The sequence below is a fragment of the Lethenteron reissneri genome, chromosome 37, assembly GCF_015708825.2.
Source record: "Lethenteron reissneri isolate LAM-NWPU_2019-01 chromosome 37, ASM1570882v1, whole genome shotgun sequence".
In the NCBI taxonomy this organism is placed as follows: domain Eukaryota; kingdom Metazoa; phylum Chordata; class Hyperoartia; order Petromyzontiformes; family Petromyzontidae; genus Lethenteron; species Lethenteron reissneri.
Window position 1 is genome coordinate 13069009 of NC_083815.1, and position 72089 is coordinate 13141097.

The 72089-nt window shown below is 43.2% G+C and overlaps 1 protein-coding gene across 6 annotated transcripts; it reads left to right on the top strand.

Annotated features, from left to right (window-relative positions):
- Positions 1-11448: 11448 nt before the first annotated feature.
- On the top strand, positions 11449-58805 carry PGGHG (protein-glucosylgalactosylhydroxylysine glucosidase). Of its 6 annotated transcripts, none has more exons than XM_061566395.1 (17): positions 11463-11498; positions 17404-17470; positions 23346-23457; positions 25159-25438; positions 27103-27393; positions 29457-29667; positions 32202-32637; positions 33176-33295; positions 34567-34698; positions 36402-36513; positions 37888-37960; positions 43215-43351; positions 45506-45639; positions 49070-49165; positions 53695-53792; positions 55443-55654; positions 57130-58805. In XM_061566395.1, the coding sequence occupies exons 4-17, from the start codon at positions 25426-25428 to the stop codon at positions 57180-57182; spliced, it is 2118 nt and encodes a 705-aa protein (XP_061422379.1). In that variant the 5' UTR covers positions 11463-11498; positions 17404-17470; positions 23346-23457; positions 25159-25425; the 3' UTR covers positions 57183-58805. The 6 variants fall into 6 exon arrangements, with proteins under 6 accessions (XP_061422380.1, XP_061422378.1, XP_061422379.1 ...); XM_061566393.1 differs by having other exon boundaries at positions 23346-23404; XM_061566394.1 differs by lacking the exon at positions 17404-17470 and having other exon boundaries at positions 11451-11498; positions 23346-23404.
- The last annotated feature ends 13284 nt before the right edge of the window (positions 58806-72089 follow it).

The following is a 72089-nucleotide window of genomic DNA, read 5'->3' on the forward strand; positions in this document are numbered from 1 at the left end:
GGTTTCGCCCGGGACTTGTATCTACCACGGCCGGCCGCCTTTGTCTCCCCAGTGGCGATGTTAATACGCTACAGCAGTTACTCGTTTGAGGCAGAGTCGACCTAGGGGAGGTTCAAATAATCGTCACCGGTGGTGGCCGTGAGCGGGAATCGAACTGGGATCGCCGGGTTGGTAGCGCAGCGTAGCGTTAAGCACTACACCCACCGCTCCTCACACACCACACACGCACAGACACACACACAGACACACACACAGACACACGCAGACACACACAGACAGACACAGACAGACACACACACACACAGACACACAGACAGCACGCTAAGCACTACACTATCGCTCCCCACACACCACACACGCACACACACAGACACACACACAGACACACACACACAGACACAGACAGCACGCTAAGCACTACACTACCGTTCCCCCTACACAACACACGCGCGCGCGTCCATAGGAACACATACACGCGCTTGCTGCAGACACACACGACTTTCAGGGTGCGCACGGCAGTAAACGACTGCAATAATAAAGCGGCAATGCTGCGCGAGGAACGCCTTAGACCTGCAACACATTTGTGTAATGCGAGCGTAAACACACAAACACATACAAACACATACATACACACACATACACACAAACACATACACACACATACACACACATACATACACACAGACATACACATACACACAAACACACACATACATACACACAAACACATACACAATACACACACACATACATGCAGACACACAGAGACACACATAACACACATACATACACACACATACATACACAGAAACACATACACACATACATACACACACACATACATACACACAAACACATACACACATGTACATACACACATACAGACACACAGACATAGACATAAACAGATACAAAAAAACCCACATACATACACACACAGACATACACACAAACACATACACACACATACATACACACATGCATACAGACACACAGACATACACATAAACACATACACATGACCCGGTTTCGCCCGGGACTTGGATCCACCACGCCCGGCCGCCTTTGTCTCCCAAGTGCCGATGTTAATACGCCACACCAGTTACTCGTTTGAGGCTGAGTCGACCTAGGGGAGGTTCAAATAATCGTCACCGGTGGTGGCCGTGAGCGGGAATCGAACTCGGTTCGCCGGGTTGGTAGCGCAGCGTAGCGTTAAGCACTACACCCACCGCTCCTCACACACCACACACGCACAGACACACACACAGACACACGCAGACACACACAGACAGACAGACACACACACAGACACACAGACAGCACGCTAAGCACTACACTACCGCTCCCCACACACCACACACGCACACACACAGACACACACACAGACACACACACAGACACAGACAGCACGCTAAGCACTACACTACCGTTCCCCCTACACAACACACGCGCGCGCGTCCATAGGTACACATACACGCGCTTGCTGCAGACACACACGACTTTCAGGGTGCGTAAGGCAGTAAACGACTGAAATAATAAAGCGGCAATGCTGTGCGAGGAACGCCTTAGGCCAGCAACACATTTGTGTAATGCGAGCGTAAACACACAAACACATACAAACACATACACACACATACATACACACACATACACACAAACACATACACACACATACACACACATACATACACACAGACATACACATACACACAAACACACACATACATGCACACAAACACATACACAATACACACACACATACATGCAGACACACAGACAGACACATAACACACATACATACACACACATACATACACAGAAACACATACACACACATACATAGACACACACATACATACACACAAACACATGCACACACGTACATACACACATACATAGAGACACGCAGACATACACATAAAGACATACAAAAAAACCCACATACATACACACACACATACACACAAACACATACATACACATACATACACACATACATAGAGACACACAGACATACACATAAACACAAACACACATACACATGACCCGGCTTCGCCCGGGACTTGGATCCACGATGCCCGGCCGCCTTTGTCTCCCCAGTGACGATGTTCACACACGACAGCAGTTACGCGTTTGAGGCTGAGTGGACCTAGGGGAGGGCCAGGTCCGTTTCAAATAATCGTCAGCGGTGGTGGGCGTGAGTTGGAATCGAACTGGGGTCGCTCAAGCAGCTTAATGAGTGTTTGTACAAAGAACATATAAAGAATCGATTATAATAACCAGGCAAGAGTCCACATTATAGACTGCCAGTACACGCACTCAGCTTCATAAGCAGGCTAGAGTGTACATGATAGAGTGGCAGTACGCTCACCGAGCTTAATAAGCAGGCTACAGTGTACATGATAGACTGGCAGTACGCTCACCCAGCTTAATGAGTATTTGTACAGTGAACATTAAAGTAATCGATTGTTGGCGCGTTGGGTTTAAAAGTAATATTAATAGCACACATTGTGGTGGGGGTGTAGTGAAGAGTAGGAAAAACTTTGATGAATTTACCTCAGAGTGGCGTGGTGGGTGTCGAGGCCTAGTAGCGTGCAAAGCCTGCGGCCTCGCCTAAAATTGTCGGCTTGGAAGAGGCAGGGTACGGGTGGCGTTCCTTCCCCCCCCCCTAGCGCTCCAACAATACTGTGTAATGGCTATTATTTAATTAAATACGGAGCTTATGAAAGTGGCGAAGGCGTGGCTAGCCGTTGGCAGGGGCAACCGCCGTCCAATGAAACTGCAGCCCTTGGCGAAGGCGTCGCTAGCCGTTGCCAGGTCCAATGAAAGCGGCCAAGGCGTGGCTAGCCGTTGCCAGGGGCAACCGCCTTCCAATGAAAGTGCGTATGGGCCGAAATCCACACACACACAGACAGACAGACATTCACGATTTTATATATATAGATGCTCCAAGCTCGTGTGCTGTTTTATTCAGACGCTGTCTCCCCGACAGACCTGGTTTTCACCTGAGGACGGCTGCTTGCGTTGTGGCCGAAACGTCGTGAGAATTATTTTATTATGTTTTATTTTTATTATTTTATTACTTCCCTTCTACGTGACTTTACCGAAAGAACCAAGAAGATAATAGAAATGTGTTGAACTCAGCTCAATGTGGTTCCAAACTACACATAGTCATTATTTTTATGTATAGGCTACTCTTATATATTTACTAAACATTAATTAACCCCAGTCTCGGTTTTTACAGTGTACTTGGTGATCCTGAGATTGTCCCAACCAATCATAAGCCGTCATTCGGAGACTATTGGTATGTTGAGACGCCAAAGATTTGGGCTACCAAGCTGCCAATACTCTGGGCATTTTGTTGCCTGCACCTTTGCCAATAACATTCTATTTTTCCCATGTTAGTATATACACATTCTCTTCTTTGTTATTTGTTTTAAGAATAAAATGCAATTTCAATGCAAATTTCCAACAAAATCGCACCGTCGTAGATGGATGCTGCTATTTACCGTTTTCACAGCAATTTTTGGTTGCTCTTGCTAGATTTTGTATAATACCACTTTTACAACGTACATGTTGAAAAACTGGTTTAAGGTAATTTCCAGGAAAATTCAGCTATGGGACATTTTGAATGAAATTTGGGCCCCGAGTGGTGAAAGAGCGCCTTCTATTGGCAAAGGAGCGCCCTCCAGTGGTGATTACAGCACCTCTCTAGCGATGAAACAGCGTCGTCTAATGCAGCGGTCCCCCCAGCCTTTTTGGCACCAGGGACTGGATTTGTGGAAGACAATTTTTTCACGGACGGGGGGGGGGGGTCATCATTGGGTCTTTCCCCCTTTTTAAAGAAGCTCTCCAGCGACGTTTGCTTTTACTCATTTTGGCTAGGGTTAGCTTGTTGGCTTTCCAAAGTGGCCGTCCATAAATTATGTCACGCGATTTTGGACAATTTTTTACCCACCCCCCCCCCCTTGTCACACGGGGTCACAAAAAGTCAGACCCCCCCCTCAAATATGACGTCACAAAGCTCTGCCCCCCCCCCCCAAGAAAATAAAACATGCTTCAAATCGCTTTAAACTATTGTCATTGTAGTGCGTATTTAATGTGCCGCTGCACTCTGATGTAGGAGAAAACATTTGTTAAAAGTAGCATTTTGATGTGACGTCACATTTCTTACCCCCCCCCCCCCTCGTCACACATCGTCACAAATGTCTGACCCCCCCTCTCCAGGTGCGTGACGTCATTTATGGACTGCCGCAAAACTGTGACTGAGGCAATTGCGCAGTGTGGTAAAGAGGCGCGGACGGAAGTGGTAAATGACATCATGGGGGCGGGCCACGCGCGGACTCACCGCCCACCTCGTGCTGCTGCTGCTGTGCGGCCTGGTTCCTAACAGGCCGCGGTCCGGTACCGGTCCGCGGCCCGGGGGTTGGGGACCCCAGTCGAATGCAACAGCACTCTCTCGTTGTGAAACATCACCGTCTAGTGGCGAAGGAGTGCCGTCTAGTGGTGAAACAGCACCATTAGTGGTGAAACAGCACCATTAGTGGTGAAACAGCACCATTAGTGGTGAAATAGCACCCTCTAAATTTCGATTTAAAGCTTTCGTGACTGCAGGGATTCATCTTCTTGGTTCTTTCGGTAAAGTCACGTAGAAGGGAAATAATAAAATAATAAAATGTCTTATATGCACACGCGGCTCCACGTTCACTCTCCCGCGCACACCAACACTCACGCTAATGCGGTGCACAGCGGTATGACCGCACCCACACCTGTGAGCGATTACCTCTCAACACGCGCGCACACGCTGCGCTCCACATACAAATCACAGACACCACACCAATGCTCTGTGCTAAGTTTTATTCGCGGCGCAAATACACACTACCTGGGGGAATATTTCGCGAAAAGAGCCTAGCCTAACGCTGCCTAAGTGCCTAGTACCTCAAATGTCCTACCACGTACCGTGTAATTGTACTCACAGCATCGCATAGATGCTGTGAGAGTAGGAGAGGATGTAAAAAAACCTTGCCTATCACTGCCTCGTAGCGACACTCACTGGCATCACACCGATGCTGTGAGCGGCTAGAGAAGGCACGACGGCAGGGAGTGGGTCTTTGCGGCCCAGAGGTTGAAGACAAGAGACCGAAAATCGTCTCTTTTTATTCCCTTAACTTCAAAGGCCTGAGGTGGCATTGTACCACGCGGCCAATCGTGCGCCTACCTGTGGTTACCGCCCCCTGTTACCGTGTCTTCTGTGGAGTGCCGCGGTGGCGGCGCCGGCCATCCCTTGTCCCTCGTTGCTCATTGTCTGGAAGGGCGCCCGGCTGGCGAACACACACCTTGCCAGGGTGTATTCGGTATGAGGGTCGAGATGGGGGTGGCAGTGGCGCTGCGATTCTCTTGACATCATGGTTTGCTGTTCTTGCTTAATATTCCACCCTCAGTCCCTCCCGATGTCATGAATAACTCATTGCGGCTGGCCCAGTGAACCGTTTCTTTTTGCACCCATACAATTTTACGCCAACTCAGGGGCACCGTAATGTGATCTGTCCTGTGAGGGTCGGGCAATCTCCTGGGACCGGGAAACTGTGGGACTTTCCACCTAGGGCCACCTCCACCTCCGCCAGGTCCGGGTCCCGATGCTGGGCCTGTCACAGCTGTTTGTTGTCTAGACCAGGGAATGCACAGCCGACGTCCTCTTGGATCCGACCGGGTTGGTCGGAGCATTCCGTTGGGCCAAGAGGTGCGGGATCCGTGCCTGTCGGGCGGCCCCCTGGCCCCTCGGCCTTTCCATGGGCCCTCTGTGACACACACGGCACTCTCTCTCAACTGAGGGGGGTTAGTCTCAGGGCGTTCCAGGGGGGCTGCTGCCTGTTGGCAGTGCCCCCCCATGAAACACAGGCAGGCCTCCTGAGCCCATATCTCGGAGCACACCGCGGGTCGTCTCGACAATGCGTCCGCATTTGCATGCGTCCGTCCAGCCCTGTACTTGATCTGCAGGTTATATTCCTGCAGCTGCGTCAGCCAGCAGGCCATTGCCCCCGTGGCTCCTTTAAAGTGAAGAGGAACTGCAGAGCATAATGATCAGTGCACATGTGACATTTCTGGCCATACAGATACGGCCGGAACTGCTTGTACACGACAGGTCACGCAATAGTTCAGTTCGGCTGGCGTACGCGATGACCCGTTCCACCCCATCCTGCACTTGCGACAATACAGTTGCCAACCCACTGCTGCAGTCGTCAGTGTCCAGGATAAAATTTGTGGAAAAGTCAGGGAGAGACAAAATACAGAGACGGAGAACATAACGTCGTTGTTTCACTGTGTTCTTTGTGTGTCTCTCTCTGCTTGTGTGTCTCTTTATGTTCTGTCTGTATTTTGTCTCTCTCTCAAATTTAGTAATCTTTGGAAGAACGTAATCAACCAGATAGGGTGTTGACTGTTGTGTTAGCCGACTATCTGTGTTGTATTACATTACATTTCTAAGTTTACTAGGTTTGTTTTCTCTTTTATTCATACCTGATGACGGTTGCTTGTGTTGCTGTGTGCAGATCAAGCATGTTGGCTTTCCATTAACCTCCATGAATAGCAATTCCTCTTTTGTTGGACAACTCTATACTCAGTTTATCACATAGGCTTTCGTGACCAATATCCATAATAAAGCTTTCTTATTATTAAACCGCCTAAATACAAATGTCGTTAAACCCACCACCACACGACACAGCCAATTAGTAAAGGTTCTCACGTGAACAAAACGTGCTAATTCTTTATTAGTTCAGGACACCGGTGAGTTGGAGAGTAAACCCACAACGACGTTTCGCTGGTGATTAAAACTAGCTTCGTCAGGTGATAGCCAGAGGCCAGATTACACTTGCTGATGCATGATAGCTGTTTCACATTTTCCTTGACACATTTCTTCCTGTTCCATCGTGAGGCAATCACTAACGTGTATTTGTATTCCATGCCTGTGGCTACAGTGACCACACTGTTATTCCATCTACTAGCTTGTCACTATCAATTAGGACTTCACACTCCCCTCACTTTTTTTTGAAACTCTGGGCAGATGTAAGTGGAACACCAAATAAACAAATTTCTCAGACTGTTCAGCAGCTTCCATAACCCCGCTTGCTCATCTCATCCAGAAGAGCTTGTGAAGAGATTATAACGGTATAATTTACATCCGGTTGGAACATCCACGTTCTAAGCCAAACTATGTACGACACTTGGTCCCTGACTTAATCCTTTTTCTGCACGTCGAGTTTGCGATCCTGCACATGGCTCCATTTGATATATAAAATCGTTCATGTCTGTCTGTCTGTGTGTGGACTTTGGCCCATACGCACTTTCATTGGACGGCGGTTGCCCCTGGCAACGGCTAGCCACGCCTTCGCCGCTTTCATTGGACCTGGCAACGGCTAGCCACGCCTTCGCCAAGGGCTGCAGTTTCATTGGACGGCGGTTGCCCCTGCCAACGGCTAGCCACGCCTTCGCCACTTTCATAAGCTCCGTATTTAATTAAATAATAGCCATTACACAGTATTGTTGGAGCGCTAGGGGGGGGGGGAAGGAACGCCACCCGTACCCTGCCTCTTCCAAGCCGACAATTTTAGGCGAGGCCGCAGGCTTTGCACGCTACTAGGCCTCGACACCCACCCCGCCACTCTGAGGTAAATTCATCAAAGTTTTTCCTACTCTTCACTACACCCCCACCACAATGTGTGCTATTAATATTACTTTTAAACCCAACGCGCCAACAATCGATTACTTTAATGTTCACTGTACAAATACTCATTAAGCTGGGTGAGCGTACTGCCAGTCTATCATGTACACTGTAGCCTGCTTATTAAGCTCGGTGAGCGTACTGCCACTCTATCATGTACACTCTAGCCTGCTTATGAAGCTGAGTGCGTGTACTGGCAGTCTATAATGTGGACTCTTGCCTGGTTATTATAATCGATTCTTTATATGTTCTTTGTACAAACAGTCATTAAGCTGCTTGAGCGACCCCAGTTCGATTCCAACTCACGCCCACCACCGCTGACGATTATTTGAAACGGACCTGGCCCTCCCCTAGGTCCACTCAGCCTCAAAAGCGTAACTGCTGTCGTGTGTGAACATCGTCACTGGGGAGACAAAGGCGGCGGGGCATCGTGGATCCAAGTCCCGGGCGAAGCCGGGTTATGTGTATGTGTGTTTGTGTTTATGTGTATGTCTGTGTGTCTCTATGTATGTGTGTATGTATGTGTATGTATGTGTATGTGTGTGTATGTATGTGGGTTTTTTTATGTCTTTATGTGTATGTCTGCGTGTCTCTGTATGTGTGTATGTACGTGTGTGCATGTGTTTGTGTGTATGTATGTGTGTGTCTATGTATGTGTGTGTCTATGTATGTGTGTGTATGTGTGTGTATGTATGTGTGTTATGTGTCTGTCTGTGTCTGCATGTATGTGTGTGTGTATTGTGTATGTGTTTGTGTGCATGTATGTGTGTGTTTGTGTGTATGTGTATGTCTGTGTGTATGTGTTTGTGTGTATGTGTATGTATGTGTGTGTATGTGTTTGTATGTGTTTGTGTGTTTACGCTCGCATTACACAAATGTGTTGCTGGTCTAAGGCGTTCCTCGCACAGCATTGCCGCTTTATTATTTCAGTCGTTTACTGCCTTACGCACCCTGAAAGTCGTGTGTGTCTGCAGCAAGCGCGTGTATGTGTACCTATGGACGCGCGCGCGTGTGTTGTGTAGGGGGAACGGTAGTGTAGTGCTTAGCGTGCTGTCTGTGTCTGTGTGTGTGTGTCTGTCTGTGTCTGTCTGTGTGTGTCTGCGTGTGTCTGTGTGTGTGTCTGTGTGTGTGTGTGGTGTGTGGGGAGCGGTAGTGTAGTGCTTAGCGTGCTGTCTGTGTGTCTGTGTGTGTGTGTGTCTGTCTGTGTCTGTCTGCGTGTGTCTGTGTGTGTGTCTGTGCGTGTGTGGTGTGTGAGGAGCGGTGGGTGTAGTGCTTAACGCTACGCTGCGCTACCAACCCGGCGAACCCAGTTCCATTCCCGCTCACGGCCACCACCGGTGACGATTATTTGAACCTCCCCTAGGTCCACTCAGCCTCAAACGAGTAACTGGTGTGGCGTATTAACATCGGCACTTGGGAGACAAAGGCGGCTGGGCGTGGTAGATCCAAGTCCCGGGCGAAGCCGGGTCATGTGTATGTGTTTATGTGTATGTCTGTGTGTCTGTATGCATGTGTGTATGTATGTGTGTGTATGTGTTTGTGTGGGGAGCGGTAGTGTAGCGGTTAGCGCGCTGCGCTATGAACCTGGCGACCCGGGTTCGATTCCCGCTCACGGCTAACACCAGTGACGATTATCTGAACCGGTCCTGGGCCTCCCCTAGGTCGACTCAGCCTTAAATGAGTACCTGGTGCGGTGTGTAAACATCGCCACTAGGGAGACAAAGGCGGTCGGGCGTGGTGCTGGCCACCCACCCCCTCGTGTACCGTTCCGGCCTTCATAGGTGCTCGCTAACAGCACTTGCCCCTACAGTCTGTTCAGGCTATACGGGGGATCTTTGTATGTGTTTGTGTGTATGTCTGTGTGTGTATGTATGTCGGTTTTGCCGCCGTGGTGGATCCAAGTCCCGGGCGAAGCCGGGTCATGTGTATGTGTGTATGTGTTTATGTGTATGTCTGTGTGTCTGTATGCATGTGTGTATGTATGTGTGTGCATGTGTTTGTGTGTATGTATGTGTGTGTGTATGTATGTGGGTTTTTTTGTATGTGTTTATGTGTATGTCTGCGTGCCTGTATGTATGTGTGTATGTACGTCTGTGGATGTGTTTGTGTGTATGTATGTGTGTGTCTATGTATGTGTGTGTATGTGTTTCTGTGTTTGTATGTGTGTGTATGTATGTGTGTTATGTGTCTGTCTGTGTGTCTGCATGTATGTGTGTGTGTATTGTGTATGTGTTTGTGTGTGTTTGTGTGTTTACGCTCGCATTACACAAATGTATAATGCGGGTCTAAGGCGTTCCTTACACAGCATTGCCGCTTTATTATTTCAGTCGTTTACTGCCGTATGCACCCTGAAAGTCGTGTGTGTCTGCAGCAAGCGCGTGTATGTGTACCTATGGACGCGCGCGCGTGTGTTGTGTAGGGGGAACGGTAGTGTAGTGCTTAGCGTGCTGCCTGTGTCTGTGTGTGTGTCTGTGTGTGTGTGTCTGTGTGTGTGTCTGTGTGTGTGCGTGTGTGGTGTGTGGGGAGCGGTAGTGTAGTGGTTAGCGTGCTGTCTGTGTGTGTGTTTCTGTCTGTGTGTCTGCGTGTGTCTGTGTGTGTGTCTGTGTGTGTGTCTGTGCGTGTGTGGTGCTTAACGCTACGCTGCGCTACCAACCCGGCAAACCCAGTTCGATTCCCGCTCACGGCCACCACCGGTGACGATTATTTGAACCTCCCCTAGGTCGACTCTGCCTCAAACGAGTAACTTAACTACTGTAGCGTATTAACATCGCCACTGGGGAGACAAAGGCGGCCGGCCGTGGTAGATACAAGTCCCGGGCGAAGCCGGGTAGTACAGCTAGTTTGATATATAAATCAAGTGAAAGATACAAGACTATATCTTGTAGCCAGTGGATCGCCTTCCATCTTATGAATTGTTTTCAACCATGCCTGCAGAAATACTCAACCATCAATTCGTCGATTGCAATATGCTCAGATATTGGCAGTCTTGTTGATCTTGTTGAAACTCAAAAAATTGGATGACTCTTGAAGAAAGGGTTACTTGTGATTTTGGTATTGTTGACATAGATCGAAGACATATCGTCAGTTATGCTAAAAATTACATTACGCTGTAAGACAAATTGATTTATCCCAAGTACATTTTGTTGGAAGAAAAGTTATGGTGGATCTAAAAAAGTCATGTAGAGAAAACTCGCTGAGAATTTTTTTTACATTGTTTTGGGGAAAGGGCTACAATTGACAGGGTAATTATATACATTCATTAGTTAAAACAAATGAAAGCAAGATTTTATGAATGCATTTACAAGAGTAAAATTAAAAAAATCTCGGCATGTTATCTGTGGACTGACTATTGTGACCATGTGCAATTTTGATTTGCTTTTGAAAATAGGCTACGAGTTTCATGCTGTTAGGGCCTGCCTGATTCTAGATTAGTTATACAGTAGGTCGAGTAAATACAAATACATTTGGCATAAAAAGTTACTATAACCTCACACATCCATAAATCATGAAAGTTCGACGAAGGCTAAGCCATGACTCCTCAAAGAAGCACCTTGGGAAGTGGATGGAATCACGTGATGAACAGGAATACAATCTTCCAGAGACAGGAAAACGGTACAGCAGCATAGACTTTGGCAAACGTTTGTAACCCGGTGGGAGCTTTGGTTAAAACAAAACATTTCCGGGCCTGGAGGTAAAACCTCTGTCGTGACACCACTGTGCCGACCGCTGCCCCGACGACCATTGCCCAGGGGCGACGTGTGAGGCGAGCAGCAGCAGCGAGGTAAGGCTCCGTGTGGAACTCCTCTCCGCCTCTCCAGGGCTCATGGAGCCTCGTGCATTCGCGGCGCAACCGCGCCCGGTGCGCGTCCACAGCGCGGAATCGGCTCAAGCGGCGGCGGAGTTTGAACTCCGCCGCCTCTCGATGCCGGCGAGCAAACTCGCGAGTGCAAACTGCCCCGTCGCCCGCACCTCGCAACGCCCGGGGGTAACGCGCGCCTCTCTCGGCCGCGACGCCGCCGCCGTGGAGGCATCCAGCACTGGCTGCTGCTGTTGCTGCTGTTGGGACACGCGCTTGGTTAGCCAGCACGCTTGGAAGTCGGCACGCCACACGAGGGGGGAGGTTGGTGGTTGTTGGTGTTTTACACACCGGTGCTCAATTGAGGCTGAATTGATTAAAAAAAACATGCAGGACCAGGACCGGTTCACGATATTATTCGCCGCTCCGTGACCGGGAATTGAACTCAGGTCGCGGGGTGAGTTGCACCAGCCTGCTTTGCCATTGCACCACCACCCACACGAGAATGCACACTCAAGGTAAGTTAAGATAAAACTGAAAATGTAACTATGTTACTTTATTTCATTTTCGCTACAGTATTTTTTATATACAAACGTACAATATTTTTTCTCATTTATGAGTTTAACAATGCTTTCCTTTTTTATTGAACCTTAACACATTTCGTAACAATGACCTATGTGAATTTAAATATAGTGCATTATTGTACTCCGACTTAACTTACGAACGGGCCCCGGGAACCAATTATGTTCGTAAGTCAAGGACTGTCCATAAGGTAAAGTGCTGTATACAATCTTCACGTGTCATTGCGTGTTTGCTGTTTGGCAATTGACACCCGAACGACCGTGCAAAATGAGGTGCTTCATCTCAAGTGATCATCCAGGTTAAATGTATCAACAAAAAATAACGACCGGTTCGATGCGGATTGGTCGAGAGGCCTTCACCTCGCAATGGATGACACGGGCGATACATTATAAGGGGCCGTCCATAAATCACGTCACTCGATTTGGGCCGATTTTTTACCCCCCCCCCCTCGTCACACGGCGGCACAAAGTCAGACCCCCCTCAAATATGCCGTCACAAAGCTCTGCCCCCCCAAAAACCATATTTCCATTTTGAAAATAAAACATGCTTCAAATCACTTTCAACTATTGTCATTGTGCGTATTTAATGTGGTGCTGCACTCTGTTGTAGGAGAAAACATGTATTAAAAATAAGGCGTTGCAAAGCAGAAATTTTGCATAAAATTAATTTTAAAATATCTAACTAAAACTGCAGATGTTCAGAATATGATATTGAAATTCTCTTATGATTATCAAATATTAAAAGTAATTATAACTATTAAAAAAATACTTGAAACTTTGTAGTAGAACGAAGCAAAATGGAGAGTACAATTATAACAATCACATATTCATTCCACAGAATGAAAAGCCCTGGTAGAATCATTAGATAAAAAATGTTTAATAACAATAATTCAAAAAAATTATACAATTTATGCATATCCATTCTCCCATGGAGAAACAAAATGCTCCTTCATAGAATAAATAGGGAGAGTATGGATCTCTTCATCCTGTGGAATGGATATTCCATTCAGATCAAGCTCTTCTTCGTCTATCCCAGCGGTCGGGAACCTATGGCTCGCGAGCCATATATGGCTCTTCCGGTGACGGCATATGGCTCCCAGACAATTTTGAGTTGAAAAAAATAATAATAAAAAAATCAGTTTGGAACTGATTTTAAAATACTTGTGGTATTGCTTAATAATACTGTGTCATTTTAAAGTAAACAGAAATTAGTTTTGAAGATAAAATTTCTCGGGTCACGGATCCCGTGACCAGAAGTTGCATTAAAAGTAAGACATATTTAATCTATTATACGTTAAAAATACTATATGGCTCTCAATGAAATATATTTAGAAATATTTGGCTTTATGGCTCTCCCAGTCAAAAAGGTTCCCGACCCCTGGACTCTATCCAATCTGCACTCTCTCAATTTTCTTCGTTCACCCATTACAACCATTAGTTCACGTTGCCGATGTGCAGCAACTCTCTGTGACCTGATGCGTTTGGGCGGAATAATAATTGATTCCTGCTTGTGTGATACAGAGTGGCTGTGCAGCATGACTAACGACGCGAAGTATGTGTGACATTTCTTGCAAATTCTATCGCTATTCACAGATTGTATTGACGGACAGTACAAGTCATATGGAATCGACCGATAAGGATTTGAAGAGTGAGGAAGGATGTTATCCACTTTCAAACTTTGTGCTGCAAACAGAGAGGGGAATTTATGAGATGCTCCGTCTGTTGTCCAATCTGGAATTTTAATACAGGGCCTTTTCGAATTTAATCGGCTTCCGATGGGGCTCCGCGCTGGCTACGTTCCAATGATTGATGGAGTTGGTCCTAGATGGACTGCAGTGGGACTCATGCTTGATATACCTCGACGATGTTATCGTCTTCAGCCGTATATTCGACGAACATCTTGATCGGTTACGTGCTGTCCTTCTCAAAATGCGTGCGGCAAATCTCAAATTTAAGTCCCAAAAATGTCACCTGTAAAAATCCGTGTGGTATCTTGGTCACATTGTCAGTAAATCGGGCATTGCAACGGACCCTGAGAAAACAGCGTGTGTTCGGACTTGGCCGACCCCCACGTCGGTGGGGGAGTTGCGAAGTTTTATAGATCTAAATTAAGTTTTATAGGATTCGTGTCTTATTATCACCGTTTTGTTGCCGGGTTTGCTACCATCGCGAAACCCCTCCACGCCTTGACGGCTCAGGTTCAGAAGTTTCATTGCGCAATTAAAAAAAATTTGCACGTAAAATACTAAATCGTGCACATGATATACTCAATCGTGAGAGGTTGCATTTTTTCATTTCCATAAGGGAACTGTAGTTAAATCAAAGATCCTAAATGGTTCAATTCAGTCCCTCATGGTTCATAGTCGGACAATGGCGAAAAGAAGCATGACGCCATTTTCTGGGCACAAAGAACTAAAATTTAATGGAGGAATAACACTGGTCAACAAAAATAATAATTCTGGCCTGGACTTTTGCAGCTGTTTTAGACTACTTTCAGGGTGCTGATTCCAAATCTGATCTCAGATTTGCTCTATCACATTTTTATGCTATTGGCATACCCCATTTTCATTGATTTTACCTGAAATTAATTCTGTCACTTATGATTGCAAGTTGTTGCGAGTCAGTGACTGCTTTAGTGTTAAAATATGGTGCTGTATTTTTAGGATAGTGTGTTTATAATATAATTTTATGTAGATATCCACATTTATTTCCCAGATATCTTTTGCTACATCTGTGGCAGCTTCACTTTGCAGGATCAAAGGCACAACATCAATACCTTTGTCAAGAAGGTTTATCTTGCCTACTTTAAAGTACGACTTAGAGACCAAGACAAAAATTGGGCTCCTCACAGAGTGTGTAAACCCTGTGTTGAAACTTTGCGATCATGGTCTAAAGGAAAGAATGCTAAGCTGAAGTTTGGTGTGCCAATGGTTTGGAGAGAACCTACAAACCATTTGGATAACTGCTACTTCTGCCTTGTTTAAAAGGTTTCAATAAGAAAAACAAACAACACTTACGATACCCAGATATCCCATCTGCCAGACGACCAGTTAAGCACTGTGAGGAAATACCTGTGCCTGTATTTACTGAGCTACCAGAGATTGATGTTGAATCCCTCAGTTTACCTGCTTCTACAGATGATGATGATGCTCAGATCGAATATACGCCATCTGATGCAGATTGTGATGACATTTCTCTGTTTAGTCAGCCTGAATTGTATGATCTTGTAAGAGATTTCTATTTGCCAAAGCAGTCTGCTGAATTGTTGGCTTCCAGGCTGCAAGAGAAAGGATTACTCAGACCTGGCACGAGTGTCTCCTTTTATCGTAACAGAGAAGCAGCACTGCGAAAGTACTTCCATTCAGATGGTCAACTTGTTTATTGTAATGATGTTGAAGGGCTTCTTCTCAATATGGGACTGCCCGCATATGATTCAAGTGAATGGAGACTTTTTATTGACAGTAGTAAAAGGAGTTTGAAATGTGTGTTACTTCACAACAGAAATATATATGGTTCAATCCCAATAGGACATTCTGTAAAAATTATTGAAGAGTATGCCAACATCAAGATTGTTCTGGATAGATTGGAATACCATGTTCATGGATGGCTAATTTGTGTTGATTTGAAAATGGTTCATTTTCTGCTGGGTCAGCAAGGAGGTCACACCAAATACCCTTGTTTCCTGTGCTACTGGGACAGTAGGGCTACATTAGAACACTGGGTTAAAAAGAACTGGCGACCAAGAATCAGTTTGACACCTGGTGACAAGAACATCAAGAAATAGCCTCTGGTTGATAGGAATAAAATTGTATTTCCCCCACTGCACATAAAACTTGGGTTAATGAAGCAATTCGTCAAAACTCTCTATCACACTGGAGACTGCTTCAGCTATATATGTTCAACCTTTTCAAGTCTCAGTGCCGAGAAGAAAAAGGCAGGAATATTTGATGGCCCTCAAATAATAACACTCATCAGGGATCCACACTTTGTTACAACAATGACTGTGGCAGAGGCTAGAGCTTGGAATGCATTCTCTGATGTGGTGTGGAATTTCCTTGGGAACAGGAAAGCGGGCAACTATCGAGAGATTGTGGAGGAGCTGCTTTTGAGTTTTCAAGCACTTGGATGTAGAATGAGCATCAAGGTTCACTACTTAGATAGTCACTTGGCCCAGTTTCCAGAGAACATGGGTCACGTGAGCGAAGAGCAAGGTGAACGCTTTCATCAAGACATTAAAGTTTTGGAAGAACGTTACCAAGGCCGATGGGACTCAAACATGATAGCAGATTACTGCTGGTCCTTGATGAGAGACATACATTGGAGATCGTCAAAGAAGAGGTGGTATATGCAGATGTAACATCACTATTGTGAATGACCTTTTTGTACATATTTTTCTTATCTTCATAATTCAATTCTTACATGGTAATATGCATTCACTCACATTGATATGCAGTCACTCTCACAACTTTGTGCTACGGCTCATTAAATGTTTGTTTCATTATTATTGTATATTGTATCTTATCTTATTCTTGTATGGATGTCTGTTTAGCTATTCGTATATGAGCATACATTTTCTGTTTTTATTGAAAATGCTATATTTTATATCTCAAAAACCTGATGTGATAGACAAAAACTGATTCCAGATTTGGAATCAGCACCCCAAAATTACCTTAAACCCGTTGGAATACCTTATGCCAGAAAAAGTGTGTTGACCAGTGTAATTAATCATGGAGGAAGTGTTGGCTATTGTACGCTTGACGAATGACATATATTTAGTAGGTACTCCATGATTAATTATCCCTCCATGCTAAAAAATGGCTGTTTGATATCTTTGTACCCAAAAACTTTTCTTTTTATTATAAATGTTATCGTAACATAATAGTATAAAACTGATATTTTAAATTAATATTTAATAAACAAATGTGTGTGATTAAAAATTATGTCGATTGATATGACAGGAATAATAGTACTTACGTTTTTAAAATTCTTATTCGAAACTGTCAAGCGTTTTTAATATAACGACTGCATTAAAATTTTATTTGCACTTCCTGACGAAGTATTCTTTCTTTTTTTCTTCTTTTCTTTCTTCTCTTTCTTATATATAAAAGTTTCAAACAATGGGGTTAATGTCGAATTTTTTTTGCCAGACAGCACGCCCTAAGCCCCGCGTTGGGAATAGGCTATTTTTCACGTCTGACACCTTTAAATTAGTTACATTAGAGTTTTTTTGGATATTTTTATTAAATTATTTAGTTAGCTTAACTACTATTTATTTATTTCCCTTCGCCGCGCGCTGGGTCACAACGCAGCCAGCTGCACTTGCGCACAGCGCCCACGAGCTTACCCCCTGGCAATCCACACGCGCCATCGCCCAAGGTAAGTCTCACACTTTTGCATTATATGCATTCATATAAGACCTAAGTCCCACAAATGAGTCTTATAAGCATTTATCTCATTACACTTTGCACTGCTCACATGGGTTGCCCCTAGCAACGCACACACGATCGCCACAAATTTTAATTCGCCTTACACATGCAGCAAAACACCAAATACGTACATTCTTCACAGTGTGATGTCCTCTTCTCCCCACCCCACCCCAATGATACCGCAATGCGTCCTGAAACAACTATCAGTCCCTCCAGAAAAACGCGATTATGCGATCGCATGATTCCATGCAAAATCAGCCAAAGTCCGCATATTTATGCGGGGGGCGCGTTTTTTCAAATACGCCGCACTTTCGCCGCATAAATTGCAGATTTCCGCGCGCAAAATATGCGGGCTTGCATGATTTCATAATCCCCGCATTTTCATTGCAAAAAGTCACATATCTTAGCAGAAAGTTGAAAAATGTTGCGTTTACTTCACACAAGCGCAGCCATTTCCCCTGTTGCCATGGGAACGTTATGAAGTGACGTCACTCATTACGCGACATCATTGAAAAGCTGCAAACCCCGCGATGCCAATGAAACCATGATGAAGCCCGCAAATCTTTCTCATTTGCCAACAAACATAAGCGCAAAAGACCGCGCAAAGCAGTTTCCCAGTGTGTTACATGACAGTGGGGGCAAATTATTTTGCACTCCGTGCAACTGCGTGTTGGACCACAGGAGGAAGTCGACGCTGGACAGTCACTTTGCAACCGACAAACATTTGAGGATGGTTAAAGCAGCAGCGGAATCAGCAACAGCATCTACAAACTAGTGTTGTCTAACCGAAGAAGATCAACTACCAACCAAAACCTCAAAGCCTTGGTCTTCCTTCTCCATAACCAATGAGTCTGCAGTGGAGCATTTGAGAGGGAGGAGATGGTGGAGGGGGAGGAGATGGACACTGAGGGAGAGGGGATGGAGGATGAGGATGGTGAATGATTGGCCAGTGTTAGAGGCTACGTAGTTAGTTTTATTCAGGAGTTTATGCAACTTTACAGTTGTAAGATTGCACTTTTTTGTTAGTAGTATGTAAATTTACATTACTGTAAGACTGTACTGTTACTGTATTGCTTACGTTACTGTGCACTGAAAACACTTATTTTAACAGAAGATGTCTGTTTTGTATAGCTACCTCTGTAAAACAGGAAGCACACATTTTATTTTTTAATATTTTATTTATTCATTTTTACAGAAGTTGTAGCATATTCATTTAGTAAAGCTACAGAACTTGTTCGACTCAATGTTTTGTAAGTTTGAGCCATCTGTTTGTTAAGGTCTGAAATAAAACAAGATGAGAACTTAAATATTCCCAGCACTTTCTGTGATGTAGTATGCTTGCTTATCATAGGAAGTAATAAGAAATGACTCTTTACATTAAAGTAGTAGCCTAGTGAATAGGGTGTTGGGGGAATCACTTTTTTTTCTCTTTTTCATCAAACCGCAGTTTTTGCAAGTGCCCGCAATTTTTGCAAGTTCCCGCAATTTAATCGCATAAAATTGCATAAATATCCCGCATATTCCATCGCATTTTTTAAGAAAACGTGCCGCATAATCAACGATTTTTGCCCGCAACAATCACCAAAAAACTCCGCGTTTTTCTGGAGGGACTGAACTATAGAGCCCCTACATATCATTATTGTAGCGCTTACATGCCATTATTGTCGCGTGGCCGGGGAGACCGACCCAGCCCCCAGCCTGCCAAGGTGACACCTCGGCGGCCTGGGAAATCTAGGCGAGCCCGGAGGCTCTGCACGGGACTAGGCCTCACCACGGCACTGTCTGCTTACTACTTTGTGCTATACATTCCATATATACTGCTATACAGTCATCATGTACTACTTTAGTGCTAGCAGGTACCACCACAGTCACTATGCACTGCTGTCATCATAGCAGGTACCACCATTGTCGCTTGCCCTGCTGTAATCATAGCAGCTTACACCACAGTATGCACTCCTGTAGGGAAAGCAGCTACAACCACACTGCACTGCTGTAATCATAGCAGGGACCACCACAGTTACTATGCACTGCTGTAATCATACCAGCTACCACCACCACAATATGCACTGCTGTAATCATAGCAGGGACCACCACAATCACTATGCACTGCTGTAATCATACCAGCTACCACCACCACAATATGCACTGCTGTAATCATAGCAGGTACCAGCACATTTAGTGTGCACTGCTGTTGTTAAACCATGTACCACCACAGTATGCAATGCTGTTATCATAGCAGCTACCACCACAGTCAGTATGCACTGTTGTACTGATAGCAGGTACCACCACAGTATGCACTGCTCTTGTCATACCAGGTACCACCACTGTCAGTGTGCACTGCCTTTGTGATAGCAGGTTACACCACAGTCACTAGGCACTACTGTAGTGATACCATGAACCACCATAGTCAGTTTGCATTGCTGTATTTGAAGCAGGTACCACCACAGTCGGCATGCACTGCTGTAGTGATAGTGCATACCGTCGATGTGTGTGTGCCTAAGTCCATGTATGTGTGTTAGTCAATGTGTGTGTAGACAACTAAAAATTGAGTTCCGTCCATGTGTGCGTGTGGGTCGATGTGCGTGTCTGCGGCGATGTGTGTGTAAGTCGATGTGTCTGTGTGTGTGAGTCAATGTGTGTGTGTGTGAGTCTATGTGTCAGAGTCAATGTGTTTGTGTGTGTGAGTCGATATGTCTGTGTGTTTGTGTCAGTCGGTGTGCGTGTGTGTTAGTCGCTGTGTGAGTGAATGAAAGTACATGTATGTTTGTGTGGGAGTCTATGTGTGTCAGTCAATGTGTGTATGTGTGAGAGTCCATGTGTGTGTGCGTCGATATGTGTGTGTGTGTGTAAGTTCATATGTCTGTGTGTGTAAGTCGATGTGTGTCTGTAAGTCGATGTGTGCATGGGTCCATGTGTGTGTGTAAGTCCCTGTGTGTGTGTCTTAGTCGATATGTCTGTCTTTGTAAGTCCATATGTGTGTGTGTAGGTCAATGTGTCTGTGAGTCTATGTATATGTGTGTGTGAGTCTATATGTGTGTGTAAGTCTATGTGTGTGTGTGAGTCGATGTGTGTGTAACTCAGCAGCAGCGTGGTAGCTCCAACTCCTCCTCTGAATGAGCAGCTATTACCAAATCATCGGCATACATAACGTGGTTGACCAATAGGGAGCCATCCCTTGATGGCACCCGGGCATCGATCAGCCTCCCATTATATCTGTACCAAATTGAAATTTCCCCGGTACAGCTATTGAAGGCTTCACGAACTACGCAGTCAAAATAGATGTTAAATAATATGGGAGCCAGAGGACATCCCTGCCGCACCCCAAGGTGTACAGGGAAAGGCTCTGACTCCCGGCCAATTAGTTTTACCCGGGCCCGCTCACCATCATGAAGGTCCTTAATGATCGTGAGCAGAGGGTCAGGGACTCCGAAAGCACGAAGAACAACCTGCTGAGACTGGAGCGTGCCACTAAGAGGTGGGGCCTTACCATCAGCCCCACCAAAACTAAGTACCTGCCTGGGTATTTTGTACCATCGGACACTCCACCCACACAACTCCCAATCGGTGATGGGGCAGTAGTGGAGAGAGTGGAGAGTTTCCCATACCTGGACAGTCTGCTCATGACCAGCTTCGGTTTAACAGCAGAGGTCTCTGAATTAGTCGAGCGGCATTATCTTTTCATTGGTTGCGTAACGCTGTGTGGAAGCTACCTGGTCTGTCGCTCTGCACGAAGCTTCAGGTCTTCTCGGCCACAGTCATTCCCTCACTTCTCTATGCTTGCGAAACGTGGAACCCCCTAATGGAACATCTTCGCCGGTTACAAATATTTAGGCTGGCCTGCCTACGATCCATCCTGGGTTTAACCAGGCTGGATTGTGTGAGGAGCTCACAAATCCTTGAAAGATGTGGACAAAGTCCCATTGGTGAGCTCCTCCAGTAGGCAAGGCTGCGTTGGCTGGGCCATGTAGCCCGCATGCCTAGCTACCGCATGCCTAAACAGCTTTTGTTAGGTCGGATAGTGGGGCTAAATGGGCGCGGCACGGGCTACATAAGAGATGGAGTGATGTCCTACAAGAGAATATGGAGCTGCCGATGACTGGTACCAGTTGTGTCAAGATCGGCCTCTGTGGAGGAGGCTCGTGAATTACGCTACTGGCCAGTTGGAGGCAGTCCTCCAACAACAACGGAGGGCGTTAGGAGCGACGCTCACAACAATTGGCGCAGCGTCGGGTGTCTAAAGCAAAGCAAGTTGGCACAGTAAGAGGCACAGGTGGTGCATCAGCCAGTTGTCTCAGTCGACCTGTGGCATCTGGGTTTGCCCCGTGACCTGCCAGCGGGCATTCGACACTTCACGTGGCCTCAAGGTGCACATAGCCTGGCACAAGCGTCGTGGTGACGTCACCACCATTTAGTGCCGAATGGCGGTTGTTGTATGGTAGTGATATTTTTTACACTTTTCATTATTTTTCTATCTACGTGACTTTACTGAAAGACAAAATGAATGTACATTAATAATGTTTGTGTGCAGACAACTAATTTTTCTATTACCGTATTTTCCCGCATATAACCCGAGGGGTATACCACTTTTAGCAAACAAAACAAGACCCTGCGGGGTATATGGAGGTGCGGGCTATCCCAAAAATATTTTACACGTGTGACATGTCATAACTCGTTAAATTTTTTCATGGTAGGACTATCCACTATGCAACACTTACCTTTGACTAAAGCACTGCTGAATAAACCACTCACACTAAAATTGCACATGTTATCACATTTTAAATTAATTGTTTATACAATTAAACGACAATGTTTGAAGTGCGCGCACTGTTTACCTGCGACGGAGAGCTGGGGGGAGAGAGAGGTGGGGGGCGAGGCAACGGCGTTACTGTAGTTCTGCTATTATCTGCGCAGTGCGCAATCTACCAGTTATGTGTTACTTATTTATTGGATATTTACTTGTGTTACTTATTTACTGTTTTAAGTTCACTCGTTTCCGGTTAGTTTGTTTTATTTGTGCACATTATGATTTTAATGTTAACAATTGATAGTGGAATGTATTACAAATGTAAACTTCGTATTAATATGATGGAATTAAGCTGCGGTAATGACGTTAAAGATATGAATGCATGCGGGGTATATGGAGGTGTGGGCTATCTGAAATTATCTTTTACACTAAACGCTATTTTTGCGGGGTATATGCGTCTGCGGGTTATATGCAGGAAAATACGGTACTTGCTTCTTTCGCTCAACTCATGTACACAGAAACCTAGTATTTTAATAATCACCTTGCAAATATTCACATACTTTCGTTTTTGCGCTCACAACTAATAATTTATTAATAACTTGGTCTGCATTGATATATTTGTTATTGTGTCAAATCACGTTGATAGGTACATATTTTTAAAATAATCACCTTGCAAATATTACAATCATAATGTTTGTGTGCGGACAACTAATATTTCTGTTCTTTGCTTCTTCTGCTAAACTCATGTACATAGAAAGTGTGTAAGTCGATGTGTGTGTCTGTCTTTTTCGCCCGGGCAACGCCGGGTACTTACCGCTAGTTCTTTATAAAAGTGTGACGTAGTTTGACTTCCGGTTCTTATGTTTAACATAATATAATCTGTACTATAAATAAAAGGTGACCTTAATCAATTTAAATAATCAAAACCTTCATAATTAAAATTAATTATATTTAATTAAGTAGAACGTGTTGTTTATATTTATTTAAAGGTGCGCATTTTTACATCATGTCACATTTCTCTAACCCACCCTCCCCCCCTCGTCACACATCGTCACAATTGTCTGGCCCTCCTCCCCCCCAGGTGCATGACATCATTTATGGACGGCCCCAAAGGACTGATGCTGAAGTGATTTTTTGGTGGTAACTATAATGTCATTCGGATTTTTCCTAGTTGGGAGCATTTCGTCGAGCCTGTGAGTGTTCAAGAGTGTGAATGAGTAAGATCAAATGGGTGTGGGTATTGAGTATTTAAAAAAAGAGTGAAAGTGAGCGAATGGGTAAAGGAGTGTGCATTTTAGAGGTGATTGAGTGTGTAAGAGTGAGCGGGTGTACTTAAACGTGAGGACATGATGAGAGGCGGATGAGAATAGGTTGAAGTGATTGTAACGTCGCACTCAGATTGTAAATATGGTGGATTTGCTCTTCAATACACCGGTGTGCTGTACTAGTAACTAATTGGCATGTTCTGTTTACGTGACAAACCTTAATAATTGGCTGTGTCGCGATCGAACCCAAAAAAGCTATATTATGGAAGGTTGAAGTGCTTTTGCTAAACTGACCTTACTAATGAGAATGAGCACAGCAGTGTGCCTGAAGAAGACGTTTTAAACATTGGATATTACCTGTTATGACATACAGATCATAAACAATGTTAAATAAAATGGACCAAAAGCTGAAAAGTGCACAAAGGAGAATGGAACGATGCATGAAATGACACTGAGAGACACAAAGAGGAAATAAATACACGAATTAGAGAACAAATGAAAGATTGATGCATATTTTGACTTCATAAAAGTCGCTTGGGCAGGACACATGGCAAAAAGTGATGATGGCTGATGTCATAGTGACAGCCAGAGGAATGAATGCACCCGAGAGGCTGTCCACTGCAGAGATTTAGCTCGCTCATGTAATCGATGTGTTTTTGTATTGCAGTACCGTCATGAGCATTAGCGACATCGTCAGAATTATCAGCAGGCCGATAGATAATTAAAAGTAACTTTTAAAAAGTAAAATATAACCTGCCTCATAGAAGTACGGCCATTTGTGTCTGAAACATTTAATAAAAAATATAACCCCCTTCCTAAAGCATTATATAAACTAGCTTAAAAAAACATTTGACCCAAACATTATAAAACGACATCCCAGAGATGGATGATGTGTTCTGTGTTGAAAAGTAATTTTAAATTGGTTTTATATCAACGGTTCAGCCTACTAAACCGGCTCACATTCTTGTATGTAGACAGAGGCAACAGAGGTTACACAAAATGCGTGGGTGCGGGTGAGCTTCTGATATTTTTGGTTGCCCCTAATGCTAAGGTCATAACTAATAAGGACCGTGAGGGTAACCTTCCCAACCCTGTTTACCTCGCTCTCACGCCGTGTGTGATATGTTTTTCCATTAACCAATGTTTCATGTAAGTTGGATGCAGTTGATGAATGTTTCTTTGCTCAAACTTTGGAGTAAATATTGGTTGTACATTATACATGAAACATGCAAATCATGGCATTTCTGAACTACTGACTAAAATAGAAAATCTACTTGTTTTTTCATTGTTACATTAAGTTATAATTTTAGGAGTAGCTTATCCAAAGTATTTAAAGTCCAAACAACAAGCTTGTATTTTTTAAATCGTATAATATGTTAATTGAATAATCTCAGTCATTTTCATTTAAATATGATCCCTAATCCAAAGTTCTAATAAGTAATGCCAAAGAACACTTTGTTCCTACATCTACAAAAAACACAGCAGCCACTTGTGGTTCCTTACAGGAACAATTCTGGGTGCACTAAATCCACACACGTACAACTTGTGAGAGCTTGTGTGATCTCAGGAAATGTTGGCAATGTCATGGGCACTGGTTCCAAACATTTTCCTTCCCTTTTCTATCCAAAGTTTAGGGCTGAAGGCAGATCTGGGGCAGCTACGTAGGCTCGTTTCTCCGCAAGTGGGCCAAGAGGGACTTTAGCAGATGGTGTTTAAATGTTTCCTCATTTGGTGGAAGACATCTTAAATACATTGTGTTTCCACTGTTGAAGAAATGTGCATGAAGTCCTGATAGGGAAGTGAAATCACACCCACCATTAAAAGCCATTATAGCATTCCGAACTTCCTTGATTAGCTCATCTGTGACTTTACATTGTCCACATAATCTACAACATCATGTTTCTACAAGGTAAGAAGTATGATTGAACCAATGCTCCAGATAAGATGCACTCCTAGAAGGCCATGCAACTGGTGGGTTATGTATAAAATACCTTTATCTTTTTTACGTGGATAGACATTTTAGGAGGTGTTATTGTTAAGTCAATATGATTCATTCTTTGCATCCTGCCATGAAATTCGGTGAAATATTTTTATGGTCACTGAAATGCTGAATTTGCACAGATACAACGCATATCTTACTGTGATGTACACTCATTCAAAAGTTTCCCTCTGCAACGTTAATCGGTATGGTTTAAATGTTTAAGGGAAGAGCTGGCAGTTGAGAAATATCTAGACAAAAAAGGAAGGGCAAGTTTAATTTAATATTGACACATGATAAGCATGAAAAAAATTGCCTGCCTAAAGAGGAATATCAAATTGTAATAGACAGGAAAAGACTGAGAGCACGTTAATATGGGTGTAATTTCATGTTAGGGCAGCATGTGTTGGTAAGAAGTGTTACCAACGTGTGTCGCTCTGTGGCACACCGTCTTGAATGCTTTTCGGGTGGAAGGAATCTCGCGCTGTGTCCCTCGGGCGCTAGATAGCACCCACATACGTTCTAACACACTCGTGCTAACCACACTGCTATGCTGCATGAAGCTCAATAATTTGATACAAATGCTTCATTTTTATTTATTTGATGAGCTATTTGATAATGTTTCATAGTTATCGATTTGGAGGTTTTACATTTTATCATGATAAAAGCTTCATGATCATGTAGTATATTTAGCAAATTATCCTTATATCATGATTATCATTGTTAATTTTTACGGGTTTAAATATTATTTCTGAACAGTATTAATGAAATAACGAATATTATACAACTTTTCTGAATATTTTTACAGCATTGTGGTTATATGACTACTTTCTGACACCATGCACATCATAATGTTACACATTTTACAGATAATAATTGTAAAGACTTATGGCAGGCTTATGTTGAGTGAACTTTAGTGGAATAACGTTTAAGTCGTCTGTGCTTTCAATAAATCAAAGCACAAAACAAGATGATAAAAATGTTAAATGGTTAAAAAGTTAAGGAAAACTGATATCACAATAATATCGTGAAACTTACTTTATTTAAAAACATTATACCCCAACAACTATAGTTTTCACGAAAACATGGCATGTGTCCTCAGACAGATGGACCAATCAACATATAATCCTCAGGCATAGCAATAAGTAACGTATAAAACCCCTAAAAAGATTGACCGTCAGCCATGCTGTATCTTGGCATGAAACTGGCTTCTGTTTCTCCCTGAGGCTGCACTCTCTTCTCCATAGGCTGGTGTTTTGTGTCATGGCTGTGTTTAGTCTAATTTGCACTGCCCCTATGACTTTGTCCAATCCTACAAGGAAGCTTGAGCGCCAGACCATGCCCAGTCAGCCAGTGAGGTTTTGATGTCTTAGCCTGAGGCCATAACTGTGTGCACCTGCCTGATCCATCGGTTGAGTGTGCACCACCCTACATTTTTCAAATATTGAGTTATAAAGACAATGCCGTACATACTCTACCAGTCCTTACATTTTTTATTTGGAATTGCCTTTATTTTTTTTTTATGAAGTTGAAAGAAATGACTGTAAACCGTACAACACATTTGCAGGTTGATGTGTTATGTTTTTGTGTTTCAGGTTACGCACTGACGCAGGCCTTCGTTGTCTGCGTGGGCCTCAGTATGGAGACTCCCAGAAAGGACCCTGCGGTGTTTGTGGCCTCTCAGTTGCCCTCAGATGCACGGTTCATGGCGGTGCTTGCCAATGGGTACCTGGGCACCCAGGTGTACGGCCGCTCGCTGCACATGGGCGACGTTTACAACGGGAACGGGACAGAGAGTCACCGTGCGCATATCCCCTCCACGCTCAATGTGCTGCTCTCGAACACAGGCCCAGGGGAGCTCCTGTATGGCCTCAACACCAGGAAAGGTATGCACTGTTGCAGGCACTGATGCCTTGTGCCATTTGTGTGTCAAGAACATCCATACTTCTTCTTGGTTCTTTCGGTAAAGTCACGTAGAAGGGAAATAATAAAATAATAAAAATAAAACAATAAAATAATTTCACGACGTTTCGGCCACAACGCAAGCAGCCGTCCTCAGGTGAAGACGCTGTCTTCCCGACAGACATGTTCTTCACCTGAGGACGGCTGCTTGCTTTGTGGCCGAAACGTCGTGAGAATTATTTTATTATGTTGTATTTTATTATTTTATTATTTCCCTTCTACGTGACTTTACCGAAAGAACCAAGAAGATGAATCCCTGCAGTCACGAAAGCTTTAAATCGAAACATCCACACTGCCCAGAAGTGTGGGCTTGGGTGAGCGCTGGTCAGCGCGGAGGCACCACGTACAGTGTGCGGTGCGGGCTCCCGGTGAGGGAGCGAGAGGGAGCGTCAGCCAGCTAGGGTTACGTTAGGGCATGATACGCCGGTTGACCTGCAGACACGTGACCGGATGATATTGGAGAGGGGCCACCGGTGGATGGGGGCCGCTGGGCGGTCACGTGGTTTAAAAGAGCTCTCGGGAGCCTTCGGAAAAGAGCTCGAGAGATCTAGAAGGTGGGCGGGGCGAGGGGCGGAGCCAGCCCCAGCCCAGGACGATATAACGGGGGCCCCGTGAGGGGCTCGGGGTTCTTCGTGTTGCTGGTGATGTAGATCCTCGTTGGGTAAAAGAAGCCTCTAGCCTTGCGGCCCGGGACCCAGCTTGTGGTCCGGGCCGGGATAGCAAACCGTGTCTAGTTCTGCCGTAGCGCGGCGAGATGAGCATTAAACACCCATGTGTAGGTTGTGTTATGTTATGTTGCCCTTTTTAGTGACAACCTTACTAGTTGGCTGTGCCGGGTGCTGTCGGGTTTTACATTTATATATTTACGCGATCTAAGCCAAAAAAAACCTTATGGATAAATTATTAAGCCGACTGAAATGGTGCAAATTTTTTTTAAACAAAGTTTCTTAAACAATATTTCGTCCATGTGGATCAACATGGCATAATGATGGCCATTTTCGTACAAAATCTGTATTATTTTGCATTCAGAGAATCACGTAGCCGTTTGCACAAAAACACAGCCATTCAGCCACCACGCAATTGGGACAGGATTCGGGTGGAGCCAATGATGACGGAAGGTTACCGCAAAACAGTTGGCATTTGAGATCAAGGGAGCTCAGAAGTAGATAAATGATTCCTGCTTGCACAGGCCGTTGTATAACGTGGGGTATGCATTGTTTTGCTGGAATTCTATGAGCATACTTAAAGTGATGTCGCACCGGTTGCTCTATTGGAGTAAAATTGTTGAAAAGACTAAAAAAATTACTTATGATTGAGAATTAATTTTGCTGATTGAACCCATTTAATTCAGCATGAGGTTCATGTTTTATAATATTCACTTGGGCACGAGCTCTCTGCCTCCACGGAATACTGACATGGCTAGGCCGAGGAGGGAACCTTCCCTCATCTCCGCAGTATGTGCTTGTGAGAGAAATGTCAAACATTTGGTCCAAACCACAGATTGCTGGATCTTTCAAGGCACTGCAGTAAAACTAACTGAGTTAAAATCATTTTTCTTTATATGGTATATGGAAACAACTCTCTGGAACTACTACGCATTCATATGTGTTTAAATATACATGCACAACCCTTTTGTCATTTCACTGCGCAAGTCGTAGGAGTTGTTTGAACATGACCACCCTGGTCTCTGGGTTGGTGAAGGCATGTAGCATAGATGGGTGAGCATAGAAGAATCCAACAAAGCATTTTTCTGCATTACCCTCTGATTACCACAATATGACACAGCTTCTCAGCTGCATATTTCAACTAATATGTGCATGGTGGTCAGCCATCTAAACACTATCCAGGCTTAATTCTGCTTTGCTTCTGAGGCCTGATGAGATTGGGCTCTTTTTTAGGTGATTTGGTAATCGGCTTGTGTGCATATATGTGGTGTATATTTGCTGTAACCTTTATGAACCTACACAAGTGTTACATTCTCTTGCAGGTGTGTTTGAATGCGTGCTGAAGAGCGAACGTATGCTGGTGGTGCAGCGAATGTACGCGCACCGCTCTCGTAGAAACCTGCTGGTGCACAGCGTGCATGTGCGGCGCACTGGCCCGGACCAATCTCCCCTCCACCTCAACCTGTCCAGCAGCTTCACACCTTTCAGTGAAGATATTGACTTTAAAGAAGGGTCTGCATTTCTTGAAGCAAGGTGAGATGCAGCATATGATTGAATTGTTGCTTTGAAAAGGTTATAAATTTTATAAATGTAAATTTCAAAAATGAATGCACACAGGAACAATTGTTTTAAAGATCAACCAAAATGAAGAGCTCATCTCGTCATCAATGCCACCCCACCTTGTCATCGCTTGCTTCCACAATTGACATCCGACCTCCATAAACCACAGTTACTCTATCCGTCCATCTAGCTTTGCGTGTTCCCCTTAGCTGCTGATCTCGTGGTGCAACTGCAATGTTTGTGTAAGGACGTAAGTCGCGTCCCTACGGGGTGTATGCGGTAAGCACCCACGATCTATATGAGTGAGGGCACGTACCTCTGCAGGGAGTCGACGGAGACGTTGCGGGAAGCGGGTCCTGCTGGGCGGGGCCCCGTCACTGGAGGAGAGAGGGGATGTGCCGGCTCATGGGAGTTCAGGGGACCCGGGTGGGAGGGCCCGGGGACATGTGACGCTGGCTCCTGTTCTCTCGAGAGACCGAGCAGCAGGAAGCGTGGCCAGGGGCGGCACGGGGCCTGGCTCGGGGGTGGGGGAGGAGAGAGGAACGGGGGTGGAGCGGAGGGCTCAGTCCAGCGATGGAAGCGATCGGTGCGGCGGCGCGGGGAGCCTGGGAGATTGGCTATAGGGGCTGAGGGATAAGGGGACCCCTTCCAAGGGGTCTAGTATTGATTCCCCTTCCCAAGTGTTGCCTTCTAGAGTTGTGTTGTGTTATCCCTAGGCGAGATGTTATAATAAAGTGTGGTGCCTCCAGATTTCTGCGTGTGCCTCGTCCAACACACTACACTTGTCTCAGTAACTTGCTCTCCTCAATCCACAAGTATTCTTCATTTGCTACATATCAATAACCTTACTGTCACCCATTTTCTGGTGGGGAGACAGACATTCGTTATCTTGCTTTTTATTTTCCCCATGTTTGGCACCATCCTTGTTATTAATACAGGTGATGTCTTAAACTATACACCCATAATACTACAATGTGTGTAGGTATGTACATTGAACTTCTTTAGCACCGTACATAGCCAACTATGCTAATCCGAGGTGCAATTAACGTATCCACATGTGGCATGGTTGAGTTTATTATGTTATAAAAATTCTATAAGCATGTTGACCCATTTAATGTGAGGTTATTAAACATTTAGTATTTTGGTATTTTAAAACATGCTTTTGTTGTGTTTTTAAAAATGATTTAATATGATAATATAATTGTGACATTGGTAATATATGGGAATATATATTCACATCCATTTGAGAGCTGACCAGATGGCCTAGGGGCTCAGAGCGCTGAATTGGCATCGCTGAGACTTGAGTTCGAATCTGTGCCTCGGCATTCCGTGAATCTGGGTTCTGAAGTGTCGTGAGTGGAGTCTCAGCTGAGTAAACAATGACTGTACTCTTTGGTTCTTTCGCTAAAGTCACGTAGGTAAAAAATAAATAAAAATAAATTAAATCACGACGTTTCTGACGCAACACAAGCGTCCGTCATCAGGTGGGACAACCACAGCAAAAAACCGTTGCTGAAGTAGGCAAAAGAGCTGCTAGTAACGGGGTTATTTACCGCTCGCTGCTCCTCAGGTTATTTGCCGTCAATGTCATATTTGCTTCCCCCCCCCACCCTCTCTATCCTTGCCTCCGCCCCCCTCCCTCATTTATATATAACCCCCTGTTACTAGCAGCTGTCTTGCCTACTTCAGCAACGGTTTTTTTCTGTGGTTGTCCCACCTGATGACGGACGCTTGTGTTGCGTCCGAAACGTCGTGATTTAATTTATTTTTTACCTACGTGACTTTGCCGAAAGAACCAAAGAATATGGATCCTTGCAGTCACGAAAACTTCAAATCTAGAATGAATAACCAATGACTGCACAGAGAAACATCACATTAAATTCATTTTTTCACTTAATTGGGTTAAATCGCAACTTTTAGTGTTTCAAATATTGTTTAAAGTTTCATGCGGTGAACATGTGGGGAAGTGTGTTACCTAGTTTGGATAAGAAAACTTCACATGAAGTGATGTTGGAAGTCCTGTTATACTTTTTTATGTGAGCTGTTATGTAACACATGGTATTGTGCCACCAATAGCCCAATTATCAATACGTTGGCGAAAATACGAACATACAACATCCATTTGAATGTTGAAGTCATTCTCAAATGTAATAGTGAGAAAAGTTTAGGAGCATCCTTTTTTAAATTATATATTATAGATCATGAGGTTTAATGGGCAGCATGTTGTGATGCAATGGCTTATGCACTGCGATACGAACTCACCAACCTGGCTAACATCACTGGCGAGTAATATCTGAACCAGTCTTGGGGCCCCCCCATTCACTATCTCGGATTGACCGGTGTGGGGAAGTATGGGCAAATAAACCCCATGCCTGAGAAGGGTATAGAGTCCTTCATATAACAGTGGATTTACAAAGGGCTGTAAATTATTATTTCTTATTAGACAATGATGGCAAATGCATTGACTTTCGCGGGGACTTTCTCATTGTACATATGATTATCTGCAGGTACATTTACGGTGAGATTCATGCGCCGGAAGGGAAAGAATGTTCAAAGACCACTGTGCATATGGTCTGGACACCAGTCCCAACTTGCTTGGAGCTGCCCGCTGGACAGATCGTGAAAAAGTGGACATTTCTAACAGCCCTGAGCACGGATGAGAGTGAAGCCAAAGCCGAATACCGCGCGGGTCTGCGTGCAGCTGAGACACGCGAGCTGTACCTCACCCACAAGGCAGCCTGGTCCCAGCTGTGGGCCGCAAGCTGCATTGACATGACTGGAGACTTTTACCTTACCCAGGTGTTGTATGCGTGCATGTTCTACATGCTCAGCGCATTGCCGTCTACGAGCACGTTGGATCATCCCTTCTTTGGACTGAGTCCTGGCGGGCTGTCCAACGGAGAGAGAAACGAGGACTATCTTGGACACGTTTTCTGGGACCAGGTAGCTTTGCATGGCTTGTAACCTGTAATAGTGGCCACTTTGGTTGTGTTACGTAAATTTATAATCATATTAATGGGACCTCCCTTGCCAATATCAAAATATAAGAATATTTTTACCCTTTCTGGTAATAAAACATGTGTTAAGATACTCTTTGGTTTTTTCGGTAAAGTCACGTAGGTAAAAAATAAAAATAAATTAAATCACGACGTTTCAGAAGCTTGTGTTGCGTATGGACCCTTGCAGTCACGAAAACTTCAAATCTAGGTGTTAAGATGTTAAAACACCGAATAGAAACCTTTTGCAAGAAATCATGTCTGCATTAACCACACATACTTGTGGCGAACATGGCGACAGGGAGGTCACATGGGTAGGGACTCCATTCCCAGCCCCCTTCGCCACCTCCCAGTCCTGTTATACATTTATCAAATGATCTATGCAGAAGTGTGAAGGTTCCCTCTAAACCTACTTTCCAATTTGTAATTCGAATTTAACGTGGTTGACGTAAAAAGTGATGTTTTGTGTGGTCACATGTTTTCAGGAGACATGGATGTATCCCGTAGCGCTGTTGTTCCACCCCAGGGTTGCACGCACCATGCTGGAGTACCGTGTGGCACGGCTTGGTGCCGCACGTGAAAATTCTCGGGCCGCTGGACACAGGGTACCAAAACTGCTTGCAGGCGTACTTTGTTTACTATTTATTCATTATGGATGCATTGTTTGCACTAACTTCACTCCTTTGAATGAGAGCCAAGCCACAACATTTAAAATCTGAGTACGACGTTTCACCAGTAATTACAACTAGCTTCATCAGGCGACAGTTAGATTTGTGGAGAAGTCTTAATTGTTTCATTCCTTATATAGAGGTGTAGATGTGGTGACCACGCTTCTGTGCTCTTGCGCAATGTGGGGGGGGATGGATTACTGAGTCAATGTACATTATGCATCTGCATTATGCGAACCCTTTGATATTATCCTTCCTGTCTCGCATAATGCACATGCATAATGTACATTGACTCAGTAATCCCCCCCCCCACTTTACGCAAGAGCGCAGAAGCGTGGTTACCACATCTACGCCTCTATATAAGTGTAGAGGAGCAGCGGGATGACGTCATGTCATGGGCGCCGCAAAGTGTGATGACGTCATGTCATGAGCTCTGTAAGGAGACCTCAAGAAAGGGGGCGGGTCCGAGTGAAGGGGGTGCTTAAGGAGGATCCCGTGACGTGAGCGGGGCCGTTGTGGGGAGCCAGAGGTGGATCGCCTGTGAGAAGTCTCTCCCGCTCGTGACCGGACGGTGTTGGCTTAACCCCCGTCCGGGGTCGACGAGTGGGAGAGCCGGGGAGATAGCCGAGAGTAGGGCTACAAGAAGTGTGGGAGAACCCAGTCGTAGTGAGAGAGCCTGAGGGATAGCCGAGGTTAGGGCGAGTAGAGCCTGGGGGTCCACGGGAAGGACCGAGTGTAAAGAACGTCTACCTCTGGTGTAAGCTGAGTGTTACCCTTGTTAATAAATGGCGAAAGCCCTTATATGAAGTTCCGTCTCCATGTGGTTCTACGCCTCAACATAAGGAACGAAACAGTTAGACTTCTCCACAAATCTGGCTATCGCCTGATGAAGCTAGTTGTAATTACTGGCGAAACGTCGTACTCAGATTGTAAATGTTGTAGCTTGGCTCTCCAACACACCGGTAGTGCTGTACTAGTGACGAATTGGCATGTTCGGTTTACGTGACAACCATTTTTAGCTGGCTGTCAGGTGGGGGTGGGTTTTAATGACACATTTATATATTTACGCGATCTAACCCCCAAAAACCTCTTCTGGATTATATTAGTCGCGAAAAGCCTTCGTGTTAAACATCACTCTAACGTTAACCGGTCTGTTAACGTGGGCCATCTTTTTGCAAACGGAAACGTTGCTCATTTTTTGTCAACAGGGAGCAAAGTTCCCCTGGGAGAGCGCTGTGGCTGGACATGAAGTTTGCCCGGAAGACATTTACGGGCAGCAGGAAATCCACATCAATGGAGATGTGTCCTTTGCTTTCCAGCAGTACTTCATTGTCACTCAGGTACCATACACAGAACCCAATGGGAGCACAGTGATGGTCCAAACGAGTAATTTTGTATAGCATGTACAGTTATGTATATTTTCAAAAACATAACGTAATGAATGTCCTTTTTGGCGATGTTTTCCAGTTATCTTCCGTGAAAGATGGACATCTGCCTCTCTATCACCTCCATTCTACAAGTCTATTGTAGTGATCACTCTCTTTAAATATGTAGTGTTTTTATTTCACGCAGACAACTTCTTCTTTCTTTTTCTCCGGTGTCACTTTTATTCAACAGAACTTCTCGCGTTCAACACCACGTAACTCCGTCGCAACTCTCCCGCCGGCGCTGCTCGCCTCCTTCGCTCCGCTCGCTCCGCTTTCTTAGCCTCTCCACTGCTAGCCTGTTCTCTCTCTCACTGTCATTGCCTCTCCACTGCTAACCTGTTCTCTCTCACTATCCTAGCCTCTCCACTGCTTGCCTGTCTGCCTGCCAAACTCCGCTCGCTTCGCTCGCTTCCACTGCTGACCTACCACTACACACTCTGATAGCTTCCCACTGTGCACTCTGCTAGCCTCTCCACTGCTGGTCTCTCCTTGTTCTTCTGCTGGCTCTCTTCTGCTAACCTATCACCTCACACTCTGTTCGCTTCTTCACTACTAGCCTTCCGCTATATATTCTGCTAGCTTCTCTACTGCTAGTCTTCCGCTATAAATTCTGCTAGCTTCTCTACTGCTAGCCTTCCGCTATACACTTTGCTAGCTTCTCTACTGCTAGTCTTCCTGCTATACACTCGGCTAGCTTCTCTACTGCTAGCCTTCCGCTATACACTTTGCTAGCTTCTCTACTGCTAGTCTTCCTGCTATACACTCGGCTAGCTTCTCTACTGCTAGCCTTCCGCTATTCATTGTGCTAGCTTCACTACTGCTAGTCTTCCGCTATACACTCGGCTAGCTTCTCTACTGCTAGTCTTCCACTATTCACTCTGCTAGCTTCTCTACTGCTAGCTACACACGCTCACACTTGGGATTCTGCTAGCTTTTCTACTGCTAGCTACACACGCTCACACTTAGGATTCCGCTAGCTTCTCTTCCCTCGCCTCTCCTACCTCGTCCTTGCCACCCGTGGGGGTTCAGCCATCACCACGGGTGAGGGCGAGGTGATAAGAGCGGTGCTTGGGACTTCCCTTGTATGTGTTTCTGCCTTCACTATGACCAACTCAACTCCTCTGCCTCACGCTCCCGTATATATTAGCCGTCTCCCTTCCTTGGCTCTCTCTTCGCACCTGTCTGTCCCGATGCGACCTCACTGTCCGTAACTTCGCACATGCATGCACACAGCTTGCAAGCCCCCGCGCGTGTTATTTCACTACAAATATAAAGGCAACTGTTGACTGCCTGGCAATACGTTAATTAGCCTCTCCATATGGTTCTAATTTTACCAACCAAATAATAAATGTGCTATTAGCCATAACTTTCCATTCTTCTCACTGATGAAGCTTCACACTCAGGTCAGGCAGCCTTGAATACACATTCCCTAGCTATTGCAATATGAGAAAGTTTGTTGGGTTTTGTTGTTTTTAAATGTCTACATTTTCAGATTGCGTGAGCCCTTTAAGGTTGCCTTTTTGTAAGAAAGACCTGGGTGACATGAGAAAAATATTCTGAATATTGTGCAGCTTTGCAGATGCACATCTGTACTGATTGTCATCGTACTGTCACAGGATTTAAAGTTCTTTTCACAACTGGGAGGATGGGATGTGGTGAAGTCTATCGCGGAATACTGGAAAAGTCGTGTGGAGTGGAATAAGACTGAGAAATGCTATGACATTAACAGTAAGTCTTATGTACATATAAGTAAGGACAAGTTGCATGGGGAATTTGAGGTTATTGAATAACAAAGACGTGCATTGTTAGATAATGGTACTGTCCGTGTGTACTTGGGAAGGCTAAGCAATAACGTTACCTCAAATGGTAGCAATTGTCCAGTCTATTCGAGGTACAGGCAGTCCTTCTCAATCAAAGCTTAGATTGTTGTTTTCCTTGCACCTTCCCAAAAGTAAAAAACTAAATGCAACAATCTTTAGTATTACTCTTTGGTTCTTTCGGTAAAGTCACGTAAGGTAGACAAAATAATAGATCACGACGTTTCGATCACAACGCAAGCGACCGTCCTCACCTGAGGGTGGTAGCTTGCATTTCAATCGAAACGTCGTGATCTATTATTTTGTCTACCTCCGTGACTTTACCGAAAGAACCAAAGAGTATGGATTCCTGCAGTCACGAAAGCTTCAAATCAAGATTGAATCTTTCGTATTTTTGTGTTGTCTTTCATTTAAATAGATCTTTGTGTTTTGTGGCAAGCAGTTGTAATTTTATAGATGTCATTGTAACTTTAAAAAAATCTCCATATTTTAGCAGAAACGTTTCTCTATCAATGGCAACTGACTCTGCCCACTTCGAGCCATTCTGCAAGTGTGCTGTAAAAGTGGAATGGGAGTGTTTGTGTGGAATTTGCCACTTGGGTTACAAGATATGGAATGGATCGAATTTTATACCAAATATTTAAAAAAACCAGACGCTATTTTTTTTTACTGATCTGGTAATTAGTGGAGTGTTATTAAAAGGGGGGCTTTGAGGATGTGTAAAACACAGACTGGTTGGAGTGAACAAGGCTTAGTAGCAATGACACTTCATCCATTTCAGTATATATTTCCTCATCAGATTTCTTAACTCTTTTACATAACCTGTGACCAGATTTTTTTAAATCAATATATAGATTACAACCATGTCGTTTCTTTTATGCAAATCACCTTTTTCACGTTTTATTATTATTACTCCTGTTTTTGTTACCAGCCTTCATGCATTTTCTGTCGGATGTGTTTCTCATAATCTACAGAAAGTGTTTAAAAGTGATTTCGATATATATTTGTTCAAAGTGCTAAATCATATCAGGGGCAGAGAAAATGCTGGAGGAAGTTTGGGTTGTTCAGGAGTTTTGAGTTGTTTCAATGCAGTGCAAAGGGTGGAAATGTGGTGTTCAAAATAGGAACCATTTGAATCTGTAAGCCATGGTTCAAAGGACAGTATGAAATAGCAGTAGCTTCCAGTTCTACATAATAGAATGATTTGCTTGCTATCGAAGAGGTTGATCCCACTGAGCCACTTGGCCACAACTGCTCTGTCACGTTGAATGTGTTCTCTTTATAGATGTGATGCCTCCAGATGAGTACCATAATGGCGTCAAAAACTCTGTCTATACAAATGTCGTGGCCAAATACAGGTAAGGTAACTCACGTAGGTAAAGGTGCAGCCTTGCAATTGCTTGCTCATGTCCGCGCTGGCAGAAGGGCCTCCACGAGAGAGAGCTCAAGAGACCCTTAATCGAGAGTAATTTGGCCTATTTTTCCAGACATCTTGAAAGAGGTGGAAATACGTACCCATGTTTTCCCCCCACCACTTTTGACCTTCCACTCGATTAACTTTACACCAACTCACATAAATATTCTGCAGACCTTTGTATTGTTGTTAATCTATTTAATTTTAGCCTCTGAAATGTACAACTTCCACGAGCGATTAATGACAATGTGTAATGTATTGCTTTGATTAATCAATTACTTATTTCTAAAGCTCACAGACAATTCATATGTGTTGTGGTGTAGGACTATCACAGAGTAAGGTTCCAAGAACACTTTATAGCAGATACAAGAAATATGAGATTTAAATTTTAATGAGATTTGAAGGAACTGCCTTGGCAGTAGTATAGGCAGAGGATCCTATTAATTCATAATAACTATTCTGGCAAATTGCCCGATGATTCTGGATGTAATTACCAGCAAAACGTCGTACTAAAAAATTGTAAATGTTGTGGATTCACTCTTCAACACACCAGTGGGCTAAACTAGTGAACTATTTATACCCTTTGATTTTTTCGGTAAAGTCACATAGGTAGAAAAATGATAGATCACGACGTTTCGATCGCAACACAAGCAATCGTCTTCAGGTGAAAAAGAGGGGGGAATCTTCTGAGGCTGGCGGTTTTTATAAAGGTGTTGAGTAGTTCCGACGGACGTACTCGGAGACGGAGGTAAGTTAGGGGCTTCCGCCAGGGTTTATTAACACTTATCAATACTACACAGGGTACACAACTCCCAGGGGCTAGGGGTCCTACTCTGAGTCCGGGTCCCTGCCGGCTAGCTCCAGTCTCTCTCTCTCTCTCTCGTGTCGGATCGTGGAGTCTGCCGACTCCACCGACCGGAGAGAGAAGCACCTCTACGGCTACCACCGGCTTCTCCCCAGACTCCCTATTCGATCCCTCTCACTATCCCTGGTTCCCTCTTCACCCTGTTTACTATCCCCGTTCCTACAGTGACCCCGCTTACGTCACGGGGTATCCCTTAAATACCCTAGGAGACGTGACGTCACGTGCACTGCCCAGCGCGTGCGACCCCACGTCCCGTGATGTCATCGCACCGGACAGCGCACACGACGCCACCACTCTCCTCTACTCCTCTACAAAGGTTTAGAGATGGGCAGGGCAGCTAATGTTCATGTAGGAGCGAGTAGGAGAGAGATATTTGCTTGTAAATGTAAGCTCGGCAAGGACTATTTGTCTTTTGTCAACGTGACACATTTTTTACTGATGGGCCGTGTCGGGTGGTGGAGGGTTGCGACACATTTATAAATAACGCGATCTAACCCAAAAACCTTTATTATGAATAATATTGGTCGCAAAAGCCTACGTGTTAAACTGATCCTATTAATTACTACAATGTACCACAAAGTGCAACTTAATACTAAATAGCACCAGAAATTACCACCTAATACCACAATACTTGAATATCATAAACAACAAAGCATTTTTAATAAATAACAGACACAAAACATAATTCGAGGTAATTATTTCAGTACTTTGTGGTACTTTGCGATACTTTGTGGTAATTATTGAGGTGCTTCATGGCACTTTTTGGTAATTAGTGGGACCCCATTAACATTAACTGTACAAACCTTGAAGTATAAAACTGTGCACTCAATACAGATTCTAATTTGAGCATGCACCTCTTAAACTCTTGACATCTTGCTGGCTTTGAGCACGTCGAACCCTGGAGTTGTCATCAATCCCCAAGTTTTGTCTCTTGCAACATCTCAACTTTGCAGGATCTCACACCTCCGCTTGGTGCAACAGCTCCCGAATCCACATCTTTTGTTGAGACATATAACCATGCATTCGTGTGTCTATACTCCCCTGAAACTTGCTTTTCTCAAGACTAATTCTACAGCATGCCACTTATCGATTCGCATCACCACCATACTCATATCCCTCTGGCTCCTAATTCAACTCTGTATCAACTAAAGAATGTTGTGGTCAAATCCGTGGTCTGTGTAAGACACCTAATCAGACTTGCCTTCCCATGAAGTCTAACATTAAATAAAAACTGTTTCTTAACTTTTCATTTATTTTATTTGCTTATGTTATTTACTACTTACCTGTCTTATGTTATTCGCTGCTCACGGTTGCACTTTATTTTGCGCGCGGTTGCAATTGATTCTGGTCAGTCAGTGTTAGCCGCTAAAAGGCGTGACAGGTTTCTGTTCTCAATCCTGTTGCTCCGTGCCTCCTGTACCGCTCCCATTCTGTTGTAATGTGTACTGATGCCGAATTTATTGAGGGTGATATTAGCACTTTAAAAAATTAACCCGTAAAAACAAAGTTTTTCACTATAAATCCTTTATATGCGTGGCGGCTAGAGTCCTCTCGTCCTCTGGCTTGAGATGGCTGCCACCTATGGGTCAGATGATTGTCTGCCACCATTAAGCAATTGGTAATTAAATATTTAAAAACATTTCCCTAAACAGTGTAACATTTTTGAAAAAAATGTTCACGAAAATTAATTGGCACGCACAATGAGTCTGTGTGCAAAATGTCAGCTCGATTGGATCACGGGAAGTCGGTTAAAAAACGACCGAAAGATTTGCACGGTCGTAAGCAAGCAAGCAAGCACGCAAGCGAACTTAATATAAAGGATAAAAAAAAAATTGATTGCCTTTACTGTCTTCAAAATCCTCCATGGACTCACCCCTGCCTACCTGTACCCTTTCATATCACTCTACTGCTTCCTGATCTCCACTTAAACAACAACAAAGGTATTCTGTCAACCCTTCATCTACCTTTGTTCAATAGGAAGAACACTGGTGACTGGAATTCCTGTGCAATGGCCATCTACACTGCTAAGACCGATTCAAGTCCACATTCAATACATTTCTTTTCTCTTTTGCATATAACTATCTCTATAAAGTGTCTTGCTAGACTATTCTACCATAGCATAATCTTATTTCCCTTTCTCGCCAGTGATTATACCTAACATATACTGCTGCCAAAGAATAAAAAAAACTCTTCAAACTCAAACATTGTTTGTTGATAATGCATTGGTGCACAATTATAAATAAAAATAAAAACTCACATGCATCAGTAACACTACCTTCAAAAGTATATTATAGGGGATGTGTCAGGCAATGGCCCTTCACAGCACACAGAGAGGCCAAACTCGAGATGAGCACGTGTCTCGTATTTGTGCAGCGTCTTGAGATACGGTCATATATTTGTATATTTGTCTTATTTCAGTCGTAGGTGCCCAATGAGCTATTAGGCTTTATTTCATGGGCATCCTTCGACGGTACAAATGTTGTACGGTACACATCTTCGTTACAATCATTGTTTCATGTGTCACATTACAAACAGCAAGTATCGGTACATTCTATACATGTTACAAGAATAGGGGACTGGCAAAAAAACATTACTACATTTTATGAACAAAAATTAAGGAAGAAACAAATGGTATTCAACAAAACAAACACAATCACTTTTAGATACTTTATTTATCCAAATTGTATTGAAAATATCTGTTTTATTTCAAAAGCTAATGCCAAAGGGGTGAATTACTGCAGAATAATTTCGTACTGAACGTTTGTGAGCTTGTCAACAAATTGTGAATTGGGGTTAATTGTGGACTGTACTCTTGCTTATGGGTAAAATATTCCCCAATGTATTGTGATAGTTTCATTTAAAGCTTAATTTGTAAGTTGTTAGTCCCATCTATTTCTACTCCCTGAAATTACCTTAAATTACACAATTATTGCAGTCACAAAAGCTCCAAATCAAGTTTACACAATCCATTTAATTCTAGATTTGAAGCTTTCGTGACTGCAAGGATTCATACTCTTAGTTCTTTCGGTAAAGTCACGTAGGTAAAAATTAAAATTAATAAAAATGAAACAATAGAAATCACGACGTTTCGGAGGCAACACAAGCTTCCGTCTTCAGGTGAAACCGTCACAGCAAAATATCTGTACCTTATATAGTGGTTAAGGGGGGAGGAGCCAGGAAGGGCAGCGGGGGAGGAGGAGTTGTGAAGCGGTCAATTACTGCTTTTGTTATACTGCTGGGTGGGTAAATGAATTAGATACGATTAAGCCGCTCTTTGTTATGCTGGTTGTGCGCAAGTCACTGTGGGATGAATGGACTCGTGGTCAGAGACGTGTTGCGCAAGTAACTGTGGAGGTACATAATAGAAAAGGAGCAGAAATGCCCATGGTTATACCAGTGTTGGCTGACAATAAAGAGTACTGTTAAACGTTAGGGATGTTAACACTCGGTGAAGTAAAATAGTGCCTGTCAGATAAGATGGTCCAAAAATGTGTAATTAAATCTTTTTTTGCATGGTTGATAACATCTTTCCAATGATTACTAAGTTTGTACCCATCACGGTTGAAATTATGTTTGTGTTTGTATATCTGAATGGCTTCGTGTACAAACCTTTGATGGTAGCCAGAAGGCACTATATAAGGTACAGATATTTTGCTGTGACGGTTTCACCTGAAGACGGAAGCTTGTGTTGCCTCCGAAACGTCGTGATTTTTATTGTTTTATTTTTATTAATTTTTATTTTATTTTTTATCTACGTGACTTTACCGAAAGAACTAAGAGTATTTACACAATCCAGTCAGCATTTTAAATTTAGTATGTTGATAATGGACCACCTATTACCAAATTGCTCGGAATCCACCGGATCGTATCTGATGCGAAGCAGAGTTGTACTTGGTAGTGATAGGATGGGTAATCATGCATAACAGGTGTTATCAGCTGTGGAGTTACAACTCACCGGAACCTGAGTGGTTCTGGAACCTGAGCACCATGTTCAGTTGACCGAGAAACCACTTCAACTTTGTTTCTGAGTCTTCTTCTTATTTTTATGGCTGATGTAGATGCAGAGCAACAACTACAATTTCACATTTAGGTGGTCAAGTCAGATAACCGTGCCAGGAGCCGTGGAGTGTATTGCTGTGATGTCTCCACGTTTGTGGATAGGGCATTTCAGCGTTATACGTTGTACATTCTTGATGAACACAGTCCCACACCGCAGAGTTTTAAATTTTCCATTTGTGCATCTGCCATGGTTTGTGCAGTGGATGCAATTTATGGTGGACCATGAGTGATAATGTACGTGCCGATTGTAATTTTTATTTCCATTTTGCCACAGCCTTGACTTTGCCTCGGATCTTGGAGAACTACTGAAAGTTCCCGTCCCTCCGAAATGGAAAGACATTTCAAGCAAACTAAAAATTCCCATCGACCACGAGAAAAACTACCACCCAGAGTATGATGGATACAATCTTGGTAAAACATCCAAACTGTTTTCAGTATTAGAGGCATTCGTTAATCTTTGTTGAAAACCAGGGGAGATGCTATTGCGATGCGGATTATATTGTCCGAGTTTATCAATTAATTTGACACCTCTTATCCAAGTGGCAAAACCCAGATAACGTGCTTAAATTGTCGATTTAAAGTTTTCGTGACTGCAGGGATTCATCTTCTTGGTTCTTTCGGTAAAGTCACGTAGAAGGGAAGTAATAAAATAATAAAAATAAAACATAATTAAATAATTCTCACGACGTTTCGGCCACAACGCAAGCAGCCGTCCTCAGGTGAAGAACAGGTCTGTCAGAAAGACAGCGTCTGAATGAACACCACCAGGCTTGGCTGCGTATATTTAAGCTGGGTTGGAAGGGGAAGAGTGCCCCGACAAAGGAATTCGCATATCAAGAGGAATCTAGCATACCCATGCTGCTAATCCTGCATAATGCACGGGCATAAGTGGTACTGGTTGCATACCTGCATTTCCCATGGGTATGCTAGATTCCTCTTGATATGCGAATTCCTTTGTTGGGGCGCTCTTCCCCTTCCAACCCAGCTTAAATATACGCTGCCAAGCCTGGTGGTGTTCATTCAGACGCTGTCTTTCTAACAGACCTGTTCTTCACCTGAGGACGGCTGCTTGCGTTGTGGCCGAAACGTCGTGAGAATTATTTTATTATGTTTATTTTTATTATTTTATTACTTCCCTTCTATGTGACTTTACCGAAAGAACCAAGAAGATGCTTAAATTGTGTTTTTTCTTGATACGTTTCAATTGTGCAACACTTTCTGGCTGTTAGGGCTCTATGAAGTTTAATGTGTTCACTACCGCTCTACACAGCCTGGTCTATAATCTGAGGTTGCCCATTCTCACCTGTGATCACACTTTTTTAGGGTCCTTTCGACATGTTTAGCAACTTATGCTTATTTGCGAAAGAACATTACTTGTATATTTTGTTTACTACCACTGCGCAAAAGCGAGCGGCTCGCAATCAGAAGGTTGAGCGTTTAAATCCTGGCTGGGGGTTGACTCAGCCCTTCATCTGCATGGGGGTCAATAAATGAGTACCAACTTGTGGGAAAGTCAACCGTGGTTGTCCTAATGATAGTTTCACCCCAGCCATAAGAATCTGGAGTTTCCACCACTTGCTCAGGGTTGCAAACAAGAGATGAGCACCAATGTCTAAATGTTCATTTCAGCAATAATTGTTTTTCTTTGTCCAATTATACATCTATCAATCAGATTGCTTTCCTCACACATAGCGTTGCACAGAAAACTTATGAAAAAATATAGCAATAATAATATACAAAAAATGTAAGTTCAAGGTGAACAAAATAATATTCTGATTAAACGTTTAAAAATATTATAATCTTACCATCGAGACATCAATTTTGAAAACCAGAACAATAATGTCTGAAAGCACTTTCCATTGAGATATAAATAAATAGCAATCAATGGTCGTGTGTAAAACAGCTTCAAATAAAGTTGACAAATTTGTCTTCAGATGTGAAAGCTAAGTTTTAAAAATGTGTTTAATCTTGAAAACCCAGTGTTTTCTCGAAATCCAGAAGATGCTTCTTTAAACCTAGCTCTTGCGACTCCTACATGAGTCCATTTAAACATATGGAGGTGTAGGTGGTGCTGGCCACTCACCCGGCTCGTGTGCTGTGCCGACCTTCATAGGTGATCGCTAACAGCACTTGCCCCAACAGTCTGTTCAGGCTATACGGGGGTCTTTGTGGGGAACGGTAATGTAGCGGTTAGCGCACTGCACTATAAACCCAGTGTCCCGAGTTCGATTCCCGCTCACGGCCAACACCAGTGACGATTATCTGAACCGGTCTTGATCCTCCTCTCCTAGGTCGACTCAGCGTCAAATGAGTACTTGGTACAGTGTGTAAACATCACCACTGGGAAGACAGAGGTGGTCGGGCGTGGTCCTGGCCACCCACCCCCTTGTGTACCGTGCCGGCCATCATAGTTGCTCGCTACCACCACTTGCCCCAACAGTCAGTTAAGGATATACAAGGGATATTTGTCTTTGTTTCGTGTAACATGGCAGGGCTTTAACAACTTCAGTATCGTTTTCACACGGAGGCACGCTCACGGTTGTTTCCTGGTGTTTTGACTCTCAGGTGAGTCAGTGAAGCAAGCCGATGTGATCCTCCTTGGCTTCCCTTTGGGGTTTCCCATGAGCGCACAGATGAGGAAGAACGACCTGGAATTTTACGAGGAAGTGACAGACCATGATGGGCCTGCCATGACCTGGGTACGATTAAACTTGCAGAAATTAACTTTCCATGAGTGGTTTGTTATTAAATATGTACGTATGTTTCTTGGTCGTAATCGCATCTTGTACAAGTGGCCAAACCATAGTTGCCTTGGCAATTAAACACAATACTATACATATACTCTTTGGTTATTTCGGTAAAGTCACGTATAAAGATAAAATAATAAATTAAATACTAGCATACGACGTTTCGATTGCAACACAAGCAATCATCATCAGGTATAAATGAAATAGAAACACAAATCTAGTATACTTAGAAATGTAATGTAATACAACAGAGAGTCGGTTGATTACGTTCTTCCTGAGAATGCTAAATTTGAGAGAGAGATGAAACAGAACCAGAGACATATAAAGTCACGTAGAAGGAAAATAAGACAATACAAATAAAACAATAAAATAATTCTCACGACGTTTCGGCCACGACGCAAGTAGCCGTCTTCAGGTGGAGAACAGGCCTGTCGAGAAGGCAGAGTCTAAATGGCACGCCCCAGGCTTGGAGCGACTTTATGCTGGGATGGAGGGGCGAAGAGCGTCTTTACAAAATAATGTGCATATCAAGAGGAATTTAGCATATTTATGGGAAATGCAGATATGCGATTAGTTCTACTTGTGAAATGCGTAGGAGGTTTGGCGAGGGGTTTAAAGTCATTATGCCCATGCATTATGCAGGATTAGCAGTATCAAAGGGAGGGAGTAAGGTTAGACTTAATAAAGGGAAGGAATGTTAATAATATGGCGCCGCAGCAACTAATATGCTTATAGACTATACATTGTAATATTACACTATGTATTATTCTACCCACCCAACTGTATACCACACTGCTATATATTCACTATACAATTACGATACTATATATTGTCTTATACATTGTATTAACCATTACATTTTAATACTATTTATTATTATTATAAAATATGCTATACACTATACCATTGACCGTCGCGTGAAAGGTACTAAGAGGAAGCAACGAAATATGTCAATGGGAGAGTGGTGGTAGGAAGCTTGCAGCGGAGCAAAGAATCCATTCCTTGCGGAGAATACAAGATATATAGTCAATGTCAGTGAGTGGACTGCGGTCTGAAAGTCCATGGTCCTCTTGATATGCACTCCGCAGGGAATGGATCCTTCGCTCCGCTGCGAGCTTCCCACCACCACTCTCCCATTGACATATTTCGTTGCTTCCTCTTAGTACCTTTCATATTGTATAATAATAAATAGTATTAAAGTGTAATGTTTAATACAATGTATAAGGTAATATATAGTATCGTAATTGTATAGTGAATATATAGCAGTGTGGTATACAGTTGGGTGGGTAGAATAATACATAGTGTAATATTACAATGTATAGTCTATAAGCATATTAGTTGCTGCGGCGCCATATTATTAACATTCCTTCCCTTTATTAATTCTAACCTTACTCCCTCCCTTTGATACTGCTAATCCTGCATAATACATGGGCATAATGACTTTAAACCCCTCGCCAAACCTCCTACACATTTCACAAGTAGTACTAATCGTATATCTGCATTTCTTATAAATATGCTAAATTCCTCTTGATATGCAAATTATTTTGTGAAGACGCTCTTCGCCCCTCCATCCCAGCATAAATAGTCACTCCAAGCCTGGGGCGTGCCATTCAGACTCTGCCTTCTCGACAGACCTGTTCTCCACCTGAAGACGGCTGCTTGCGTTGTGGCCGAAACGTCGTGAGAATAATTTTATTATGTTTTATTTTTATTATTTTATTATTTTCCTTCTACGTGACTTTACCGAAAGAACCAAGAAGATGAATCCCTGCAGTCACGAAAGCTTTAAATCGAAATCAGAGACATATAGACAGACATATAAGCAGATATATCACAGAGATACATAGCGAGAGACAAACATGTTGGAAAACTAACGATTGCAGTATTCATCAATTTACCGGTGTAGATTAATGCTCTATTGCATTCTTATTTGTCTAAAATGTACCTGGGACATTGTAAAATGTTTTTTAAAACCCAGACACGTGAGGCCAAATAAGAGTATGTTTAAGGAGTCCTTGCAATATTCGATGAGAAACAAGAGCATTGACATTTTGACTTAAAACTTTAGGGACTGCAGGAATTAATATTCTTTGGTTATTTCGGTAAAGTCACATAGATAGAGAAAAAAAATATAAAGTGAATAAAAATAATAAAAATAACATCCTGGTTCTTAATCTGAGTGAGTGTACTGGCATTCTATAATGTAGACTGTAGCAATGGTTATTAAGTTTGGTGAGTGTACTGGCAGTCTATAATGTAGACTGTAGCAATGGTTATTAAGTTTGGTGAGTGTACTGGCAGTCTATAATGTAGACTGGAGCCTGGTTCCTAACCTCGGTGATAGTACTGGCAGTCTATAATGTAGACTTAATCTTTGATTCTTTCGGTAATTACATTTACTACTACTATCATCACTTACATTAACATTAGCTGCCCTGCCTATGCTGCTACACCTGAGCTACGCCCATGTTAAACCTTTACCTGGCAGCCCTTTAATTGGTGGACGCCGTCGTGGCCCACGACTACCATCAGTTACATTAACATTAGCTGCCCCGCTCATGCTGCTGACACTTGGGCTACACCCATTTTAAACCTTTATAAACAGTTTGCCTTCAGAGGCTAACCTCCCTTTCCTTGATGATGCCCGCTTGTGTTGCGATCGAAATGTAGTGGTTTAAATGTTTTTGTTATTACTGAAAGAACCAAAGAATAAGTCTACATTATAGACTGCCAGTATGCTCACTCAGGTTAAGAACCAGGCTACAGTCTACATTATAGACTGCCAATACGCTCGCCAAGCTTAAAACCAGGCTACAGTCTACATTATAGACTGCCAGTACACTCACCGAGATTAAGAACCAGGCTACAGTCTACATTATAGACTGCCAGTATGCTCACCGAGGTTAGGAACCAGGCCACAGTCTACATTATAGACTGCCAGTATACTCACCCAGCTTTTTAACCATTGCTACAGTCTACATTATAGACTGCCAGTACACTCAATCAAATTAAAAACCAGGATTTTTATTTTATTATTTTTAGACACTTTATTTTTCTATCTACGTGACTTTACCGAAAGAACCAAAGAATAGGAAAAGCATTGACAGTTGAATCTAATTAAAGCTCAAATCATTATCTGCAAAGAGTTTGAAAATATAATAGTAATACATGAGCCATTACTAAATGTCTCAATCAAATGCAAATCGCAGATGTGGAAATGTGTCTTAACACACATCACGTATTATCAGCTTTGCAGTCATTAGATACTGTCAAAAAATGTATATATAAAACACTTATGACTGTGAGTGTTGTGAGTAGAGATTTAATTTATGTCGATGTATGTGAATTTCTTTATGTTGCAATGTGTCGTTGTTGCACACAGAGTATGTTTGCAGTGGGGTGGCTTGAAATGAATGATTCCGAAAAGGCCAAGAAGATGATTACGAGGTGCTATCAGAACATTCATGAGCCCTTCAAGGTAACCTGAGCAAAATTCTGGGCTGCTTCCCATGGGAGCCACAGATAACCACAGTCACTTAAACTCCCTTTTCGTCAGCAGCATCCGGGCATTCCAGTACTTTCCAAGTGCAACTTTTAATGCAAGTGGTAATATACATGCATGTTAATATGCTATAATACATTATTTTTGGTGAAATTGCGTTGGAAGTGGTCACACTTACAAATAACCAAACAAACCCTTTACACATTCATCAATGATGCTGCCTTAAATGTAAAAATTATATAATACTAGCAGGAAGTACCCGGCGTTGCCCGGGCGAAAAATACATTTCAAAACTTCTCTTAAAAACCTTACATATACATACACAGATACTAAGTTATTGTGAAAGCCCGGTGGGCCGTTTATCCATTTCTCCACTAACCAAATTATAAGAGGCTTGCAGAAGTCTAAAAAGTTATAGAAAGTGGGGGATAAATGGTTGATCTAAAAGGTTACCGAAAATTGTCGACCCCCCCCCCCCTCAAAATATATATTTACTCCCGCGTATGTATATATACCGACACACCCTATATACAACAGAGCAAGTAGTATCTATTGACTCTGTAGTTGTATCTCCTGACTGTACAGTAGCATCCACTGAGCCAGTAGTAGCTACTGACTGTATAGTAGTATGTATATTCTTAGGTTATGAATCCTTGCAGTCATGAAAGCTTCAAATCTAGAATTAGTAGTACTGTATGTACTGACTCTAGCAGTTTTTACTGACCGTAGTGGTACATACTAACTGTTTTAGTATCTGCTAACTCTATATAGCAGTATCTACCAACTCGATAGCAGTATCTACTATCACTACAGCAGTGCATAGTGACTGTGGTGGTACCTGCTATCACTGCAGCAGTGCATACCGACTGTGGTGGTACCTGCTATCACTACAGCAGTGCATACCGACTGTGGTGGTACCTGCTATGACTACAGCAGTGCATGCCGACTGTGGTGGTACCTACTATCACTGCACCAGTGCATACCGACTGTGGTTGTACCTGGTATGACTATAGCAGTGCATACCAACTTTGGTAGGACCTGCTTTCACTACAGCAGTGCATAGTGACTCTGGTGGTACTTGTTTCAACGACAGCCGTGCATACCGACTACAGCAGTGCATAGCGACTGCGGTGGTTCCTGCTATCGCTACAGCAGTGCATACCGACTTTTATGGTAGCTGCTTTCACTACAGCAGTGCATACCGACTGGTTGTACCAGGCTATCACTACAGCAGTGCATACCGACTGTGGTGGTAACTGCTATTATTACAGCTATGCATACCGACTGGTGGTACCTACTATCACTGCACCAGTGCATACCGACTGTGGTGGTACCTGCTATGACTACAGCAGTGCATACCAACTTTGGTAGAACCTGCTTTCACTACAGCAGTGCATACTGACTCTGGTGGTAATTGCTTTAACTACAGCAGTGCATGCCCACTGTTGTGGTGTCAGTCGATGTGTGTGTGTTAGTCAATGTGTATGTGTGGTGTGTGTGTGCACAACTAATATTTCACAAATACCTTACTAAATTTTTTAATAATAATGTGTGTCTAAGTCAATGTGTGCGTGTGAGTCGATGTGCGTGTCCGCGTCAATGTGTGTGTGTGAGTCGATGTGTGTGTGCGTGAGTCGATATGTGTCTGTGTCAGTCGCGTGTATGTGTGAGTCGATGAGTGTGTGTGGGGAGCGATAGTGTAGCGGTGAGCGCGCTGCATTATGAACCCGGCGACACGGGTTCGATTCCCAGTCACGGCCAACACCAGTGACGATTATCTGAACCGGTCCTGGGCCTCCCCTAGGTGGGCTCAGCCTCAAATGAGTACTGTACCTGGTGTGGTTAAACATCACCACTAGGGAGACAAAGGCGGTCGGGCGTGGTGCTGGCCACCCACCCTCTCGTGTACCGTTCCAGCCTTCATCGGTGCTCGCTAACAGCACTTACCCCTACAGTCTATTAAGGCTATATGGGGCATCTTTGTCTGTTTATTTTGTGTGTATAAGTGATATTAAAAAATCAATTGTGTGTGCGTCGAAATCGATGTATGTGATTCGATGTCTGTGTGTGTGAATCCGTGTGTGTAGGGCGTTGTGTGTTTCAGTCTATGTATATGTGTGTATGTGAGTCGATGTACGTGTGTGTGTAAGTCAATGTGTGTGTACGTTTGTGTGTGTGTGTGTGTGGGGGGGTCTATGTGTGTGTGTGAGTCGAAGTGTGTAAGTCCATATATGTGTGTGTAAGTCGCTGTGTGTGTGCAAGTTGATGTGTGTGTGGGTCGATGTATGTGTGTGTGTAAGTCCATGTGTTTGTGTGTGTCAGTCCATATGTATGTGTTAGTCAATGTGTGTGCGTGTACAACTAATATTAAAAAATTAGGTTACTAAATTTGAAAAAAATAATGTATGTGTCTAAGTCCATGTGTGCGTGTGAGTCCATGTGCGTGTCTGCGTCGATGTGTATGTGTAACTCCATGTGTGTGTATCTAAAGTCGATGTCTGTGTGTGTGAGTCCATATTTGTGTAGGGCGTTGTGTGTGTGAGTCTGTGGTGCCGGACAGGCAACGCCTGTCGTGGGCAGTGCTGTGGGGGGAGGGCCAATTCCGGCCTTTCCCCTTATGGCGTTTGTGACCACCACAGCAGGCAAATGGGGGCTCTGGATGGGTGCGAGGGGCTGGTAAACCCTCCACCTTCAATTAATTACCGCTAAACCACGAGGGAAAATTGTAATTAATAAGCTTGTGCCGGAGGCCCGAGTGGGACAGGCGTCTATGACGTCTCCTGGCCAAACCCCATTTGGTGGAACTAGGAGACTTCCTTACCCTCGGGGCTCCTCCAGAAACAGCAAAAAACCACTACACTGGAGGATACTTTTTAAAAATACAATAGTATAAATAAAAGCGTAGAGATAAATAATGAAAGTATTTATTATCTCAGATTTGCTGATGACATTATTCTTCGTAACTTTTGCCATACATTACCGAAATTGATTGAACTTAATAAAAACAAGGCTGCAAAGTGCTGCTAAAAAAAGTAATACGAACAAAACTGGAAACACAGAGTATGCACCACCGATATCACGGTTGGTTACGTGTGGTATTTATAGAAATTCAGCATACATGCACATCCATGCCAAGGACAGTAATTGAAGGTGGACCATGTTAAAAATGTTGAAATAAAGAGGTCGATAAGAACAGAATGGAGTTATTTTTGTTTTACTTAGTCATGAACAGCAACATAGCAATGTGCATAAAAAATGTAAGTGTTTAGTCAGTATTATATTAGCATTCATACTCTTTGGTTCTTTCGGTAAAGTCACGTAGGTAGAAAAATGTAATAAAAAATAATATATCACGACGTTTCAATCGCAACACAAGCGGGCGGAAAAAATAATCCAGCAGTGGAACTGCTGAACCAGCGAGAGAGCGGTTACAACAAGAGGTTAAATATGTGGCGAAGGGCAACCAGGCGGGGTCTGAGCTGGAAAGGAATTCCATCCCCGGACGAAAGGACGTCAGTTGTGTTAATGGGGGAACTTCCGGAGAGAGATTAGATGGAAATGAGCTTCCGTCGCCGCATAAGAGTATCGTTCCCGCATATCGCACAACAGCAGTGTTAATGGAAGATTAGCACGATGTTGATGGGAGAGATTAGGCAGGGAGATTAACGGGATTAGCAAGTTAATGTCATGTCTATGTGTAACACAAGCTGCGGCGCTGCCAACTGCGTGAGGCAAGCGCGTTCACGCAAGAGAACCACCGCAACGGTGGTCGCGCCAGTGAGACAAACAGCCCATCACACAGTCAGAACCATCGATACCTCGATGCTAAGGGAGCAGAGGTGGCCATGTTAGTGAGACCCCAGCCTGTTAATGCAGAGGCACCCAATAGGACAATGCAACTCAGGGAGTCAGAGATAACAGCCAAACGGCAGGAAGGATGGAAGCACCACAGCAAGTTACGAATTTATTTGGTTAATAACGTCCTTCCAATGATTGCTCAGCTTATACCCATCTTCTCGGTTGAAATTGTCTCTGTGTTTATATATCTGGATGGCTTCATGGACAAATCTTTCATGGTAGCCCGAAGGTTTGCAGTGTACCTTGGTCTCAGAAAAAACAATATCGTGCGAGCCCACTGCGTTATAACAATGATCAGCCACGGCAGAGGTATTGGTTCTACCGTGTTGTATATTACTTTCTATAATATACGGATCATGAACATGGATCCTTGAGAAAGCATGTAGAATGAAAGCAGAGGTACCGAAGGAAGCGTGCAGAGGTGTATACTTCGTATTGCATGAGAGGAAATGAAGATAGAGCAATGAAGATCGGCTTTTGTGCAGGAGCCAGATAGATTTGTGGCATCACAGAAGCATGACGGATGGAAACAATGAGGGGAGGTCTTCATTCAGACGTAGATTGATAATGCTGACCATTATGATTCAGTGTGGGCATTGGTTTAACGCCTTCTTTAACATTTATGCATTTTTCTTTGGAAAGTGCAGGTGTGGAGTGAAAACCCGGATGGCTCTGGAGCTGTGAATTTCCTCACAGGAATCGGAGGATTCCTGCAGGCAAACCTCTTTGGATACTTTGGAATAAGGTACATGTCTTGCACGTTACACACTTCGCTGGCAGATGTGATTCGAGCTCTCGCGCTTCCTTTGGAGATGTGCACCGAGTTGCACGTATGACTCGTATCTTAAGCAAGGTACATCCATGGGCACAAACTCACCAAACAAGGGAAGAAAATCCCATGTTTACATAGGCTTGCAACATCAGCGATTTGCAGGTGTAATAATCTACATTATTTTAGTTTATAAATAATATTTGACAGATGAATAGTGACCGTAGTATTGGTTATAAAATATATGGTAATTTATTAAATACAGGTTAAACTGACGGTCATGTGCAAATAATGATTACTAGCGATGGCAATATGGATTATTATAGGTCGAAGTAAATTTTGTATAGGAAACCGGTCACCGAGGTGATGGAGGGTTGTGGGCCATAGTAGAGCAAGTGGCAGGGCTGTTGGACAGGGAGTTGACAATGCAAGTAGGAAGGATAACACTTCTACCTTACTCTCTGGTTCTTTCGGTAAAGTCACGTAGATAAAAAAAACACGACGTTTCGGTCGCAACACAAGCGTCCGTCTTCAGGTGTGAAAAAATTATCTGCTGTTGTGGCTTTATATAGGCACGGGAGGGGAGAGGGAAGGGGGGTTGGAAGGAGTTTGGCTGTGGGAGTTCAGAGGGGGGAGGGTTTGTGGCGTGCAGGGACGGGAGGGGGCTAGCATCGGGTGGAGAGGGGAGACGGGTTTGTGGCGTGCATGGACGGGTGGGCTAGAGAAATTAGCAAGTAAATGGACTTGTAGTACAAGTCGTAATCGGACGACAACAACCGGGTGGGTGAGTGAGGACGACGACAACCGAGTGGGTGAGTGAAAATTATAGCAGTTAAAAGTTGACGTGGTTTATCACATCCTTCCAATGATTGCTCAATCTGAATCCATATTCTCGATTGAAGTTTTGTCTGTGTTTGTATATCAGGGTGGCTTCATGAACAAATCTCTGAAGGTGGCCCGAGGGTTTGCAGAGCACCTTGGTCTCGGAGACAACAATGTCACCGCGTGTGCCCACAGTGTTGAAACAATGATCCGCCACCGCCGTGGAGTTGGTTCTGCCGTGTTTCAAATCCGCTTTGTGTTCTCGAACCCAGACCTTAATTGGCTAGTAATGCATGCTCAAGTCACACACTTATAAATAAGAGAATAATTGAGATCAGAAGCCTAACCTAGTACAATAAAAAAAAATCAGTGCTACTGCATTGGCAGTGTTGCAAAAACACAAATAACATAATAACACTTTGTCACAAAGGATATGCAGTAGGCCTTCTGTTTAGCACATAATTTAATCGAGTGCATTTCTTACGAGTGACATTCAAGGTGAATAAAAAAAAGTATATTAATCGACAGCAGATGCGGGTGGAAGATGAATTTCGATTGTAATGAAAGTTACATTTGGACTCATTCATGGAAATTGTAAAACATATTCAAGGCTCAGTGTTATGCATATTTAAAACTGCAGTGGTAGCATTTAACATGCTAAGTTTATATTTACATATTAAGTAGTGATTCTAGACCAGAATGAACAATCATTTGACTCAATTTCTCAATTATCAGCAACATCAAGCTCGTTAGAAATGATATAATTTTGTCTTTTAAATACTCTCATTTTATTTTGCTGTCTAGGATAACAAAGGAAGGTTTAAAATTCAACCCGAATATTCCCGACAACGTTTCAGAGGGTGTGGTGACTGGCTTGACTTACCTGGGCAACAAAATTAAGTTTTCTGCAACAGTAGCCAATGTGGTGCTGACGGTGACTGCAATAGACGAAGCTTCACACACAGAACTGGAGGTGGTGGTGAGCAGCACCGAGAAAGTCTTCCCTCTGCTCCTGAGTAAGGCCACACTATTCTGCAACAGATATATCTTCACATCTTAGATAACGTATCTCCTTCATCTTTTACTCGGCACACCCCGTTTATATAGAATGCACACTTTTTCGTCATGTTTCGCCATTTTTCTCTCATCATTTTAAAAAGGTTCATTAGTTCACAATATATATCTATATTAAGCTGACCACAGATTCAAGCCATTACCAAAGTATTGTAAAAAATACATTTCATTATCATAGGCAGCGTTAAATGCATTTAGCAGTGTGTAAAGTCAAAGTCTGATAATACATTATTTTTGACCATTCAACCGTTTATTTTATTCACGGCAGTCTTTAAACTCACAATGTATTGTTACCCAAGGATTTCAAGTGATGTACAGATAAATCAGATGACCGTTTGGCATTAACTTCCCAACTGTTGTTGTGGCCAGAAACGAAATCCCACACTGGAGCACAGCCCCCATTACTTTACCATTGGTGTTTGGTTTGTGGGGAATCACACTTATCTGTCCACCTCAAATACAGAGCAGTCGTTGCATGTAAAAAATGGGTGACATTGCCCACTTCGTGTATCATCACAAGGGCATGACTCACTCTGTCTCTCCAGCGACAGTGCAATTGGGGCAGTTTCCCACAGTTTCTAAAGTATAATAGCCCTCTGATTTCTGCTAATATTAGGAGGATTATCCTATTATCCTATTATTTGTTTTTGGCCACGCATTTATCTCGTATCCACACATGAGAGAGTGTCATTAAATAATGGGTTTAATTGGCTGATACTTCCATGGTATCCACACATGAGAACAGACAATAGAATGAATGACGTACATTTGCAGTCAAACCTATGGACAAGCGCAGATAATAAGACGACTTTGCCACAACTTACAAGTTAGGTGAATATTCCAGAATCTCCATTGTCCATCCATAGACTCCCCATTCATTTTAATGCAGATTCAATTGAAGTCGATTGGATTTTAATGGCGATTCCACATCACATATGAGAAAGCAAGCTTTAGAAATCCTCATAAAAGATCCTGGCGATTCTACATCTACAAAGATCCCACAATCCCTTTAGGAGTCTTAATCCAAGAATCAAAATTAGTATTACAAGATAGTCATCTTGGGATACGCCCAATACTAACACTCATCTGTGTTAGTAACAAGTTGATACACTTGTAGGTCGTTCTGGTGAGGCGGTGTGGAACCCAAACCACCACAGTTCAGATAATATAACCCAGGAATAATTGACATGATCAGTGGGCAACTCTCCTTGCTTGTGAATTGTCTTATCCTCGGTCTCATTCATCCGCATTATTGTTTTATTAATGAATTACTAAACACATTTTCATTGTTATGAATAAATGTAAGTCCAAGGACTTGAGTTTATAAAGTAAATGCTAATATGTTTATGAAATGTATGTTTTTTTCTGAATGTGCTGCGTGAGAGATTCCAACGTAGCCACCTTTGATGTGTTTCAGAAAAGCCAGTCACCTTCCCGACGTCTCCTGGAAGAATTCAGATGTTGCATTGAGATCATAATTCATGAACATTTATGTTTTTATGACAAAGTACACTTTTCATTCCTATGACAAACATGCCTTGAAGAAGGCATTGGATGTGATCTTGGTATATAAGTTCAAGTCAATATGAGTTTGTCTCATGCCTTGCACTGGTTGCAAAGTTACAATCATAACAGTATAATGCTTGAATTTATATGGTGCTTAAATGCCTCTGCAACTCAAAGAGCTTTACATCGTATCTCAACTCATGTTTTTATGGGAGGATTACATTTATGTGTGTACAATATGGAAAATGTATCCATTGTGCCACAATCTTCTTTGTGTTGTTTTTTACAAAAATGTAGATTACTGTTTAACATTGAATACCATATATATCATGGATAGTCTTTCACATATTTTACATTAATGTTTTATAATTTAGATGTTTAAATTGATATATTATATCAATGATATTCTTTGGGTCTTTCGGTAAAGCCACGTAGATAGAAAAATATATGAAAGCAAAGAAAACACGACGTTTCGGTTGCAACACAAGCAATCGTCATCCTGCTTCACCAGCTCTCCCGCTATATTTTTTTCACCTGATGACGATTGCTTGTGTTGCGATTGAAACGTCGGGATATTTTTTTATTAGTTTTATATCTACGTGGGCTTTACCGAAAGACCCAAATAATATGAATTCCTGCAGTCATGAAAGCTTTAAGTGACGTCACGCGATTTTGGCCGATTTTTGACCCCCCCCTCCCCCCCTCATCACACGGCGTCACGAAAAGTCAGACCCCCCTCAAATATGACGTCACAAAGGTTTGCCCCCCCCCCCCAAAACCATATTTCCATTTTGAAAATAAAACATACTTCAAATAACTGTAAACTATTGTCATTGTAGTGCGTATTTAATGTGGCGCTGCACTCTGATGTTGTAGGAGAAAACGTATTAAAAAGGAGGCGTTCGAAAGCTGGAATTTAGCATAAAATTCACTTGCAGATGTTCAGAATATGTATTGAAATTCTATTATAATTATCAAATATTAAAAGTAATTATAACTGTAAAAAATACTTGAAACTTTGTCGTAGAACGAAGCAAAATGGAGAGTACAATTATAAAAATCACATTCATTCCACAGAATGAAAAGCCCTGGTAGAATCATTAGAATAAAAATGTTTCATAGCAATCATTATATATTTTTTATAAAATGTACGCTTCTCGATTCTCCCATGGAGAAGCAAAATGCTCCTTCATAGATTAAATAGGGAGAGCATGGATCTCTTCATCCTGTGGAATGGATATTCCATTCAGATCAAGCTCTTCGTCTATCCAATCTGCACTCTTTACATTTTCTTCGTTCGCGATTGCAACCATTAGTTCACGTTGCCGACGCGCAGCGACTCTCTGTGGCCTGATGCGTTTGGGCGGAATAATAATTGATTCATGTTTGTGTGTTACAAATTGGTTGCGTAGCATGACTAACGACGCGAGAAGTATGTGTGACTTCTTGCAAATCCTATCGCTAAGCACAGTTTTTATTGACGAACAATACAAGTCATATGGAATCGACCGATAAGGATTTGAAGAGGGAGGAAGGATGTCATCCACTTTCAAACTTTGTGCTGCAAACATAGATGGGAATTCATGAGATGCTCCGTCTGTTGTCGTTCTGGAATTTTAAGACCTTCGCTTGTTTGAACAACTGGTAAAGGAGGAGGAAGAAATCTGTCTGTTACCACACTAAAATAGGAGCGTCTTGGTTTCAAACAGCACTTGTTGTCGGAGCATTTTACAATCGGTGTCAAGTATTGGCTTGTTCGTACGTGGACATACCATTTCTGATATCTGGACAAGAGGTTTTGTTCCTGGAGCTCAGACTCGTTTGGCTCGATGTATTCCGCCACTGTCGGAAAATTATCGACCATCAACTGTGACCAAATTTCGGCTAGAGTGTTTTCTGCAAACTTTAAATTTTTCATCTCTAAATCAGCGTCGATGGTAATGCCTCTTTCGTTCAAATAACTACCGTAGTGGTCATGTGGTAATATCAATCCAGTAAGTTCCTTACTGAGTGGCGCCATTTTTCTCTCGACCATAATAAATGCGCTTCTTCCTGGAGCGTTGGTGGCGAGGAATATAGCGTCGAAATCATGCTGAAGAAAGTGGTGGACCTTAATCACGTTTTGGTGTCTCGGGTTCTCGTCCGGGTCACCATCAACTGTCGACACCAAAATTGGTTTGACCAATCGATCAATACCACTCCTTGTAATGACGTCAAACTCCTCGAGAGTAAGCAAGTTTTCCGAAATCAAATTTATGGCTGAATGCTGTTTATAACGAGTGTTTTCCAGATGTAATTGCTATGTAGGTCGGTCCCGAATAACCAACAGCTTCTCGGTTTCCTAGACCATTAGACTGAATTTGGATTCCGGCATAGACCGAAGGAATTAGCTTGTGTTCTGCAGCCACAACCCAGTCATGGTCAGGCAGACTGACTCTGTACTCGACGTGCATCAGCAATGGACTTTGCTTGTTAGCAGCGGTCAACCCTGTTGGAACACGAGCTTTGTCGTCTTAACTCACAAAGCACACAACGTTCGGTCCTAGCATGGACGCCAACTCTTCCAAGTGCCTTATTGTTGCTGTACAAAACAAACCTTCGATATGTTTGGCATTACGATCGTTCTGTGCTCTATTGGAGTTTCACAGGGACCGTTGACACATGACGCTGCCCTTCAAGAGATGAACTGCGCTTTAGAAAAAATTAACCCGTAAAAACAAAGTTTTTCACTATAAATCCTTTATATGCGTGGCGGCTAGAGTCCTCTCGTCCTCTGGCTTGAGATGGCTGCCACCTATGGGTCAGATGATTGCCTGCCACCATTAAGCAATTGGTAATTAAATATAATTTTTTTTTCCTTAAAAGTGTAAAAATTTGGAAAAATAATTTCACGAAAATTAATTGTCACGCAGAACGAGTCTGTGTGCAAAATGTCAGCTCGATTGGAGCACGGGAAGTGGGTTAAAAAACGACCGAAAGATTTGTACGGTCGTAAGCGCGCAAGCAAGCAAGTGAACTTAATATAAAGGATTTAAAAAGACGAAGGTAGAGCCATCCATCTTCAACTGTTCGGTCAGCTGATCGAATGCGTTTATGCTTCTGTACACGTCGCTTTGCCTTCTTTCATGCAATGCCGATCCATGCATAGCAATATCCACAATAGCTTCCAGTAATGAAGGCTGATCTTCCTCAATTTTCGGCCTTCCAAGCTTGGCCCTGACGTTCAGAGATGTGTGTAGGTCTGGATTATCTTCAAACAGAGCATTTCATTTTCTATTCTTTTCATCTCTTGCTTTCTGTGCTTTTTTTTTAACACCCTTTTTCTTCGACTGGTTTTCCAATTCAGTTTTTTTTTTATTTTTCTCTGTCAGGTCCACATCCTGTTGCTGTGTAAGCATTCCACGTTTTTGGCGTTCGTACAAGCCGATCAGATCACAATTCAGAATGTCAATCTGTGACTGCAAATGCAGCTGTGCTGTAGCACTTCTTGATGTTGCCGACTTGCTAGTACTAGGCGCTGAATCATCAGCCTGAGCATCAGTCACTTGTCCATCAGACTACGATACAGAATTCTGCGGTATTTCGACAGGCACATTTTGGAGGTTTTTTTATCGACATGATCTTTGTTTAGCCCAAAACGTAAGAAGTGATCCTTTTATTACGGTGGAAATCGCCTTTAATTATTGCAACCAATGATCAACTTTAACATACTCTTTGGTTCTTTCAGTAAAGTCACGTAGGTATAACATAAAATAAATTGTGATTTATTGTATTTTATACCTACGCGACTAGATTGATCAACTTTAACTTGCAAATCTGTATCATTTTTTATTTTATTCCACTTTTGAACCAGTTCTTCTAGGCAAACCTTTTTGCTCATTGTAGGATATGCCAGCACGTACGCGTCAACAAGACACTGATAGATTTAAATTTTTATCCATCATAGCGGTCAATTCGCTTTAAAAAACATATTTGAGATTTTATTGGTATAATATCAACTTTAATTATAATATTTTATACATGTATATTTGAATTATTATTTGAGTTGAAAGTAATGACGAGCCTTACTATTTTAAATAGATAGCGTCAAATAAATTAATTATTTGATTACCTATTCTATGATTATTTGATTACTATGATTGCTCAATTATCTCAGAATAAAACTGATACGAAATATAAAAAAGAGCTAGTACGGAGCACCTTTAGAGAAACATGTAAAAGAAACATTTCAATTATATGCGCAATTTATTTTATTTGTGCAAATGATTAGTTCTTGCGCAGAATTTATTATTTTTTGCGCATAAAATACTAAATCGTGCACACGATATACTGAATCATGAGCGGTTTTATTCTTTTTTCATTTCCATAAGGGAACTCCGTAGTTAAATAAAATATCCTAAATGGTTAAATTCAGTCGCTCATGGTTCATAGTAAGACAAGGGTGAAATGAAGCATGACGACATTTTCTGGTTACAAAGAACAAAAATTTAATGGAGGAATAATTAATCAAGGAGGACGCGTTGGCCATTGTACGCTTGCCGAATGACGTATATTTAGTAGGTACTCCATGATTAATTATCCCTCCATGCTTAAAAATGGCTGTTATCTTTGTACCCAAAAACTTTTCTCTCTATATTATTAGAAATGTTATCGTAGCATAATAGTATAAAAATGTAATACTGTTATAAAAAATGTATATTTAATAAACAAATGTGTGATTTAAAATTGAGATTAAGAATAATTCTGCCAATATTTTTTGAAAATAATAAATCGGGGTGTAGCGTGGGGCACAAAAAAAATAACAAAAACCCTCACCCCTCACCCCTCGCCCCGCTGCCCTCACCCCTCACCCCGCTGCCCTCACCCCTCACCCCGCTGCCCTCACCCCGCACCCCTCAGCCCGCTGTCCTCACCCCTCACCCCGCTGCCCTCACCCCTCACCCCGCTGCCCTCACCCCTCACCCCGCTGCCCTCACCCCTCACCCCGCTGCCCTCACAAGTCAGACACGAAGGCAGCTGGAGATAAGCCATGAACATGTAACACTCCGACCGTGAAGGAAGGAAGGAGCCAGGCCTTGATGAAACAACTTATCACTCCAATAAAATTAGAACAAACACACACGTACCCAAAACAGCGGGGAACACAAATCTCCCCGGACGAGGGGTGACGAAACAGGCAACGTATTTTTTTGTTGTTGTTTTAATACAACGGTAAAAGTTCGAAACTTAGCGACAAGAAGTCGACATCATAGTCTACCAACACACTCACCAAGATAAAAAAAAATAAAAAACAGATTGTAGTCCAAATTAGTGGCCTGGTATTATTAATGACCTTATTTTACTCTCATTTACGTCACATTCTTATTATATATTGCTATCTACGTGACTTTACCAGAAGAACCAAAGAATATGAATTCCAGCAGTCACGAAAGCTTAAGTGAAAACTTAGTTAGATTTCCAACCTCAGGATATCAAAATATAACTCGAGTATAAACAGTACGGATCCCTGGATACAGACGGGGAACAAAGGTTAATTAAACCCTAGGAATATACGTGGTAATAACGATGATAAATCACAAATCTTTGGAAACATAAACCAAATAATAATTATGAAGTATTAGACCGAGGGTCATCCAGAAGAGATACAAATAGGTCAATCACACATGACCAAGATAAAATGTATTCCATATAGAGAAAGCCTCCCAACCGCCTTTGTCTTCCAGAATAGCCATACAATCACAAAGGGAGAGACTGCGCCCCTCTCAAAAGAGAAACACAAATATAACACCCCACCATGAGGGAAGAGGGGGGGATGCAAACAGGCAAAATGAACTCTTCCATCCAGAGTAATTATTACAAAAGTTTAAAAACTAGGAAAACACCGAAAGGCAATTTGGAGCATCTGTTTTCCACGGATGAAAAGGTGACTTGAGAGGGGCAGGAACCAGGCCAGGGTGAGACTTAACAGATTACTTAATAAATCAGAACATACACACACACCAGGACACGTACTCGTATAACTTCCCCCACAGCAAAGAGCGAAATCAAATGAGGTTCCGGTCCTTTGTGAGAAGGCGAGCCGAGGGGCGAGAATTCCACCTAAAAACAGAGACACGACCCATACATTGTCAGTGCTGCGATCGGCAGGGTCCGGGAATCTGCCCCCGTGACTGGCACATCGTCAACGAGCTGCATCAGCAGCAGCCACGAGTCTACGAAGTCAATGCAAAGAGTTGAGTACTGCAAGCGGCAAGCTCCGGGGCTGGGCCCTGCAATCGACCAAGGATGGCGAAGCTTGCCGAGCCGCGATGTGTCACCGAGTGTGAGTTCAGAGCTGAAAGACGAAGTATTGCAAAAAGTTAATTCAACATTGAGTGCCAGCTCCCACCAGCAGCTGCAGCCCGAGAGAAAGAGTGATGAGCAATGTCAAGCAATCAACCTGGAGAAAGGGCGGAAAGCGTCAAGCATCGACCAAGCCAGCATTGCAGAGGACCAGCTGCAAGCACAGTCGTGCACTGCCAGAGAGCACCGAGCAAGGGTGTCAACTTCCAGCCGACGAGCGGCGAGCGCGATCGAGCACCTGCAAAGACAAGCATCGTGCCGACTCAGGTCATCCAGCAGTGAAAAGAGCCTGCAGCTGCCGCCGAGCGAGAGAGTCGTTGGTATGACACGTCCACCCACACACACTCATCGCTCCGCAGGAAACAACTAAAAATATTGGTATAAGAAGGCCAAACCTCGGCGTCTGCTTAACGCAAATAGTTGAACAAGGAGACAAAACCACCAACACACATATAACACACATATCGGGACTAATAATAAGAAGACTAATAATGAGAGTGTGTGAACTATTAGCTGATCATGAAGAACATTGCTGCCCATTGAGTTACGTGGATACGGTCGTTTAGAAGTATTTTAGTCAACTCTTTTTGTTAATTGCATAAATGTACCAATGAATTCATTGATGAAACTACACATTTAGAAACCTACGTTACGAATCTACACACTCACAGGGAGACTTGTGTTAAAACCTTTCTTTTGATCACAGAATCTTGCCCGCGAATGTATTGAAGCCTTAGCCAATTGATAAGCATCTGCTGAAGCAGGCACACTGCCGCACACCATTGTTCCAAGACGTTTAGTTAATTGCATAATCTTACCAATGAATTCATTGAGGTCTACTTTTGCTTTCGGGACATGTTTCTTTATTGCCGTTTGTATGAATATCGTCACATTCATTTTAAGAACCTTTTCCTATCGCCGTATATTCCCGCTCTACACTGAGGAATTAACCGATTGTTACCCAGTTTGACAAACGTAATCATTGAGGGTTAAATGTACGGATCAATGAGGAGAACATCTCCAGGAGTACTGTGTTGACATTCCAAGCATAAGAGTTCGCATATTAGAGTGTTATGTTTTTGTTTAGAGATTAAAGTTGCTTAACACAGAAGTGTCTGAGTGGTGGCTTCCTAAATTCATGCATAATAATCTTGATTATGAGAACTGTATCCTGCGATGAGATTTGAATTTGGAGACCTGACATAAACACACTAAAACACAATCAGTAAAAGTTAAACCGAGAATCACTGTATTATCCCGATTGATAATACAACCCTAGACAACGAAGACGAGCTTAATTTAGCATACTTACATCACACTTGCACAACTTCATACAACTCATTGTATTATCCCGATTGATAATGCGACCCTAGACAACGAGGCAGAGCCTAGTTATCATAACTGCATTCATTAGCATCATCTCATGCATTTGTATAACTTAATACAATTACACCTCCATAATTAGCATAAACTATGTGCATAATGACATAAATGAGCATAATTTCGAATAATGACACATCTTCCAATTTTCGTTTAATTCTTTTTTTTATACAACAATATGACAGGAATAATAGTGCTTACGTTTTTCAAATTGTATTCGAAACTATCAAGCGTTTTTAATATAACGACTGCATTAAAATGTTACGTGCACTTCCTCTTCCTAACGAAGTATTATTCTATATAAAAGTGTGACGTGTTTGACTTCCGGTTCTTATGTTTAACATAATATAATCTATACTATAAATAAAAGATGACCTTAATAAATTAAAATAATCAATAGCTAATAATGAAAATTAATCAAAATTCGTGTTGTTATAACAATTCTATTGAATTAAGTAGAACGTGTTGTTAATATTTATTTAAAGTTGCGCATTTTGATGTGACGTTACATTTCTCAAACCCCCCCCCCCCTCGTCACACATCGTATCAAATGTCTGACCCCCCTTCCCCCCTAGGTGCGTGACGTCATTTATGGACGGCTCCTGACTTATATAATCTATGTGGAACCATTTTGCCACGGTGGTGGGATGTTAGCTATCTCGCCTGGCATATAGGAGGTCGGTGGGGGTAATCCTGACCCTGACACCTGCATATTTGGAGTGAAAAATTTCTCCCCGTGGTCGCATGGATTTTTCTGCAGGTCTTCTAGTTTTCCCCGCCACATTTAGAAACATGCGCTTAGAGTATTTTGGCTGCTATACATTTCCGTACGATAAACCACTTCGTTGAGCTATCATTTGTGGCCAGGTCACTTCTGATAAAGAGCTATATAACTTAGTGGACCTTAACTGGTCAAATAAAAAAAATTGTTTAAAATCTATTGCTCCCATCTTGCCATTCCTAGTTTTCATATGAAATATAAATCTCTAAAGTCTCCTGGTTATATGAAGTTAATGATGAATCATGAAGTGCATTGTTAACATAAAGCTCAGTATTATACTAATTATATTTGCTTTTTACTGCTGCAAACAACATGCTAATGCACTGTGTGCTTGTCTATTTACAGCAAACGATGTATACACGTTAAAGTTTGCAATTTTTGATCAGCAGTCATTTTTTATCCATTGTTGGATGAACACCTCACAAGCTGTCGCCACCTCTCACACGCCAGAGATACCATTCGAGCACCTGTGCATGTGTAGTGGGTTGAATAACTAGAAGGCTTCTTCTTCTTGGTTCTTTCGGTAAAGTCACGTAGAATGGAAATAATAAAATAATAATAATCAACCAGGCTATGCGTTAATTGTGTGTTGACCGACCCTCTGTGTTGTATTACATTACATTTCGATATTTTGCTAGGTTATTAAATTTTAGTTTGTCCTTCTGATTTTCAGACTTGCTTGCCGTGTCATCGCACTTGCAGAACCTTGTTTTTGGACCACTCATTGATATGCAAATGTTTTCTCCAACCCCCTCCCTCTCTCTGCCTCCTCCCCCCTCTGTCTATTTAAGGCCACCCCACAGAGATGATCACCCCTCTCTGGTTCCTGTGTTGCTCCCTCTGTGTATCTTGGTGATATCTGTCTGCTAATATGTCTGTCTATAGTTTTCTGGATAGATTTTATGTCGCTATTTCATTATACCTGATGATGATTGCTTGTGTTGCAATCGAAACGTCGTATGCTATTATTTAATTTAATTTATTATTTTATCTTTAGACGTGACTTAACCGAAAGAACCAAATAATCATTTACTGCAGTCACGAAAGTTCTAAAATTAAGATCATAATAAAATAATTCTCACGACGTTTCGGTCACAACGCAAGCAGCCGTCCTCAGGTGAAGACCAGGCCTGTCGGGGAGACAGCGTCTGAATGAAACAACACCACGCTTGGAGCGTATATTTAAGCTGGGTTGACAAAATAATTTGCATATCAAGAGGAATTTAGCATATTTATGGGAAATGCAGGTATGTGATTAGTACTACTTGTGAAATGCGTAGGAGGTGGGCGTTATGCAGGATTAGCAGCATCAAAGGGAGGGGATAGGGGTAGAATTAATAAAGGGAAGGAATGTTAATAGTATATAGCTGCAGTAACTAAACACCACGTAAAAAACTCAAGTATAAACTACATAGTATCATCAGTATACTAAATATACTCTCCAATAAGCTGAGCTACTAACAGTAAGTAATACATTACAATTCTATGTCGCAAAAATTATATGCTTCCAGCTAAACTTTTTTCCTTACATCACACGGGTCTACCCCATACTATATGCTGCCATAGACAAACCCAACATTAAATTATATACTGTATTACTATACACCACCCTATACCTTAGAATAATACATAGTGTAATATTACACTATGTATTATTCTATCCACCCTACTGTATATCACACTGCTGTATATTCACTATACAATTACGATACTATAGATTGCCTTATACATTGTATTAAACATTACAATTTTATACTATTTATTATTATACAATCTGCTATACACTATACCATTGACCGTCGAGTGAAAGATACTAAGAGGAAGCAACGAAATATGTCAATGGAAGAGTGGTAGTAGGAGAATTGCAGCGGAGCAAAGAATCCATTCCTTGCGGAGAATACAAGATATATAGTCATGCCAGTGAGTGGACTGCTGTCTGAAAGTCACCGTAAACGTGAACAATCAGTTAAGATCCGAAATGGTTTATTACGTCCTTCCAATGATTGCTGAGCCAGAATCCATCTTCTCGGTTGAAATTGTCTCTGTGTTTGTATATGTGGATCGCCTCATGAACGAATCTCTCATGGTAGCCAGATGGCTTGCAGATAACCTCTGTCTTGGAGAAGTCAATGTCACGTGAGCCCACTGAATTGTAACAGTGATCTGCCACGGCTGAGGTGTTTGTCCTACCGTATTTCAGGTCTGCTTTATGTTTCATGGAGACTGACGCCATCCAGACTGCCACTCTACGCCCGACAATATGGAAGAGGTACGTAGATTACACTTTTGTGCAGGTTGTGTGATGGCCCAAATCACTTTTCCAGAGAAAGCAAAAGGCCTATGGCAGTGCAAAAGCTGCATACCACGGATCAGGAGAACGAAGATGAAGATCTCCACAGCGTTGCCATAGTTTATTCAAAGGAATGCAGTACAACTAAACATCCAAAATACCGGAAATGGTTTGTAAACCTAATCCTGAACAAGAAACTAAAATCCTGCCAACTGGACTGTGATGTAATGAGTCTGAGAGACAAGATAAAGCTATCACTCAGGGCCCAGATACAGCCAAGTGAAACCAAACTGAAGCTGTACTTAGGAGAGCTGATGAAGTTCTTGAGACTTTTCAAAACAGTGGCCCATACGTGGGCAAAGACACAAGCTGGAATTCATTGAAGAAAATTAGAAACCGCTGTTGTTGAGTTTGACATGCGACTGCCTGGGACTGATGCAATTCACCATTCTGGCAGAGTTGAACAAAAATCATCGGTGGAGCAGGCCCCTCAAGAAACAGCAGTTCGTCACAGCATATGACGATGTGTTCAATGGGCCAATATAATCCATTCCAGGGGAAGTCAACTTTGAACTAGATCCAAACATTCCACCAATACAATATACCCCACGCAATGTACACGTTCCCATAAAGCGAGGGGTAAAGGCACAGCTCGACAAGTATGAAGCAGACGGCCACATTTGCTTCGGTGACAGAGCCAACCCACTAGATAAGCAACAGAAAAACTGCAAATCTGCATTGAGCTGAAGTTCTTAAACAAAGCACTGTGAAAATCTCATTACATCATGCCGATGCTTGATGATGTCGTATACGCGTGTGTGAAGACAGTGCGGGTGCAGGGACAGTGTATGGAATAGCGGTCACGAGCGGAAATTACAGGTGATTGATAAATAATAGAGGGTGAGTTGTGACAAGGGGGAACCATCAGGGAATTTAGGGAACGGGCCAGAAAGTTTGAGAAAGGGGGCATGATCAGGGGTGGGGTAAGGGCCACGTCGGGGATAAAAGGAGGCGAGGGAGAAGATTCGGGGTGGCCGTGGGATCAGGGTCGTCGCTCTCTTCATGCCATCGCTGTCTTTGCTTCTTTGCTGTCTTCGCGCCGCCGCTGTCTTCCCGCCGCCGCTGACTTCGCATCGCCGCTGTCTTCGTGTCGTCGCTACTTGCGTGCCAACCCTGGCCAAAGTTATCTGCGTGTCATCCCTGGCCAAGTTTTCTGTGTGGAGCGCCCTAATTTAAATAAAGCAACCCTCTACAGTTTGTGTCGTCCGAGAGTCTTTACAACTGGTGTCAAAAGTGGCTACATCGGTATGTCAAGATACACAAGAAAGAAAAATCCACCTGCATTGACTTCGGATGAGGGAGAAGACGAGGAGGAGACCCTCCTCCAGGCAGTCCCAGGAACCAGGGTCCTGGTCAGCAAATCCCTGGGTGCAGGAGGAGCGGCATGTTGTGAGGTTGTCGACTCCAATGCTGGGGATGTCATAGGCACGATGGAACAGAGAGCTGAGTCGGATGGGACATGGGCAGATACATTGTGTGCAGGAGAATCCACATTTATCCCAGGTGCAACGGAACGAATTGCGATCATTGCTAAGGGAATTTTCGGACATATTCAGTCACAACAAATTTGATATTGGTCATACCTTGTTGTTGCAACACCATATCGATATGAGCGACGCAGATCCTATTCGACAAAACTCATATCGGTTGAGTCCTGTAGAAAAGGAACATGTGCAGCAGGCAGTGGAGGAAATATGGCGGCTGATATAATTTCACCATCAATCAACCCTTGGGGAGCCCCTGTGGTGTTGGTCAAAAAATAGGATGGAAGCTTAAAGTTTTGTATCAACTTTCATACATGAAAGTCTCAGTGGCAGACGCTTATCCGCTTCCACATATGGATGATTCCCTGGACGCATTGTCGGGCGCTCAGTTCTTCTCCACATTGGACCTATTGTTGGGGTTTTGGTAACTACCCCTGGATGAGTCATCTCGACCAAAAACTACATTCTGAACGCCTCAGGGACTGGACCAATTTAATTGTCTCCTAATGGGATTGCATTCAGCACCTGCCACTTTCCAGAGGCTTTTGGAATTGGTCCTGGTGGGACTGCAATGGGACTCCTGCCTCATTTACTTAGATAACATCATCATGTTTGGTCGCACATTTGAGGAGCATTTGCAAAAGTTGCAGACTGTGTTTTCTAGGGTACGGTCGGCTAATCTCAAATTGAAACCCGCTAATTGCCATTTGCTACAAAACTTGGTGTGATATTTAGGCCACATTATCAGCGCAAAAGGGATCACTATAAACCCCGACAAAACGGCATGCGTACGTGATTGGCCAACCCCCATGTCGGTGGGTGACGTGCGCAGTTTCGTCGGGTTTCCTTCATATTACCGAAGGTTCGTTCCACAGTTCGCGATGGTTGCAAACCCCTTGCATGTCCGGATGGCTAAAAACCAGAAGTTTAAATAGGGCCAGGAGGAGGAGGCCACGTTTGTTGCACTGCGAGATCACCTTTCCAACGCGCCTCCCCTTGATTATCCGAATTTTTCCCTGCCGTTCATACTGGACATTGATGCTAGTGACCTAGGCATCGGGGCTGTCCTCTTCCAGGTGAAGAACAAGGTAGAAAGGGTAATTGCATATGGAAGTCACGTCCTGTCCACCGCTGAGCAGCGGTACTGTGTTACCCACAGGAAACTTTTGGCCATGGTGTACTTTATTCAGCAGTACAGGCCTTATCTTTATGGCAAGGACTTCGTAGTCTGCACGGACCATGCGGCCCTCCAGTACTCTCTGAGAGTTGACCAGCCTTCTGGCCAGCTCTCAAGCTGGCTGGAGATACTCCAAGAGTAAGACACTGTAATGCAGATGCATTATCCCGCTTACCTCTAAACAAACGTTGCGCATGCTCGTCGGGCGCGTGCTGGTGTAAACCACCAGCACCTGGGTCACCAGGGGTTGTAGCGGCATTGAGTGACCCGGCACCAGCTGGGGTGGTCACACATAGGGATAATACTTGGGCCTCACGCATGCCGAATGGGGCCAGCTCTAGATGGAGGATGTTTCTTTGTTGAACTTACGGCGCAGTGCTGAAACAAACCACAAAAACCCTGCCCCTAAGGGAGTTTCGCAGTTCGTCCTTCAGGAAGGACTGTTGATGAGATGGGATGAGGTTTCACAACATCGATGTATAGTGGTCCCCACCTTCCTGCAGGGTAGGTTAACGTGGGTAGTACACTAATATAAGTTTATGCACTTTGGGCATTGAAAAACATTGCTAACCCTGCAATGAGACTTTTATTGGCCGGGAATGTCAAATGATGTATACCATCTGGTCAAAGGTTGCACTGATTGCGCGCATCGAAAGCCACCATCGAAAAAGTCTCAACCCCAATTGCAGTCCATCACAGTGTCCCGTATGAACAAATTGGTTGCGCTTGACATCCTGGGACCTTTTCCGAGTACACAAAGAGGAATACATTTCTCCTGCTTGGGGTAGAATATTTTTCCCAGTGGCGAATGGCTTGTCCATAGCCCAACCCAGTGGCGTAGCTAGGATATTTTGCGCCCGGGGACGAACTATAAAATTGGCGCCCCCCCCCCCCCCGTTTAATCACATACAAAATGTAATTACATGACATGTAGGCTGTGTGTGGCGGGATATATAAACTTTTAGGTTGAGGTGTAGATTTGTGCAGTAGTTTCAGGCTGCTGCGCCCGCCGCAATAAGTTATAATGTAACGTTGTAAGCCTAATTTTGGCGCCCCTTTACCTTTGCGCCCGGGGACATATGTACCCCCCTGCCCCCCCTAGCTACGCCTCTGGCCCAACCAAATGGCTGCATCCATTGCCGATGCATTTTTGCACGACTACGTGATGGACAACGGAGCCCCCAAGCAGCTTCTCACTGATCAGGTTCGGAATTTCTCGTCCAAGCTGCTGCGCGAAGTGTATGACAAAGATTAGAATGTCGCCATACCATCCTCAAGCAGATGGTATGGTGAAAAGCCTGCACAGAACCTTGACATCGATGCTCTGTCAGGCAGTTAATGAGGCGCAGATAGATTG

What these genes read in the sequence shown, in the direction of transcription:
- PGGHG (XM_061566394.1), top strand. An exon ending in TCTGCATTTCTTGAAGCAAG is followed by an intron (nt 29,668 to 32,201) that starts GTGAGATGCAGC and finishes GATTATCTGCAG; the next exon opens with GTACATTTACGGTGAGATTC. An exon ending in ATGGGCCTGCCATGACCTGG is followed by an intron (nt 45,640 to 49,069) that starts GTACGATTAAAC and finishes TGTTGCACACAG; the next exon opens with AGTATGTTTGCAGTGGGGTG.